The sequence below is a fragment of the Oncorhynchus tshawytscha genome, linkage group LG07, assembly GCF_018296145.1.
Source record: "Oncorhynchus tshawytscha isolate Ot180627B linkage group LG07, Otsh_v2.0, whole genome shotgun sequence".
NCBI classification, from domain to species: Eukaryota; Metazoa; Chordata; class Actinopteri; order Salmoniformes; family Salmonidae; genus Oncorhynchus; species Oncorhynchus tshawytscha.
The window spans coordinates 16,977,433-17,049,521 of record NC_056435.1 but is presented as its reverse complement, the minus strand read 5'-3'; the positions used below and the strand labels follow the sequence as shown (position 1 = coordinate 17,049,521).

At 41.8% G+C, this 72,089-nt stretch overlaps 1 protein-coding gene across 1 annotated transcript; it reads left to right on the top strand.

The window, feature by feature from the left end:
* The first annotated feature begins 35,006 nt into the window (after positions 1 to 35,006).
* LOC112255150 (zinc finger protein OZF-like) lies at positions 35,007 to 43,700 on the top strand. Its single transcript, XM_042324159.1, has 2 exons — positions 35,007 to 35,157; positions 40,996 to 43,700. The coding sequence occupies exons 1-2, from the start codon at positions 35,112 to 35,114 to the stop codon at positions 42,207 to 42,209; spliced, it is 1,260 nt and encodes a 419-aa protein (XP_042180093.1). The 5' UTR covers positions 35,007 to 35,111; the 3' UTR covers positions 42,210 to 43,700.
* The last annotated feature ends 28,389 nt before the right edge of the window (positions 43,701 to 72,089 follow it).

Genomic DNA, 72,089 nt, shown 5'->3' with positions numbered 1-72,089 from the left:
TATCACTATCACTAGCTATCACCAGACATACTTTAAGAAATTAGGATATTGTAAACTCCTTTCGAGTCATATTAATAGCTTAAAGAAAAGAACATTGGCATGAATTACCCTCTGTGAACAAGAAGCACAACATTACAAATATTTTCAGAGATGTGAGATAATTAACTTGTTCTCTGTAATAGCGTATAGCTTTGCAATCGTGACATTACGTACTTTCAAGGAAAATAGGCATGTTTCTCGACTCGTACCCTGACTTTAAAAAGGGATTTAAGTGAGAATTAGCTTAGGATCTGCGTGTCACAGCATGACAATGTGATTGGTCGACAGTCTTCTGGACGGGCGTTTTATACACTTTGACATTTTCTGGAATCGGTTTTATTTGAAAACGTTTTTGTTCACTTGCCTGCCTATTGAATTTGGAATGCACTGTACTGTTTGTTCATCTCTGAAACTCACTGAGATAATTCCTTTGATACAGCAGTAGCAATACAAGAATAGAAATTCTACAGAATAACAGGAATGCTTATGGGGAGGTGTTGCTGTATACAGTGCATTCGGAAAGTATTCAGACCCCTTGACTTTTTCCACATTTTGTTACGTTAAAGTCTTATTCTAAAATTGATCAAATCATTTCCCCCCCTTTCATTTAGCTCATTTATTTGGCACACCTGCATTTGGGGGGTTTCTCTCATCCTTCTCTGCAGATCCTCTCTAGCTCTGACAAGTTGGATGGGGAACATCACTGCACAGCTATTTTCAGGTCTCTCCAGAGATGTTAGATTGGGCTGAAGTCCGGGCTCTGGCTGGGCCACTCAAGGACATTCAGAGCCACTCCTATGTTGTCTTGGTTGTGTGCTTAAGGTCGTTGTCCTGTTGGATGGTGAACCTTTGCCACAGTCTCAGGTCCTGAGCACTCTGGACCAAGTCTTTCATCAAGGATCTCTCTGCACTTTGCTCTGTTAATATTTCCCTCGATCCTGACAAGTCTCCCAGTCCCTGCTGCTGAAAAACGTCCCCACAGCATGATGCTGCCACCACCATGCTTCACCGCAGGGATGGTGCCAGGTTTCCCCCAGAAGTGACTCTTGGCATTCAGGCCAAAGAGTTCAATCTTGGTTTCATCAAGCCAGCGAATCTTGTTTCTCAGGGTCTAAGAATCCTTGAGGTGCCTTTTGGCAAACTCTGAGCAGGCTGTTATGTGCCTTTTACTGAGGAGCTGTTTCCATCTGGCCACTCTACCATAAAGGTCTGATTGGTGGAGTGCTGAAGAGATGGTTGTCCTTCTGGAAGGTTCTCCCAAGCATTGCTCTGTTTGACTTCAAGCATATCAACTCCCGAGATGATGAAATGGCTAGCTAGTTAGCGCGCGCTAACTAGAGGGACGGAAGCTATACTATACTATACTAAAGTGCCTATAAGAACATCCAATAGTCAAATGTTAATGAAATACAAATGGTATAGAGGGAAATAGTCCTAATAACTACAACCTAAAACTTATTACCTGGGAATATTGAAGACTCATGTTAAAAGGAACCACCAGCTTTCATATGTTCTCATGTTCTGCGCAAGGAACTAAAATGTTAGCTTCCTTACATAGCGCATATTGCACTTTTACTTTCTTCTCCAACACTTTGTTTTTGCATTATTTAAACCAAATTGAACATGTTTCATTATTTACTTGAGGCTAAATTGATTTTATTGATGTATTATATTAAGTAAAAATAAGTGTTCATTCAGTATTGTTGTAATTGTCACTATTACAACAACAAAAATGTAATCGGCCGATTAATCGGTAGTGACTTTTTTTTGATCCACCAATAATCGGTACCGGCGTTGAAAGATCATAATCGGTCGACCTCTATTCCAAATCATATCCAATCAATTGAATTTAGCACAGGTGGACTCCGAACAAGTTGCAGATACATCTCAAGGAAGGTTAATGGAAACAAGATGCATCTGAAAGCAATTTCGAGTCTCATAGCGAATGGTCTGAATACTTAAGTAAATAATGTATTACCTGTTTTAATTTTGTCATTATGGGCTATTGATGACACCCCTCTGAAACAAGATAGCCCATCCATCAGAAAAATATCTCTTCCTTAGCCTACTCCTCCCGCTTCTGCTTGCCTTCGTAAATATTGATGTTATGCTCCTAAAGTTTCTGTTAATAGGCTACACCAGCAGTCGTTATGCTCCTATAGTTTCTGGTAATCGGCTACACCAGCAGTCGTTATGCTCCTATAGTTTCTGTTAATAGACTACACCGGCAGTCAGCAACCTTTTCCATTTGGTGCCAATTTATCTGACCATTTCTACTGATCTGGTGCCAGTTATAGTTTTCATATACACATTTTACTAGAACAGTTTCATTTAATTTACAATATTAATAATAATTATTATAGTTTTTGTATCTCAACATCATTCTCTGTGGTTAATCTACATTATATTTAAATGAAAATGATGAAAACAATTTTTTATTGCCATTGTTATTTTTTTTTAAATAACCTACATAAAGCCCCAAAATGTTATCATTGTGGCCTGCAGGTAGAACAAATCCTGATAAAATGAAATATCTTATAAATCACATTGGCTACGCATGGACTGTCTACAACGAACTTGAAATATTGTATCAACTTGGTCTAGCCGAAACTCCTCATAGCAAGCTTGTAACATTGTATAAAATATTCTGGGCCCTCAGAGTTTCCCGCGCCAGTGAGTTCGGAACAGATACAGCTGTCGGCTATTTGTGCAAAGGATAAGAAGTATTCAGGTATTTTATGACATTTCCACTGAATCAGAGCATTACATATTTCCCTTTCATGCTGAGTGCTTATCAAAAGGGTGAGAGCTGGAAATATTTTAAGAAAATACTTTGAGGAACTATTGTCATACGCAATTGTCATACAACTTTTACTTGCTGTTTGAGGTGAAGAACAATGTATTTGAGAAGCTCCACAACTCAAATTTAGAACCAGGAACAGTTATAGCCCTTGGTTGTCTCCAGACCTGACTGCCCTTGACCAGCACAAAAACATCCCGTGGCGTCCTGCATTAGCATCGAATAGCCCCCGTCATATGCAACTTTTCAGGGAAGTTAGGAGCCAATATAGACAGGCAGTTAGGAAAGCTTAGGCTAGCTTTTTCAAGCATAAATTTGCATCCTGTAGCACAAACTCAAAAAGGTTCCGGGGCACTGGAAAGTCCATGGAGAATAAGAGCACCTCCTCCCAGCTGCCCACTGCACTGAGGCTAGGAAACACTGTCACCACTGATAAATCCACGACAGTCGAGAATTTCAACAAGCATTTCTCTACAGCTGGCCATGCTTTCCTCCTGGCTGCCCCAACCCTGGCCAACAGCTCCCCACCCCCCACAGCTACTTGCCCAAGCCTCCCCAGCTTCTCCTTCACCCAAATCCATATAGTTGATGTTGTTCTGAAAGAGCTGCAAAACCTGGACCCGTACAAATCAGCTGGGCTAGACAATCTGGACCCTCGCTTTCTAAAATTATCCGCCGCCTTTGTTGCAACCCCAATTACTAGTCTGTTCAACTTCTCTTTCGTATCATCCGAGATTCCTAAAGATTTGAAAGCTTCTGCGGTCATCCCCCTCTTCAAAGGGGGCAACCCAGACAGGAAGCAAGATATTATCTATGATGACTACAAGGTCCGATAGGAATTCTGGGAACGCTGTATACGGCCCAGGAGGCCTGTAAACAGTAGCTATAAAAAGTGGTTGAGTAGGCTGCATAGATTTCATGACTAGATGATCAAAAGACGAAAACACTGTTTTTTTTTGTCAACTGAAATTTGCTATCGTAAATGTTAGCAACACCTCCGCCTTTGCGGGATGCGCGGGGGATATGGTCACTAGTGTAACCAGGAGGTGAGGCCTCATTTAACACAGTAAATTCATCAGGCTTAAGCCATGTTTCAGTCAGGCCAATCACATCAAGATTATGATCAGTGATTAGTTAATTGACTATAACTGCCTTGGAAGTGAGGGATCTAACATTAAGTAGCCTTATTTTGAGATGAGCGATATCACAATCTCTTTCAATAATGGCAGGAATGGAGGAGGTCTTTATTCCAGTGAGATTGCTAAGGCGAACACCGCCATGTTTAGTTTTGCCCAACCTAGGTCGAGGCACAGACACGGTCTCAATGGGGATAGCTGAGCTGACTGCACTGACTGTGCTAGTGGTTATCAGTTTACTCATTAGCAGGGAGGAGTTTCTGCATTCAAATTATGCGTGCATCGCCCTCAATTTTATTATACACAGAAAGGGGCCTATATTGGAGACCAAAAGTCGTCTGGCACACTGCTTAGGATTTCAGCAACTTTAACTTATTTCTAACACACATTCATCGATTTTACTACTAATGTGAAAACAAGACTAAATATGACTATTCTTGCTCATTTTAAGACAATTGTCAAATAATTTGAACATTGATTACAGACGTCAATTGTTGTACAACATCATGGCTACTCTGTTGGCATCACCTTTTTGTTAAGGGATTTTTTTAATCAATAATGACTAATTATGTATACATTTCAATCAGGACTGACTAATCAGAATACTATTATGTTACTGTATAGATGTATGAATTGTCTTTTAATCCTAGTACTGAATATAATGTGTGTAAATATAATCAAGAATTAGAACAATGACTGTCTGTTCCTTGGTAGAAATGAATAAACTTATCGTCAGACTGGCTAGAATGCTTATCTACACAGGAAGACCTTGGCTCGGTCATAAATTATATTAAATTGATGTGGGATGATGTGGGAAGGCTTGAGATATTGCCTTTGTACCAGGGGGGAAAAAGTATTTAGTCAGCCACCAATTGTGCAAGTTCTCCCACTTAAAAAGATGAGAGAGGCCTGTAATTTTCATCATAGGTACACTTCAACTATGACAGACAAAATGAGAAAAAAAAATCCAGAAAATCACGTTGTAGGATTTTTAATGAATTTATTTGCAAATTATAGTGGAAAATAAGTATTTGGTCAACTACAAACAAGCAAGATTTCTGGCTCTCACAGACCTGTAACTTCTTCTTTAAGAGGCTCCTCTGTCCTCCACTCGTTACCTGTATTAATGGCACCTGTTTGAACTTGTTATCAGTATAAAAGACACCTGTCCACAACCTCAAACAGTCACACTCCAAACTCCACTATGGCCAAGACCAAAGAGCTGTCAAAGGACACCAGAAACAAAATTGTAGACCTGCACCAGGCTGGGAAGACTGAATCTGCAATAGGTAAGCAGCTTGGTTTGAAGAAATCAACTGTGGGAGCAATTATTAGGAAATGGAAGACATACAAGACCACTGATAATCTCCCTCGATCTGGGGCTCCACGCAAGATCTCACCCCGTGGGGTCAAAATGATCACAAGAACGGTGAGTAAAAATCCCAGAACCACACGGGGGGACCTAGTGAATGACCTGCAGAGAGCTGGGACAAAAGTAACAAAGCCTACCATCAGTAACACACTACGCCGCCAGGGACTCAAATCCTGCAGTGCCAGACGTGTCCCCCTGCTTAAGCCAGTACATGTCCAGGCCCATCTGAAGTTTGCTAGAGAGCATTTGGATGATCCAGAAGAAGATTGGGAGAATGTCATATGGTCAGATGAAACCAAAATATAACTTTTTGTAAAAACTCAACTCGTCGTGTTTGGAGGACAAAGAATGCTGAGTTGCATCCAAAGAACACCATACCTACTGTGAAGCATGGGGGTGGAAACGTCATGCTTTGGGGCTGTTTTTCTGCAAAGGGACCAGGATGACTCATCCGTCAGATGAGAGAGGCCTGTAATTTTCATCATAGGTACATTTCAACTATGACAGACAAAATGAGAAAAAACCTTTGGGTCTTCCGAGGAGAGGAAGGCTGAAGAGGGATGGAAGGATAAATGGATCAGTCAGTCAATAAAGTGTAGAGCTTCTGTCTATTCTGTCTGACAAAATCACTATTTTAGTAGGTCATTAAATTAAATAAGGCTTTATGACTGCTGAATACCAACTATCAATCACTTAGATCATGTATTTTCAGGTAGAGATACATCATTGGGACGTCCCTAGCCCATTGAAGTTGACATTTTAAAGGGTTAAGGTAGGGGTTAAGGTTAGGGTTTAGGGTAGGGACGTCCCTAGCCCATTGAATATGACATTTAAAATGGTTAAGGTTAGGGTTTACGGTAGGGATGTCCCTAGCCCGTTGAATTTGACATTTTAAAGGGATAAGGTAGGGGTTAAGGTTAGAGTTTAGGGTAGGGATATCCCTAGCACATTGAAGTTGACATTTAAAATGGTTAAGGTAGGGGTTAGGGTTTAGGGTAGGGACATCCCTAACCCATTGAAGTTGACATTTAAATGGGTAAGGTAGGGGTTAAGGTAGGGGTTACGTTTAGGGTAGGGACATCCCTAGCCCATTGAAGTTTACATTTAAATGGGTAAGGTAGGGGTTAGGTTAGGGGTTTACGTTTAGGGTTTAGGGTAGGGACGTCCCTAGCCCATTGAATTTGACATTTAAATGGGTAAGGTAGGGGTTAGGTTAGGGGTTAAGGTTAGGGTTTATGGTAGGGACGTCCCTAGCCCATTGAAGTTGACATTTAAATGGTTAAGGTAGGGGGTAGGGTTTAGGGTAGGGATGTCCCTAGCCCATTGAAGTTGACATTTAAAGGGTTAAGGTAGGGGTTAAGGTTAGTGTTTAGGGTAGGGATGTCCCTAGCCCGTTGAAGTTGACATATAAATGGGTAAGGTAGGGGTTGGGGTTAGGGGTTTAGGGTAGGGATGTCCCAAGGTTTCCAGATAGCATTGACCATTGTGCATTATTCTGTCTCTTTTATGTAGCAGGTGTAAAAGAAACACAGACAAGACAAGTAAGTGCGCAGGTCATTATGGTCAATGAAGCTTAAAAAATAGCATCTAATTATGCCAATCTGTATGTGGGGTTGTTAGAAAAGAATTTGATTGTCCGCCTTAACAATCCATTCTAGCACCTCATCGGGCTCTGAAAAAGGCTTCATTGACGACGCGTTCCATCTATTCCAGGGCACAGCAGAGGAACTTCATCGATTCCACTCCTTCATCAATACAAGCAGTGAACATCTGAATTTCACCCTTACCTGTGATGCGCATGAAACAAGTTATCTGGACATTTTGATTAACATCTGCTAACCATGTGTATGTGACGAATCAAATCTGATTTGATTTGAGTCACTAGAGTGCGATGAGCCAAGTGAAGCCCCCCCAGCCAAACCCTCCCCTAACCCGGACGACGCTTGGCCAATTGTGTGCCGCCCTATGGGACTCCCGATCACAACAGGTTGTGGTACAGTCCGGGATCAAACCCTGATCTGTAGTGACGCCTCCAGCACCACGATGCAGTACCTTAGATCGCTGTGCCACCCGGGCATAACCTTTTTTTTAACCAATTCTGATGGTTGTTAAAAGTGGGATTTTGACATTATAACCGTTATATCAACACACTCAGCACTCCCAACACCCCCAACTAACAATCTCTTTGGCACCGTAGACATCTAGTGACCACTTGATTCCATGTGACCAAAATGTAACAGGGTTATATTGGTGATTCCCCTTGCCACTTTATTGTTAAGCCAATGGGTTTTTGGTTTGGGTTTTGTCTTGCCTTCACCTAATCAACATGGCATCTTATTGGCTGATTTGCGTAGCTTGCTTACGAGGGGGGATGTTCCAGTTAGAATCGTCCCAGTGAACAAGCACCAAACCAGCGGTAAGTTGTTGTTTGCAAAGCACTGTACATCAAAAGTGATTTTTATACTCTCAAGTGATGATTTAAATGTACAACTTATATCAAATTGTTTGTAAATGTTATTCGAACATCACACATAAGATGCAGCGGTTTTTGGAGAATATTTGTTGTGCATTTTGTTGTAAAGAATTCCCGCCAGTATTAGCTAGCAACTTACTGTGTCTGGTGGGGGGGGGGTCATATATTTTGTACAGTGCGTGAGTGCAGAGTTGGATGGTGAGCCGTGCATTGCATGACGTGCAATTTTGTGCTGTTCCTATCAGGTATATTATTGAAGATATTATATTGTATATTGTAATTGTATTATTTTGGTAACTAGCCCAGTGAACAAGCACCAAATCAGCGTTCGTGAGTGCAGAGTTGGATGGTGAGCCGTGCATTGCATGACGTGCAATTTTGTGTAGTTCCTATCAGAATAAATCTACATGACTGGTGCTACACGTTGGAGTTCCGTGTCGATGACTGATTATACACAACGCAAGAGGAGTACTGTTACACAAACATTCCTGAGGCTGAGTCTCAAATAGTCGCCTGTCCCTTTTAATAGCCGGGCAATGGCACACATAGCAAATACACTTTGGGTCTAAATGAACTTGTTCTCAACTGCCCTCCAGGTTAAATAAAGGAGAAAAATGTAGGAGCAGTATGGACCTATTCTGTTCATGATATACATCTACATTATGTATTGTTACACCATGTAGGAGCAGTATAGACCTAGTCTGTTCATTATATACATCTACATGATGTATTGTTACACCATGTAGGAGCAGTATAGACCTACAGTAGCTGGCTACTTATTTAGATTTAGTTTGACTTAATGAAACTGCCTTAAATGTGCCGTAGTAAACATTTTTAATCGCACTAATCAATCAACACATTCATGTCTTTGTATGTCTCAATATAATAGTATTATTTCATTAAATCCATTTAAAATAATCTTTGTCTGAAAATGAAATATGATCCTCAACTCCGTTTCCCCTCCAGTCAGCAGACGGCACTGTGCGTCTTTCAGGCGACGCTGCCAGCGTGAAGTATAATCTAGTGGACGGTTCTTCAGAAACAGCTCGTCAACCACCTCCGTAGCCTGCTAGACGACATAGCCGAAAGATTCAAGCTATTTATACGCTTTCGGTGTATATTTCCTACTGTGTTTTAGACACACTTCTATCGTATCTACTTGTTAACCTATTTAAAATAATATTACGTTATTTTGTATTAGTCAGCTTTAGTAGCTGGCTGGTTATGTTAACCCTAGCCTAGTCGCTAATGATAGCTAGCTAGTTAACATCCCCGAACATGAGCTCCCTAAACTATTCCCCTCCTGTTAAAGAAGAGGAGGTCTGTTGGACGGAGGAAGAAGCTCTGGTGCTGAACATTGTCGTGAAAGAGGAGAAGAAAGAGGAGGATGTCACAGTAAAACAAGAAGTAGAGGGTGAGACTGTGAAAGAAGAAGCGAAAGGCGTTTCAGTGAAAGAAGAGGAAGACCCGTTCAGAGTGAAAGAGGAGGAGGATGTAGTTTTTGGAGTGAAGGAAGGGGAGATTACTGTCACATTGAAAGATGAAGAGGAGGAGAAAGGAGATCTGATTAGCACCAGTAAGTACTGCCTTAAATGTGTTTTTAACTTTGATATTCGGAGTTGGCTCGTCAATACCTCTTCAATGGAGGGGCAATAGGATGATGACTGATATGTCTAGAATCAGATGACGTAGATAACAAGTTACCCCTTGTTTTCTCCATTCCGTTTCCAAAAAAATGACTTAACATATATATTTGAGAAGGGTCTATATGCTGACCACAGACTGGGGGGCACGGCATGTCGTGATGATTTACTACACACCGTGCCCCCCAATAGTGCCATGCGAGAGTTGGGTTGGCTACACCAAAGATTATGATGTACTGACAAGATGTCTCTCCGTTCTAACAAAGGGAGTCGTTGTCCACAAAGCTGCACTGCGGGTTGTCTAGCTCCCACCTATCCTTTCTTTGGATTGGTGGACACATCTTATTATTGTAAACTATTGTTTATATTCTATGAGGGTTGTTGTCGTCAACCGCCTGTATTCAATGGAGAGAGATGCTAAGCTACTAGCATGAATATGCATAGCGATCTGATGACAACTCCTAGAGTGTTTTCTAACAAAGTTGTCGGTATGTCACGTGTCCACATAATAACTTAAGCGTTACGAAACTTCTGTTAGATCTAGTAAATCTCATGTAGCAAATAAGCCATTCATTTTGTTGTAGACCAAATTCGACACTTTCCACATTGGGTTGATAGTTGTTTCCACTTGGATAAAACCTACTGTAGCCTACTGGCATGACCTAGAGAGATACAATCTACTGTAGCGAACAGGCATAACCTAGAGAGATACAACCTACTGTAGCCTACTGGCATGACCTAGAGAGATAAAACCACTTGGATACAACCTACTGTAGCCTACTAGCATGACCTTCAGAGATACAATCTACTGTAGCCTACTGGCATGACCTAGAGAGATACAACCTACTGTAGCCTACTGGCATGACCTAGAGAGATACAATCTACTGTAGCCTATTGGCATGACCTAGAGAGATACAACCTACTGTAGCCTACTGGTAGACCACACTATCTAAAAAGTTTATCTGTATTTTTCGTAGCTGTCTACATACCACCACAGACCGATGCACGAAGACCACACTCAATGAGCTGTATTCCGCCATAAACAAACAGGAAAACGCTCATCCAGAGGCGGTGCTCTTAGTAGCCGAGGACTTTAATGCAGGGAAACTTAAATCGGTTTTATCTCACTTCTATCAGCATGTTAAATGTGCAACCAGAGGGAAAAAAACTCGAGACCACCTTTACTCCACACACAGAGACGCATACAAAGCTCTCCCTCGCCTTCCATTTGGCAAATCTGACCATAATTCTATTTTCCTAATCCCTGTTTACAAGCAATAATGAAAGCAGGAAGCACCAGTGACTCGGTCAATAAAACTCTGATGCTTAGTTACAGGACTGTTTTGCTAGCACAGACTGGAATATGTTCCGGGATTCTTCCGGTGGCATTGAGGAGTATACCACATCAGTCATTGGCTTAATCAATAAGTGCATCGATGACATCCCCACAGTGACTGTACTTACATACTCCAACCAGAAGCCATGGATTATAGGCAACATCCGCACTGAGCTAAAAGGCTAGAGCTGTTGCTTTCAAGGAGCGGGACTCTAACCCGGAAGCTTATAAGAAATCCCTCTATGCCCTCCGATGAACCATCAAACAAGCAAAGCATCAATAAGGGACTAAGTTCGAACCGTACTACAACGGCACTGACGCTCTACCAGACGAGTTAAAGTACTTCTATGCTTGCTTCGAGGCAAATAACACTGAAACATGCATGTGAGTACCAGCTGTTCCAGACGACTGTGTGATCGCGCTCTCAGCAGCCGATGTGAGTAAGACCTTTAAACAGGTCAACATTCACAAGGCCGCAGGGCCAGACAGATTACCAGGACATGTACACTAGGTCTATGTTATTTTTAGGTGAAGTTATGGGCCAATTGGCATACACTTAGTGTACAAACCCTCATTGTCAGGCTGATGGTAAAGCTTGCCAAAGGGCATTTTACTGGTTGAAGTGTTGAAGAATAAAGTAGTTGATTTGTGACCAGTAACACAAATATATTAAGATTCAAAAAAGCCTTACAATTATAATCCAAAAGAAGTGTGAAGTGCACTCATAAGCAACCTGGAAATGGAGGCTATTTTTGCTGTCAGCCTATGAGAACTCCCCTGAGTTTTCCCCCACGGTGGTGAATTAGTGAATAGACACAGGACTTAAAGTGAGTTTCCTTGAGTAGCACTCCCGATATTGCACTTCATGGCTACGCTGTTGGCATAACCTTTTTACAGGGGATTTCTTCTGTTGTGGGCCTTTAAACATCTGTCTGACTTTGTTGTTTACACAGGAGAGAGAGGTGACTATCGTGGATCCTCTGGGGAGTCTCAACAACCTCATGATGCTGACGAGGCAGAGAAGAGTCTCTGCAGATCAGGATACCCCAAGAAAAACCAGCAGAGACCCAAAGGAAAGAAAACTCACCGCTGCTCTGACTGTGGGAAGAGTTTTGTTTTCTCAGGACAATTAAAATCACACCAGAGAACACACACAGGAGAGAAATCATATAGCTGTGATCAATGTGGGAAGAGTTTTACTACATCTAGCAAACTGACTCTACACTACAGAACACACACAGGAGAGAAACCTTTTAGCTGTTCTCAATGTGACAAGAGATACTATGATAAATGTTCTCTGATTACACATCAGAATTTACATGCATGAAGGCGTTGTTTCACGATATCAATGAAATTATGTCACAATGTTGAATGTTTAACAATGTAGAAGGAGTATTTTAATGATGTCACAATGTAGAACCCTAAACGTTTGCCCCCTGTTATATTGATTTCAACATGATATGGATATTAGCCTCAGGGGGAAAATCCAGGCTCTGAATTGAAAGAGTACTATTTATAGGATTTAACAAAAAGTGAGTAACAAAAAAGTGCTGTCTTACACTTACTGTGTTGGTGGCCAACTTTAATCACAAGTTACACTTTAATAAAAATGTAGTAAGATGTTTTCTACAAATTCTCCTCCAACCAGTGATGTACACATTATTCTCAGATTCCGTGTGGTTTTTGAGCTGTTAGTTTTAACAGGACGTGCAACCTCATCTCCCTCCTCTTGGCACAATTGATTTCAACATGATATCGATGAGTGATGACAAATAAGTTTTGGGCTTATTTGTTTAGCGACCCCTACATTTAAATGCATCACTCCAAAATGTAGCTGACTGTCTTCTGCAGATTGTCCTCTACACAGTGAGGTGAAAGATATCTCCCATTTCCATGTGTTTTCTTTAGTTGTGTTAGGTACAACCTGATTTCCCCCCCCCTAATTTATTTCACTGATTTATTGCTACATGCCAAAACAACAGCGTTTCTGGTTCTTGTGCAGTACGTAAGATGCCTGTTTAAAAAATACAAGTAATATGTATTATTGTGGCAGATGTTTGTGTTTATATAGCTCAATTTATCACAAACTGTTTCTGCATATTGGTTATTGATTTGGACACATTAAAACTTTGTTTTGACATTGGGCTATCCCACCTAGCAAAATGTAATTGAAAAGACGTTGAAAAGAATACTGCCCGATGTCCAATATACGTTCGGTTGAAGTGAAAGTTGAGATGTCGTTTTTTCAATTCACTTGCAGCCTATACACATGGACGCAGTATAATAAATTGGTCTGTAATCAATTTTATTCGCATTCTTACATCACTTGTTGTGGAAATTTCCTCTATTTACCAAATCATGGGAGCAAACCACACACACAAGTCAGAGTTAGTTATAAAAGTCCATCTTTAATTATATAAGCTCTATAGCATTTTGACTTTCAACAGTTCAGTATCTCTAATGAAAAGTTGAAAGTCCCCACACAATGGCAAAATGGGATCCTTTATAGCAAAGATCACACATAGTCAGACAGCATAGACATAATTCATCGTTCAGCTTTGTCTCCTTTCCCAAACCCCAGAACCATAAACCAATCCTCCATATCAACAGGCATATATCAAATTGTCATTTAGATACAACCCACTCTAAATACAAACTCCTGGACAAACTCACGGAGAGGAGAATGAGGCTATAGGTTAAGATAGAAACAACATTAGAGGGAGCATAGAATGATTCCAGACACTGCCACCCTTCCTTTCCCCACAAGAAAAAGGTAGGGAGTAAAAGATATGTTTACACATGATGACACTTTGACCTCTCCCCTCTCAGCGGCCCATGCAACTTAGTTTTGACATAGAACAGATAACTGCAACCTCGCCACAGCATTATACAAAATACCATTCTGATGAGAATTAACTTACACACATTTGATGAATATAAAACATCTTACATATGTTACCAACAAATTCTGAATCTTCCACGACACACTCCAGTATTTCTTTGCGACTTTCAAACATCCCACTGTCGAAGAAGCATGTCTCAAATCACCTCATATTTCAAACATTCAGCCTGACAAAAGATACATGTTTTATTATTCCATGCCTCACCATTAAATTAATTATTGCCAATACATATTAACAAAGGGACATTTGGTTTTCATATTTACATTTAGTAATAATAATTATTTATGCAACCAACTGACAATTTTTGGGTACAATTATATTGACATTGTTATCCTGCTTTTAGAATATCATTGTTCATTCTCAGATGTGCCAAACCAAATGTACTAGAGCATGACATTGGGGACTGGGCCTCGATCGAACAACATGCCTATCTAGTGAGCCCTGAAAAGAGAGAGAAGCTCTGCAGTGAGGTGGAAAGTTACTACGGATATTGCAGGAGTTTCCTCTTGAAATCAGACATGTCCGTGGTAAGGACAACTTGGTTGTTGATTGTCTTCAGGGGGGTGTAGTCAAAAAGTTTTGTGTTTAGCCAGTGCGTTGCCATGGATCACAATTGATTTTGACTGCATGTTTTTCCGTATTGGAGATGAGTTTTGTTTGGGCTCGTTCCAAGGGGATGAGAGTTCTAGAAGCTAGTGAGTTTTAGGAAGACGAGAGTTCTAGAAGCTAGTGAGTTAAAAAAAAAATAGATTGTAGAAAAATATATATATTTAGAAATGTGTTTTTTCTTGTTTTTAATTGTTGACAGCCAGTAGACACCATGTTTATATTGTAGAAGGTGAAGCATTGTAGTTCATTTTAATATGAATTGGAAGTTGTTTTCTGTTGGTGGTGAGTAAACTTGTCCAACAAAAGTATAGGATATATTTGTTGTCTTAAGGGAAAAGTTGTTACAGGATTTGATTTTTCCATTTATGTTTTGAGGTTGGACTTTAGCACATATAGCTTGTTAGCACTGTGAGGGAATTTTCTGTTAAACCTTACTAATGCATGTGTAGCAAAATATAATTATTTAAGCCGAGGCATTGGGCTTGAGATAGGTTCTTTACCAAACTCCTATAACATAGAAAAGTGTGTTGATAGAGGCCTGTTCTAACTGTTCTGGGTGTGTAGAATGAACCCATGATGTTCAGACACTCAGCCAAGAATATGACAGAAACTGACTGGTTCCTCTTGATCCTCCACAGAGTAAAGGTTATATCCTGCACACCAGTAACAGAGCTATTGTTTTGGAGCCTGTTTCTGGGGAAAGATTGTTGTGGAGAAATCAGAATTAGCTAAGTAACATAGTTAATTAAGATGTCTTATCTGCAGAATATGCTGATGCGAACGATTATTTCCTAATTGTAAAAAAAACCACTCCATTATCAACTAGTCTCTCACTGTTTAACCATAATAACATGAGTTGTGTCCTTCAAACCGTTAGACTGTTAGTCCATAATCATATTCAGCTACTTAGATGTCATGTATTGTCATGTTAAGTTCTCTATAATGAAACATCACCAAGTGAAATAAAGTTGATAAGATACTCTTAATATACATTAAATAAAAAATGGTTGCTCAGAAATCATTAATTATCATGTTGCTCTCATGAAATGAACTAAATATTTTAATAATTGCAAGGATATGATTTGCATATTGCACATGGACCGTAAGAAATCCTGAATGTATTGAAATGCCTGGAGGGGATGTTTTAATTCATAACCCATCATTTATACTTGTTAATTCATAACCCATCATTTATACCTGTTAATTCATAACCCATCATTTATACTTGTTAATTCATAACCCATCATTTATACCTGTTAATTCATAACCCATCATTTATACCTTTTAGTTCATAACCGACCATTTATACGTGTTAATTCATAACCCATCATTTATACCTGTTACTTTATAACCCATCATTTAAACCTTTTAATTCATAACCCATCATTTAAACCTTTTAATACATAACCCATCATTTATACCTGTTAATTCATAGCCCATCATTTATACCTGTTCATTCATAACCCATCATGTATACCTGTTCATTCATAACCTGTCATTTATACCTGTTCATTCATAACCCATCATTTATACCTGTTCATTCATAACCCATCATTTATACCTGTTAGTTCATAACCCATCATTTATACCTGTTAATTCATAACCCATCATTTATACCTGTTAATTCATAACCCATCATTTATACTTGTTAGTTCATAACCCACCATTTATACCTGTTAATTCATAAACCATCATTTATACTTGTTGGTTCATAACCCATCATTTATACCTGTTAGTTCAAAACTCATCATTTATACCTGTTCAGTCATAACCCATAATTTATACTTGTTAGTTCATAACTCATAATTTATACCTGTTAATTCATAACCCATCATTTATACCTGTTCCTTCATAGCCCATCATGTATACCTGTTCATTCATTACCCATCATTTATGACTTTTAGTTCATAACCCACCATTTATACCTGTTAATTCATAACCCATCATGTATACCTGTTCATTCATAACCCATCATTTATACCTGTTAATTCATAGCCCATCATTTATACCTGTTCATTCATAACCCATCATTAATACCTGTTAATTCATTACCCATCATATTTACATGTTAATTCACAACCCATCATTTATACCTGTCAGTTCATAACCCATCACGTATACCTGTTAATCATAACCCATCATTTATGCCTGCTCATTCATAACCCATCATTTATACCTGCTCATTCAAAACCCATCATTTATACCTGTTAATTCATAGCCCATCATTTATACCTGTTCATTCATAACCCATCATGTATACCTGTTCATTCATAACCCATCATGTATACCTGTTCATTCATAACCCATCATTTATACCTGTTAATCATAACCCATCATTTATGCCTGCTCATTCATAACCCATCATTTATACCTGCTCATTCAAAACCCATCATTTATACCTGTTAATTCATAGCCCATCATTTATACCTGTTCATTCATAACCCATCATGTATACCTGTTCATTCATAACCCATCATGTATACCTGTTCATTCATAACCTGTCATTTAAACCTGTTCATTTATACCTGTTCATTGATAACCCATCATTTATACCTGTTAGTTCATAACCCATCATTTATACCTTTTAATTCATAACCCATCAATTATACCTGTTCGTTCCTAACCCATCATTTATAACTGTTAATTAATAACCCATCATTAATAGCTGTTAATTCATAACCCATCATTTATACCTGTTCATTCATAACCCATCATGTATACCTGCTCATTCATACCCCATCATTAATACCTGTTAATTCATAGCCCATCATTTATACCTGTTAGTTTATTACCCATCATTAATACCTGTTAATTCATAACCCATCATGTATACCTGTTAATTCATAACCCTTCATTTATACCTGTTCATTCCTAACCCATCATTTATAACTTTTAATTCATAACACATCATTAATACCTGTTAAATCATAACCCGTCATTTATACCTGTTCAGTCATAACCCGTCATTTATACCTGTTCATTCATAACCCGTCATTTTTACATTTTATGAGAGGAGACTCTAGCGGCTCAGGACAGACGGGAGACTCTAGCGGCTCAGGACAGACGGGAGACTCTAGCGGCTCAGGACAGAAGGGAGACTCTAGCGGCTCAGGACAGGCGGGAGACTCTTGCGGCTCAGGACAGGCGGGAGACTCTAGCGGCTCAGGACAGGCGGGAGACTCTAGCGGCTCAGGACAGGCGGGAGACTCTAGCGGCTCAGGACAGGCGGGAGACTCTAGCGGCTCAGGACAGGCGGGAGACTCTAGCGGCTCAGGACAGGCGGGAGACTCTAGCGGCTCAGGACAGACGGGAGACTCTAGCGGCTCAGGACAGACGGGAGACTCTAGCGGCTCAGGACAGACGGGAGACTCTAGCGGCTCAGGACAGACGGGAGACTCTAGCGGCTCAGGACAGACGGGAGACTCTAGCGGCTCAGGACAGACGGGAGACTCTAGCGGCTCAGGACAGACGGGAGACTCTAGCGGCTCAGGACAGACGGGAGACTCTAGCGGCTCAGGACAGACGGGAGACTCTCGCGGCTCAGGGCAGACGGGAGACTCTAGCGGCTCAGGACAGACGGGAGACTCTAGCGGCTCAGGGCAGACGGGAGACTCTAGCGGCTCAGGGCAGACGGGAGACTCTAGCGGCTCAGGGCAGACGGGAGACTCTAGCGGTTTAGAACAGACGGGAGACTCTAGCGGCTCAGACCAGACGGGAGACTCTAGCAGCGCTGGGCAGGAGGAAGGCTCTGACAGCGCTGGACAGGCCGGATCCCCTGTAGGAATGAGACGGAGAGGTAGCCTGGTGCGGGCGACTGCCACCGGAGGGCTGGTGCGTGGAGGTGGCACTGGATAGACCAGACCGTGCAGGCGAACTGGAGCTCTTGAGCACCGAGCCTGCCCAACCTTACCTGGTTGAATGCTCCCGGTAGCCAGGCCAGTGCGGTGAGGTGGAATAGCCCGCACTGGGCTGTGCTGGCGAACCGGAGACACCATGCGTAAGGCTGGTGCCATGTACGCCGGCCCGAGGAGACGCACTGGAGACCAGATGCATAAAGCCGGCTTCATGGCACCTGGCTCGATGCCCACTCGAGCCCGACCGATACGAGGAGCTGGAATGTACCTCACCGGGCTATGCACACGCACTGGGGAGACTGTGCACTCCACTGCATAACACGGTGCCTGCCCGGTCCCCCTCTCTCTCTGGTAAGCAAGAGAAGTTGGCGCAGGTCTCCTACCTGGCTTCACCACACTCCCCGTGTGACCCCCCAAGAAATTTTGGGGCTGCCTCTCGGGCTTCCAACCACGCTGCCGTGCTGCCTCCTCATACCGGCGCCTCTCTGCTTTCACTGCCTCCAGCTCTGCTTTAGGGCGGCGATATTCCCCTGGCTAGGCCCAGGGTCCTTCGCCATCCAGAGTCCTGTGTCCTTTGCCGCTGCTGCTGGCTGTTTTCACACTGCTTGGTCAATTGTTGGTGGGTTATTCTGTTACGATCGTCGTAGTGACGAGACCAAAGCGCAGCGTGGTGTGAATACATACTTTTAATGAATGACGAAAAACACGAAGTACACTAGACAAACAAACAAAATAACAAAACGAACGTGACCGCTATCGAAACTGAGTGCTAACATGCAACATCACATAGACAATAACCCACGAACCACAATACAAAACAGGCTACCTAAATATGGTTCCCAATCAGAGACAACGACAAACACCTGCCTCTGATTGAGAACCATATCAGTTCAAAACATATAGAAACAGACTAACTAGACATGCAACATAGAATGCCCACTCATATCACACCCTGACCAAAGAAAACATAGAAACAAACGACGCAAATAATGGTCAGTGTGTGACAGGAACGGAGCAGATCGACCCACCCATCTGAGAGGTAGCGAGCCGAGTGGTTACCACATCTCGAACGTAGTTTAAAAAAAAGAAAGACGTGAGCGAAACACGTAAAGTGGAGTTTTTTTAGAAAAACCTTGTAGCCTCTGAGTGTGTATTCCTGTGTGGGGGGGGCACCTTGGAGGTGTAAACAGGGTCCAGTCAGGAGGCTCTGAGTGTGTATTCCTGTGTGTGGGGGGGAGGCGGACTTGGAGGTGTAAACAGGGTCAAGTCAGGAGGCTCTGAGTGTGTATTCCTGTGTGGGTGGGGGGGGCACCTTGGAGGTGTAAACAGGGTCCAGTCAGGAGGATCTGAGTGTGTATTCCTGTGTGGGGGAGGCACCTTGGAGGTGTAAACAGGGTCCAGTCAGGAGGCTCTGAGGCTGAGTCAGCTATATGTGTGAACTGGATGAAAACTAGAATCTGTGTTTACTAGTTAAGACCATTTATGATATAGTATAAGATAGGTAGGTGCACCTGTAATCTGTCGTTCTGCCCCTGAACAGGCAGTTAACCCACTGTTCCCAGGCCGTCATTGAAAATAAGAATTTGTTCTTAACTGACTTGCCTAGTTAAATAAAGGTTTAAAAAAAATGTTTTTTAAAAAGGTGGCTGACTAGCTGTTGACTAGCTGTGGCTGACTAGCTGTTGATGAACCAAGGTGGCTGACTAGCTGTTGATGTTGAAGAAGCGTCCCGTCCACTAGATTATAAATCACAGTGGCAGAATCACTTGAAGAATGCACATTGCCATCTGCTGACTGGAGTTGGTATCGCAAAAAAGAAAGAGAGAAAGAGAGAATAAGAGAGAGCATACTTAAATTCACACAGGACACTGGATAGGACAGGAGAAGTACTCCAGATATAACAAACTGACCCTAGCCCCCCGACACATAAACTATTGTAGCATAAATACTGGAGGCTGAGACAGGAGGGGTCAGGAGACATTGTGGCCCCATCCGATGACACCCCCGGACAGGGCCAAACAGGAAGGATATAACCCCACCCACTTTGCCAAAGCACAGCCCCCACCCCACTAGAGGGATATCTTCAACCACCAACTTACCATCCTGAGACAAGGCCGAGTATAGCCCACAAAGATCTCCGCCACGGCACAACCCAAGGGGGGGCGCCAACCCAGACAGGAAGATCACATCAGTGACTCAACCCACTCAAGTGACGCACCCCTCCTAGGGACGGTATGAAAGAGCCCTAGTAAGCCAGTGACTCAGCCCCTGTAATAGGGTTAGAGGCAGAGAATCCCAGTGGAAAGAGGGGAACCGGCCAGGCAGAGACAGCAAGGGCGGTTCGTTGCTCCAGAGCCTTTCCGTTCACCTTCCCACTCCTGGGCCAGACTACACTCAATCATGTGACCCACAGAAGAGATGAGTCTTCAGTAAAGACTTAAAGACCGTTCCATAAAAATTGAGCTCTATAGGAGAAAGCCCTGCCTCCAGCTGTTTGCTTAGAAATTCTAGGGACAATTAGGAGGCCTGCGTCTTGTGACCGTAGCGTACGTGTAGGTATGTACGGCAGGACCAAATCAGAGAGATAGGTAGGAGCAAGCCCATGTAATGCTTTGTAGGTTAGCACTAAAACCTTGAAATCAGCCCTTGCTTTGACAGGAAGCCAGTGTAGGGAGGCTAGCACTGGAGTAATATGATCAATTCTTTTGGTTCTAGTCAGGATTCTAACAGCCGTATTTAGCACGAACTGAAGTTTATTTAGTGCTTTATCCGGGTAGCCGGAAAGTAGAGCATTGCAGTAGTCTAACCTAGAAGTGACAAAAGCATGGATTAATTTTTCTGCATCATTTTTGGAAAGAAAGTTTCTGATTTTTGCAATGTTACGTAGATGGAAAAAAGCTGTCCTTGAAATGGTCTTGATATGTTCTTCAAAAGAGAGATCAGGGTCCAGAGTAACGCCGAGGTCCTTCACAGTTTTATTTGAGATGACTGTACAACCATTAAGATTAATTGTCAGATTCAACAGAAGATCTCTTTGTTTCTTAGGACCTAGAACAAGCATCTCTGTTTTGTCCAAGTTTAAAAGTAGAAAGTTTGCAGCCATCCACTTCTTTATGTCTGAAACACATGCTTCTAGGGAGGGCAATTTTGGGGCTTCACCATGTTTCATTGAAATGTACAGCTGTGTGTCATCCGCATAGCAGTGAAAGTTAACATTATGTTTTTGAATGACATCCCCAAGAGGTAAAATATATAGTGAAAACAATAGTGTTCCTATAACGGAACCTTGAGGAACACCAAAATTTACAGTTGATTTGTCAGACGACAAACCATTCACAGAGACAAATTGATATCTTTCCGACAGATAAGATCTAAACCAGGCCAGAACTTGTCCGTGTAGACCAATTTGGGTTTCCAATCTCTCCAAAAGAATGTGGTGATCGATGGTATCCAAAGCAGCACTAAGGTCTAGGAGCACGAGAACAGATGCAGAGCCTCGGTCTGATGCCATTAAAAGGTCATTTACCACCTTCACAAGTACAGTCTCAGTGCTATGGTGGGGTCTAAAACCAGACTGAAGCATTTCGTATACATTGTCTTCAGGAAGGCAGTGTGTTGCTGCGCAACAGCCTTTTCTAAAATTTTTGAGAGGAATGGAAGATTCGATATAGGCCAATAGTTTTTTTAATTTTCTGGGTCAAGGTTTGGCTTTTTCAAGAGAGCCTTCTAACTGCCACTTTTAGTGAGTTTGGTACACATCCGTTGGATAGAGAGCCATTTATTATGTTCAACATAGGAGGGCCAAGCACAGGAAGCAGCTCTTTCAGTAGTTTAGTTGGAATAGGGTCTAGTATGCAGCTTGAAGGTTTAGAGGCCATGATTATTTTCATCATTGTGTCAAGAGATATAGTACTAAAACACTTGAGCGTCTCTCTTGATCCTAGTTCCTGGCAGGGTTGTGCAGACTCAGGACAACTGAGCTTTGAAGGAATACGCAGATTTAAAGAGGAGTCCGTAATTTGCTTTCTAATAATCATGATCTTCTCCTCAAAGAAGTTCATGAATTTATTACTGCTGAAGTGAAAGCCATCCTCTCTTGGGGAATGCTGCTTTTTAGTTAGCTTTGCGACAGTATCAAAAAGGAATTTCGGATTGTTCTTATTTTCCTCAATTAAGTTGGAAAAATAGGATGATCGAGCAGCAGTAAGGGCTCTTCGATACTGCACGGTACTGTCTTTCCAAGCTAGTCGGAAGACTTCCACTGGTATCGGTGTAATTTCTCACCCCTTTTGGCTGTATGAAAGTGACACACACGTTTGTTCTTTGATATTACCTAAGCCACTGCCTGTTCACCCCACTATCATTCAGAAGGCGAGGTCAGTACAGGTGCATCAAAGCTGGGACCATAAGACAGCTTCTATCTCAAGGCCATCAGACTGTTAAACAGGCATCATGAAATCATTGGCCCTTTAATAATGTTTATGTTCTATCTTGCATTTCTCATCTCATATGTATAAACTGTATCTCAGTCTGTGCTGCTCTGACATTGTTTATCCATATATTTATATATTCATAATTCCTTTACTTAGATTTGTGTGTATTAGGTATTTGTTGTGAAATTGTTAGATATTACTTTACTGTTGGAGCTAGGAACACAAGAATTTAGTTAGATATTACTGTACTGTTGGAGCTAGGAAGACAAGCATTTAGTTAGATATTACTGTACTGTTGGAGCTAGGAACACAAGCATTTAGTTCGATATTACGGCATTGTTGGAGCTAGGAACACAAGCATTTAGTTAGATATTACTGCACTGTGAGAACTAGAAGAACAAGCATTTCGCTACACCCCAATAACATCTGCTGAGCACCTGTATGTGACCAACAACATTTGATTTCTGAAGGTAATTTGTGTAAAATGTATTTTTCCCCACTCATTCACCCCATCTCTTTACATTGCTTATGCAGATTCAGTGGCCTGACTGCATCCAGACTATGTCAAAGGCCCATCCTGGTAGCTCTGAACCTAATGCAGCTTGGCGTGATCAGATGACAGAAGTCACATTTAGGTGCCAGGTGTAACTATAGATGTTCCAAATCCATTACTTTGAGTGTTGACTAAATGTGTTTCTTTCTGTGTTGCAGGGGCAGTCAAGAAATGGAACGGCAAGGCCACAGAACATGACATAAGCAGAGCTGTGGGAGACCACCTTAAAGCCCCTGGTAGAGCCGGGCGTGGTGTTTACGCCTTCAGCAGGCTTGATACTATTTTTCATAGTAAAAGGGACCAAGAGTCTGTTGATTGGTCATTCATTTATACGGCATATTTCAGACATGGATGCAACAGAATGGCTTCACAGGAAGAAAACAAACAAACAAATATTTAGTACACAACAAACAGAAAACTAACAACTGAAAGACTAATGAACTTTCTAAGGAAATGCCATTGATTAAAATATTAATTAGATGCAATTTCCAACCCAAAATATACACCTGTTTTTTAGGAGGGGCACTGGAAGTTGACTAGTAACAACAACTGGGACCTGAAAGACACCCACCATGAGACCCACTAAATCTGCCCAAGAAGTGGAAAACAAAAGAAAAACCCACACCAAACTTAAAGACAGGAAGCAAACCAAAAAGGTGGAGACTCTCCACATCTATCAAGACAACTGGAGCACTGGGCCAGACACTCTTAATAAATCCTCTTGTAACTACCCATCCCGGATCCGGGAGCATAATCATCAACTGACACTAATTAGCATAACGCAAAGGACATACATATTACGAGAAAATATTTATAATCATGAAATCACAAGTGAAATATATTAAAACACAGCTTAGCCTTTTGTTAATCACCCTGTCATCTCAGATTTTGAAAATATGCTTTACAGCCAATGCAAGACAAGCATTTGTGTAAGTTTATTGATAGCCTAGCATTGCATTATGCCTAGCTAGCAGCAGGCAACCTGGTCACGAAAAGCAATCAAATTAAATCGTTTACCTTTGATGAGCTTCGGATGTTTTCACTCACAAGACTCCCAGTTAGATAGCAAATGTTCCTTTTTTCCAAAAATATTATTTTTGTAGCCGAAATACCTCCGTTAGTTCTTCACGTTTGGCTGAGAAATCGACCGGAAATTGCGGTCACGACAACGCCGAAAAATATTCAAAATTAGCTCCATAATATCGACAGAAACATGGTAAACCTTGTTTATAATCAATCCTCAAGGTGTTTTTCAAATATCTATTTGATAATATATCAATCAACCGGGACAGATGGCTTCTTAGTAGGAAAGAGAGAAACAATGGCCGCATTTGTCTCTTATGCACAAAACACTCTGAGAGACTCCAGCTGACCACTGACGCAATGTTGACGTTTAGGCTCATTTTTCAAAATAAAAGCCTGAAACTATGTATTGTGACACTAGACAATCTGGTTGATATCTCATTCACTGCTCAATAGGGACGCATAGGAACGCAGAGCTTTCTAAATAAGAGTCCCTTCCTGATTGGATTTTTCTCCGACTTTCGCCTGCAATATCAGTTCTGTTATACTCACAGTTTTGGAAACTTTAGAGTGTTTTCTATCCCAAGCTATCAATTATATGCATATTCTAGCATCTTGTCCTGACAAAATAGCCCGTTTACTTTGGGAACGTTATTTTTCCAAAAATGAAAATAGTGCCCCCTAGATTCAACAGGTTTTAAATAGAACCTGGACCAGCTCAGGTGAAACACCTTCCCACTAACGAGATGGACCACATACTGACTAACGAGGTGACACCAATCAGTGCATCCTACGTGCTAACGAGCTAAAGTCCAACCTCAAAATATAAATGGAAAAACCAAAGGATGTAACACCTTCCCCTTAGGACAACAAATATATTTTATATTTATGACTCAATTTATTAAGATTGTTAATAAAATTGATTATAGACCGATTTATTATACTGTGTCCATGTGTATAAGCTGCAAGTACGTTGAAATTAAATAGTTTTCTTTTCAACTAAAACCAAGCTTATATTGTACGTCGGGCATAGTCTTATTTTCAACGACATTTTTCTTGGTGGGATATCCCCAATGTCACAGTTTAAACGTGTCCAAATCAATAGTCCAAATGCAGAAACAGTTTGGGGTAAAATGTATTATATACACAAACATCTGCCACAATAATCGTATAACTTAAACAAGCACCTCATAAACTGCACAAGCGCCAGAAACGCTGTTGTTTTGACAAGTAGCAATAAATCACTGATATCAATTAGGGGGTAAATCAGGTTGTTCGTCCTGTTGGGACTAAAACAAACACATGAAAATGGGAGATATCTTTTACCTCACTGGTTAGAGGACAAGCTGCAGAAGACAGTCAGCTACATTTTGGAGTGATGCATTTAAATGTAGGTGTCGTTAAACAAAGGAACGCAACACTTATTTGTCATCACTCATCGATATCATGTTGAAATCAATTGTGCCGAGAGGAGGTTGCACGTCCTGTTAAAACTAACAACTCAAAAACCACATGGAATCTGGGAATAATGTGTACATCCCTGGTTAGAGGACAACTTGTAGAAAACAGATCGCTACATTTTGAAGTGTTGCATTTTGATTCAAGTGGGTCACCAACGTGGTAAGTGTAACGACTCTTTTTTGTTAGTCACTTTTTGTTAAATCATATAAATAGTACTCTTTCAATTCAGAGCCTGGATTTTCACCCTGAGGCTAATATCATATCATGCTGAAATCAATAGAACAGGGGACAAACGTTTAGGCTTCTACATTGTGACATCATTAAAATACTCCTACTACAATGTTTAAACATTCTACATTGTGCCATCATTAACATACTCCTACTACAATGTTTAAACATTCTACATTGTGACATCATTAATATAATCCTACTAAAATGTTAAAACATTCTACATTGTGACATTATTTCATTAATGTCATGAAACAACTCCTTCATGTATTTTATGTTTAATCAGAGATCTTTATCAGAGTATCTCTTCCCCTGTGTGTGTCAGCTTGTGTATATTCAGGCTGTTTGGCCGAGTAAAACTCTTCCCACATTGACCACAGATTTATCTCCTGTGTGTGTTCTCTGGTGTATAGTTAGATAGCTAGAAGTAGAAAAACTCTTCCCACATTGATCAAAGCACGGATTTTCTCCTGTGTGTGTTCTATGGTGTATAGTTAGATAGCAAGAAGAAGAAATACTCTTCCCACATTGATTACAGCTATATGGTTTCTCTCCTGTGTGTGTTCTGCGTGTTTTGTTAGATAGCCAGATGTGGAAAAACTCTTCCAACATTGATTACAGCTATATGGTTTCTATCCTGTGTGTGTTCTCCAGTGTTTTGTTAGAGAGCCAGATGTAGAAAAACTCTTCCCACACTGATTACAGCTATATGGTTTCACTCCTGTGTGTGTTCTCTGGTGTATAGTTAGATAGCTAGATTTAACAAAACTCTTCCCACACTGAGCACAGCCATATGGTTTCTCTCTTGTGTGATGTCTTTGATGTATTTTAAGTTTTAATGAATAGTTGAATATTTTACCACAGTCAGAGCAGCAGTGGTAATATTTCTTCCATGTGGGTATTGGTGTTTCTTGAGGAGTTCTGATCTGGAGAGACTCTTCTCTGCCTTGTCAGCATCATGTTGTTGTTGAGGCTCCCCAGTGTATCCACGATCGTCACATCTCTCTCCTGTGTAAACAACAAAGTCAGACAGATGTTTAAAGGCCCACAACAGCAGAAATCTACTGTTTATGTGAGGTACAAGGTGATGCAAAGAGGGTACCCATGAAGTTGTACAACAATTGACATCTGTCAAATTATTTTACAATTGTCTTAAGACAGTCAAGACCTAAACAGTGTGCCAGACGACCTTTGGTCTCCAAAAAAAGCCCCTTTCTGTGTTTGCTAAAATTGCAGCACTAGGGGGCGATGTACACACAATTTGATTGCAGAAACATCTCCCTGCTAATGAGGAAACCACTAGTTATGGATATAGTATATCTGCCTGGAACAAAAATAATGAGCAAAGGTTTTAGTTTTCCACAATGTATTCGGAATATTACAGAGGACATTAAGCTCTGTGTCTATTCACCACCGTGGGGGAAAACTCAGTGGAGTTCTTAGGCTGACAGCAAAAATAGCCTCCATTTCCAGGTTGCTTATGAGTGCATTTCACATTACTTTTGGATTATAACTGTAAGGCTTGTTTGAATCTCCTGCTTAATATGTTTGTGTTATTGCTGCAAATCAACTACTTTATACTTAAAAACACTTCAACCAGTAAAATGCTCTTTGGCTAGCTTTGCCATTAGCCTGAAACTGAGGGTTTGTACATTAAGTGTTTAACAAATTGGCCCATAACTTCACCTAACAATAACATAGGCCTACTGTAGGACCCATAACTTCACCGAACCACAATAACTACAGACATACTGGAACACGTGTGTGTTGTACAATAGCCTATCCATCAAGGAACAGTTCTCTACACATTATGAGCTAAGTATCTCTGTGTCCAAACAGACTAAAGGGACCCTACTGTAAATCAAGCAGACAATAACACATTTTAAACATCAATTTGTTAGGGATGTTGGATCCAACATGGAGCACGGCATAACTGTTTTTACCAGAGTAATGAATGAAGAAGCACTTTGGTTGTCGTTGCGTGTCGTGATGTTTGTCATTTTACTGTCATTCAGAAAATGATTTCCTGGATCAGCTGATGATTGTTGAACATGTGACTATAACAAAACAGCTACAGTATTAAGTATTATGTGTAATTATTGAAAAACCACGTTAATGACAGTATCCATTTGGGTGCTCTCAATCAAGTTAAGGGGACTTTCGGTTAGAACCATTGGATTGAGCAAACTCTGAAATGATTTAGGATTTCTGTGCCCATGAAAACTGTTTTCCCAGCGTAACATAAGGAGACACTAAATGTTACGTAGTTAGAGAGCATTTCAGAGATCTGAATACGAAAAACTGTCCCACAGCAAGATTCAGTATTTAAGTTGAAGTTCATCATATGACAAGCTTAACGTTATGACTATAACTACTGTTCCCTGAAGGAGGGAAACTAGGTACAACATACTATTAAATCCACACGTTATGACTATAACTACTGTTCCCTGAAGGAGGGAAACAAGGAGGGAACTAGGTACAACAAACTATTAAATATGTGCATCGCTGGAAACCCCACCTTCCACAGGTGATGAGCGTGAGGATGAATTTCTTCCTTCAATTTAATACCGCTCTTCACCATTCAAGGAAGGGAGGGGGGGGACAGGTGTTGCACCTTGTTTCCCTCCTTCAGGGAACAGTAATTATAGTCATAAAGTTACACTCCCTTTCAGTCGGTCAACTTCAGTACAACATACTATGGGGAAATACAATCATTCCCCATGCTGACCCAAACGGATACTAAATGAAACGGCCCATGGCAGACCACCCAGACCTGACCCTACAAGATACGTTAGTTTTGTCAATTTATTCATTGTCTTTTGTTTGAAACCCTCCTGTCAATGTTGAGTAAGGATGCACACCTGATTACACATATAGAAGTAGGACTAGTCTACCTGGACTGAGCAGAAATGTAAGCCTATAAATATGCCCATTTGAGGATGTCTGATAGTATTTCTGATTGTCTTAACGCACCACCACTAATGAGATGTGGAGCTTCTCAAAGTATTGTTTTCTTCACCTCAAACAACAAAGTCTTATTAAAATCAATTGCAAATGACAATAGTTCCTCAAAGTATTTTAGTAAAATATTTTCAACTCTCGCCCTTTTGATAACCACTCGGCACAAAAGGGAAAAATGTAATGCGCTGATCCAGTGGAAATCTCATAAAATTATTACTTCTTATCCCTTCTTATCCCTTTCACAAATATCCAACAGCTGTGTCTGTCCCGAACTCACTAGGGCGGGAAACTGAGGGCCCAGAATATTTTATACAATGTTGCAAGCTTGCTATCTCCAGTTTCTGCCGACCCAGAAGATAGTTGATACGTTTCAAGTTCGTTGTAGACAGGTCATGCTTAGCTAATGTGAATTATTTTTAAATCAGGATATTTTCTACCTGCAGGCTGCAATATTTTTTATTTGTTTCCTTTATGTAGGCTATATTTTAGTTGGCAATGGCAATACAAGTTACTTTTAGATAGAATGTAGATGAATCACAGACAAAGAATTTGAGATACTATTATAAATGAAATGAAACTGTTCCACATGAAAATCATAACTGGCACGCAGATTTGTAGAAATTGTAAGATACATTGTCACTCCAAATGGAAAAGCTTGCCGACCGCTGGTGTAGTTAATTACTAAAAACCTCAGGAACATAACGGCAAAATCTACGAAGTCCAGCAGCAGCGGGAGGAGGAGGGAAGACTTTTTCTGGATGACCAGCTCCCTCAAGTAATTTGTGTCTTAATTATTTAATCAAACAGCGTGCTTAAAGCATCAGACAAGTTCAGTACATATAGTTGATTTAATTAATACATGTGGGGTGTGATTATATATGAAAAAATACACGTTCTAAAATTCCAACCACTAGCTTGGTAGAAAGAAAAGACGACTCTTGGTTGACCAAGATTTTGTTTTAGTCGGCAACAGCCCAAGAACATACAGTGCATTCAGAAAGTTCAGACCGCTTCCCTTTTTCCACATTTTGTTAAATTACTTATTCTAAAATGGATTTAAAAAAATAATGCTCATGAAAAAGTGAAATGTTTAAGACTCAATGAATTCAATTGAATGGACATGATTTGTAAAGGCACACAGCTATCTACAGTTAACAGTGCATGTCAGAGCAAAAAACAAGCTTTGAGGTCAAAGGAATTGTCCGTAGAGCTCAGATACAGTATTGTGTCGAGTCACAGATCTGGGGAAGGGTACCACAAAATGTTTGCAGCATTGAAGGTCCCCAAGAACACAGTGGCCTCCAACGTTCTTTAATGGAAGAAGTTTAGAACAACTAAGAGCTCCAGAGTTCCTCTGTGGAGAAGGGAGAACCTTCCAGAAGGACAACCATCTCTGCAGCACTCCACCAATCAGTCCTTTAGGGTAGAGAGGCCAGACGGAAGCCGCTCCTCAGTATAATGCACATGACAGCCTGCTTGGAGTTTATCAAAAAGGCACCCAAAGGACTCAGACCATGAAAAACAAGATTCTCTGGTCTGATGAAACCAAGATTGAACTCCTTGGCATGAATGCCAAGTCACACGTCTGTAGGAAACCTGGCACCATCCAAAAGGTGAAGCATGGTTGTGGTAGCATGATGCTGTGTGGATGTTTTTCAGCAGCAGGGACTGGGAGACTATTCAGGGTCGAGGGAAAGATGAACAGAGCAAAGTGCAGAGAGATCCTTAATGAAAACCTGCCCCAGAGCGCTCAGGACCTCAGACTAGGGCGAAGGTTCACCTTCCAACAGGACAACAACCCGAAGCACACAGCCCAGACAGCATAGGAGTGGCTTTGGGACAAGTCTCTGAATAACCTTGAGTTGCCCAGCCAGAGCCCGGACTTGAACCCAATCAAACATCTCTGAAAATAGCCATGCAGTGACGCTCTCCATCCAACCTGATCCAATCCAATCCATTTTAGAATAAGACTTTAACAAAATGTGGAAAAAGTCAAGGGGTCTGAATACTTTCTGAATGCACTGTATACAGCAACACCTCCCCCATAAGCATTCTTGTATTTTCTGTCGATGTTATATCCCTGTATTGCTACTGCTGAATCAAAGGAATTATCTCAGTGAGTTTCAGAGATGAACAGTACAATGCATTCCAAATTCAATAGGCAGGCAAATAAACAAAAACATTTTCAAATAAAAACTATTCCAGAAAATGTCAAAGTGTATATAACGACTGTCCAATAGACTGTCGACCAATCGCCTTCACATTGTCATGCTGTGACATGCAGTTCCTAAGCTAATTCTCACGAAAATCTATTTTTAAAGTCAGGGTATGCGTTGAGAAACATGCCTATTTTCCTTGAAAGTACGCAATGTCACGATTGCAGAGCTATACGATATTAAAGAGAACAAGTTCATTATCTCACATCTCTGAAAATATTTGTATTAATGTACTTCTTGTTCACAGAGGGTAATTCATGCCAATGTTCTTTTCTTTAAGTTGTTGATACGAATCAAAAGGAGTTTCCAATATCCTCATTTCTTAAAGTATTTCTGGTGATAGCAAGTGATACACAAGGTAGGTCTATTGAAACATTGCCATTGCCAACATTGCCTCCCATGGCAGCATTTACCAGCCACCAGGTTCACTGTAACATCCTCAACCTCTACTTGTTTTTGTATTGTAACAGCCTCCTCTTCCTCCTCCTCTTTGACGCGAGCTTCTTCCTCCTCTTCTTTATCAGGAGGAGAGTAGATTAGTGAACTCGTGGTCGGAGATGTTCTAAGCTAATTTAGCAAACCAGCTAGCTGACAAACAACGTAACTATATAATTAAATGGGCCAACAAGTACATACAACAGAAGTGTGTTTAATACACAGCGACTAATATAAACCAACAGTGTAAAGAGCGTGAATGTTGTAGCTATATTTGCTAGAAAGCTACTGAGGTGTCTGAGTAGCTGTTGTTGTTGAAGGAGCGTCCCGTCCACTAGATTATACGTCACACTGGCAGCGTCGCCTGAACCTAAAAGACGCATATCGCCATCTGCTGACTGGAGTGGGGAACACAGTTGAGGAACCAAATGTTAATTTTTCATTTATTTAATAAAGGTGTAATATTAAATTAAGTAGTTCAAAGAGAAGCATCTGTTGATTGATTTGTTTTTAATGAGTGAGAATTTAAAACAAACTTTACACCCACTACATATTTGCATTGAACCATACTTCTGACATGGATCATTTTGAACCCAGAGGCATAACTTTTATCATTGCCAAAATGTGGTTTATTCAATTCTTCCATTTTTTCATGACTTTGTCAACTTGTTCTTAATAATACATCTAAATCATAGTTTAGTGTTTCTGTATCAATTCAAATCAAATTCAAATTCTTTGGAGTCATTTTCACCCCAGCCAAAAGCAACTTTGATAATTAGGATGTTTATTTCAAATCAAAATCACATTTTATTGGTCACATACACTTGTTTAGCAAATGTTATTGGGGGGGAAGCAAAATGCTTGTTTCTAACTCCGACAGTGCAGTAATATCGAACAAGTAATATCTAACAATTTCACAACATATACCCAATACACACAAATCTAAGTATTTGGATCTAGGATTCTCTGTAGACTAGATCCATCCCACCAGAGGGTAGAGGGGCACCTGAATCAGTGGTTTTGACCAGATAGACACATGCAGACACACAGTATAGTGCCTCCCATGTACTCTCCTAAGATTGGACTTCTATACCACATATCACATGACTGTGTACAAAACTGCCAATGGTAGAAAACTCTGCCAGCAATATACAGTGCATTTGTAAAGTATTCAGACCCTTTGTATATGTATATAAGGAACAGACTAGGTCTATACTGCTCCTACATGGTGTAACAATACATCATGTAGATGTATATAATGAACAGACTAGGTCTATACTGCTCCTATATGGTGTAACAATACATCATGTAGATGTACACTACCATTCAAAAGTTTGAGGTCACTTTGAAATGTCCTTGTTTTTGAAAGAAAAACACATTTTTTGTAAACAGTGTGTGGGCCTTCTTGTTCTTTAACAAGGCTTTTGTAAACAGTGTTTTTGCATGCAGAAATTCAACCAACCATGAAGGCCTGATGCACACAGTCTCTGAACAGTTGATGTTCAGATGTGTCTGTTACTCTGTGAAGCATTTATTTGGGCTGCAATCTGAGGTGCAGTTAACTCTAATGAATGTATCTTCTGCTGCAGAGGTAACTCTGGGTCTTCCTTTCCTGTGGCAATCCTCATGAGAGCCACCCATACCTTTTCACAACACAACTGATTGGTTCAAACGCATTAAGAAGGAAAGGAATTCCACAAATGAATATGTCACTAGGCACACCTGTTAGTTGAAGTGAATTCCAGGTGACTACCTCATGAAGCTGGTTGAGAGAATGCCAAGAGTGTGCAAAGCTGTCATCAAGGCAAAGGGTGACTGCTTTGAAGAATCTCAAATATAAAATATATTTAGATTTGTTTAACCTTTTTTTGGTTACTACATGATTCAATATGTGTTATTTCATAGTTTCCATAGTTTTTGATGTCTTCACTATTACTCTACAATGTAGAAAAAGTCAAATAAAAACCCTTGAATGAGTAGGTGTGTCTAAACTTTTGACTGGTACTGTATGTAAATGTAATATTTCAATTGTTGTTTTTGTTACATTTGAAAAACCTGTTTTTGCTTTATTATTATGGGGTATTGTGTTGAAGGGAAGCCTAGTGGTTAGAGTGTTGGGCTAGTAACCGAAAGGTTGCAAGTTCAAATCCCCGAGCTGACAAAGTACAAATCTGTCGTTCTGCCCCTGAACAGGCAGTTAACCCACTGTTCCTAGGCCGTCATTGAAAATAAGAATTTGTTCTTCACTGACTTGCCTGGTTAAATAAAGGTAAAATGGTCAAATTCTCTAAAAAAATATGCTGCCGATTACCCAGAAACCCATACCTCTATCACTGAGTGTAATGTAAACACACGAGCAGCGCAGCAGTCGAAGGCACTGCATCTCAGTGCTAGAGGCTTCACTACAGACCCTGGTTAGGATGTAGCATAACAAGCCTTGATTTGGAGTCGCATAGGGCAGCGCAGAATTGGCCCAATATCGTCTGGATTTGTCCGGGGTAGGCCGTCATTGTAAATAAGAATTTGTCCTTTACTAACCTGCCTAGAGATTTAAAAATGTAACTTCATTACACTGGCATACAAACTCAGTAACACAGAGTAGATCATCCATATGACGTTGAGAAATACTGCACTGTGGGTAGTTTAGAAGAATTCCCGAAATGTAATATTTTACCTTTATTTAACCAGGCAAGTCAGTTAAGAACAAATTCTTATTTTCAATGACGGCCTAGGAACAGTGGGTTAACTGCCTGTTCAGGGGCAGAACGACAGATTTGTACCTTGTCAGCTCGGGGGTTTGAACTTGCAACCTTCCGGTTACTAGTCCAACGCTCTAACCACAAGGCTACCTAACGCAAAAACACAACTGTTTTTACTTATAGGAAACCATATCGTGACAACAACTAGGTTAGTAAGTATTTAACCACACTGTTGAGTAAAAACACATGCTCCCTACATACATTTTACACAACTGCGTTACCCATTCTAGTCAGCAGATGGCGATCTGGGAATTTAAGGCAATGCTGTTGGTGTGACGTATAATCTAGTGGACGGAACGCTTCTTTCAACAGCAGTAACAGTTACTCAGCCACCTCGGTAGCTTTCTAGACGAAATAGCCAAACCAATAAAGCGCTTTAGACGCTTTATAGTATATTAGCCACTGTGTTTTAAACCCACTTCTGTCGTGTAACGTAGTTAGTTATCCGTTTTAATTTAATATTTACGGTGTTGTTGTTATTAGTCAGCTAGCGGGCTGGTTAAGGTAGCATTAGCATAGCTAGCTAACATCCCCAACCATGAGTTCACTAAGCTACTCTCCTCTTGCTGAAGAAGAGAAAGTGTGCTGGACGGAGAAAGAGGGTATGTGGCTGAACGTTGTTGTGAAAGAGGAAGAGGAGGATGTCACAATACAAAAACAAGTAGAGGGTGAGGCTGTTACAGTGAAAGAAGAAGAGAAAGACGTTTCAGTGAAAGAAGAGGAAGACGTGTTCAGAGTGAAAGAGGAGGATGTTACAGTGAAAGAAGAGGAAGAGGCATGTTTCGGAGTGAAAGAGGAGGATGGGGAGATTACTGTCACATTGGAAGAAGAAGAGGATGAAACTGGATATCTGGGCCCGGTTTCCCAAAGGCATGTTATGGCATCCAATGGTTCTAACGTTGAACGGGCCCTGGTTAACACTAGTAAGTACTGTCTTACATACAGAGGCACACACTCTGCAGTTGTTGAACTGATGTTTGGTGTTAAAGGGGAAATATGCAATAGCTACATCCATATTTAGACTTTAATGTGTTTATTTATAGCCATTGATTCTTGAAAAATATAACACATGCCTCATGAGCTTAGTTCAACTGTCCTACCACATCAGAACCCAAAATAAGCTTTTTTTACTCCAATAAGCGTTTTTTACTCCAATGTTTAGAAACAATGTAAATCAACCACTGTATAGCATCAAAACATGGTTAAAACTATAATGTTGAAATCATGGAGGGTCAGTCCTTGCATCCGTTGGACTGTCTATGAATTTGAGAGTTGTTACATTTCTCCAGCCCCATCATCATCTTATTACCAAAACAGTGGTGGAATTACAGCTTTGTTATTGTTTGAACTGCAGATTGGTTGATTGTGGCCTTTTTTAAAGGGACAACCTGGGTTTTAAACAGCAACAAAATGGCTGCCCAGAGACTTGGTTTGGTAAACAGCTGAGGGATGGGGGAAGGAGAAGTGTAACCACTCTCAAATTCGTAGAGAAAGCTATTGTAGAAAGCTATTTTTCAGGACATGAGTGTCCCACCTCTTAACAACCAGTGAAACTGCAGGGCGCCAAATTAAAAACAACAGAAATCCCAAAATTAAAATGCCTCAAACATAGAAATATTTGACACCGTTTTAAATATCAAATTCTCGTGAATCCAACCACAGTGTCCGTTTTCAAAAACCCTTTCCGTGAAAGCAGAACATACCATTATGTCAGAGCCAAGTCACAGAAAGCATTCAGCCATTTTCCAACAAAAGAGTGGAGTCACAAAAAGCAGAAATATAGATAAAATTCATCTCTAACCTTTGATCTTCATCAGATGACACTCATAGGACTTCATGTTACACAATACATGTATGTTTTGTTCGGGAAGTTCATATTCATATCCAAAAATCTGAGTTTACATTGGCGCGTTACGTTCAGTAGTCCGGTGATTTTTGCAGAGAGCCACATCAAGTTACAGAAATGCTCATAATAAATGTTGATGAAAATACAAGTATTATGCATGGAATTATAGATGCACTTCTCCTTAATGCAATCGCTGTGTCAGATTTTTTTTATTAAACTTTCCCGAAAAGCACAATCTCAGTACGGCGCTCAGACGACAAAAATCAAGCCAAACAGATTTCCGCCATGTTGGAGTCAACAGATTTCAGAATTGCATGATAAATATTCACTTACCTTTGATGATCTTCATCAGAATGCACTCCCAGGAATCCCGTGTCCACAATAAATGCTTGTTCTGTTCGATATTGTCCATCATTTCAAAATAGCTCCTTTTGTTGGGGCGTTCTGTCCAGTAATCCACATTCATGACGCGCATTCACTCGGAGCAGACGAAAAGTCAAAAAAAGTTCTGTTACAGTCCGTAGCAACATGTCAAACAATGTTTAGAATCAATCTTTAGGGTGTTTTTAACAAATCTTCATTAATGTTCCAACCAGACAATTAAATTGTCTGTACAAATGAAGTGGAACATAGCTACCTTTCACGTGAGCGCGCCAGACCGAGAATGTGGCACTCTGCCAGACAGCTCACTCAAAGAGCACTTATGAGCCCCTCCTTTAGAGTAGAATTCTCAAAACAGTTTCTAAATACTGTTGATATCGAGTGGAAGCTTTGGGAAGTGAAACATAACTAATATCCCACTGTATCTTCAATAGGGGCTGAGTTGAAAAACTACTACAAACCTCAGATTTCCCACTTCCTGGTTGGATTTTTTCTCAGTTTTTTTTCCTGCCATATGAGTTCTGTTATACTCACAGACATCATTGAAACAGATTAAGAAACTCGTGTTTTCTATCCAAATTTACTAATTATATGCATATTCTAGCTTTTATGGCTGAGTAGCAGGCAGCTTAATTTGGGCATTTTTTTTCATCCAAAATTCCCAATACTGCCCCCTACCCCAAAGAAGTTAAGGTGTTGGCTTGACAGTCACTGGACCCAGGTTAGAGTCCAGCTCAGGGCTACCCCCTGAATTCACTACACTATGAATACAAGGACTGGCCGTCCATGAGGTCAAAATGATAGTTTTAACAAGATTTAGAGGCTATACAGTGCTTGTTTACAAACAGTGGCGTTATACAAGATTATGTTTTAGTTTCTGATGGGGTAATACAGTTGAAACATTTGAGGCATTTATAAGTTGTACTTTTTAATAATCAATGGTTATATAGTAAATGGGTCTTTCTATAACTGCCAGTGTAGATTTCCTGTGGGGGTCAAATTGTTAGAGCTATTGATTAGTCATTAGCTGTGTTAGAATACTCATACTAACTGCTATTTGTGATGTTAATTGAGTATATAGTATGTTTATTGGTCATAGTATGATGTTTAGTATGCCAGAAGTTCCCGGATGTCGTTCTCAATTCACCATAATATGCCGTAAACACGCAGTACGTTAGGGCCCATAATGCAATTCTTCGGGAAATGGACGTGGCTTCACATCGTTTTCAGATTTGAAGAAAATGGCGGAACACATTCAGCCGAAGTCCAACGAGAACCGATACAAATTCATTGTTTTAACTAATTATAACAAATGTTAAGAAAATGTTGAGCAATGTAATAAAGTAATGACTTTTCAAATAAGTTACCTTACACGTTATTTTGGCTGACAATTTGTTAGCATTGTATTACAGCAGTATGCACCGGTATGTTAACTCGCTACCTAACGTTAGTTGGCTACTTATACATCAAACTTGCCAGTATATTAACTATATTCTATCTAACTAACTACCCAACGTTTATTGGCTTGATTATTCCTGTTATTCTTAGCTAAATGGACGTATAGTCGTTGTGCTTTCTCAATGGACATTCGGATGCTTTCATAAATCCTCTCTGGCGCTCTACTCTGATTTCAGAGCTCTCTCGTCTGAGTACCAGAGAGCAGAATAATGAATTTACTAGCGCTCAACACCCGTTCAATATGTCCAGGTGTCAGTAAACGGAGGCAAAAAAAAACACGTTATTTAAATGTTTTCCAGCAGCACAGTTACAGTCACTCTGGATGACATGAAAACTCCCTAACCAGCTCTGCTAGGGCGAGTGAAATGGTCAGAGTCTCATTTGTGTCTGGAAGTAGCCAGCAAGCTGAGGTCAGAACGGTCAAATCAACCCAACTCCTCGACCGGAGCGGCCAGTGGCCCCGAGAGAGAAACGGGATGAATTTATAAACAGACAATCTGACAACGGTCTGAATTTATGAAGCACTCTGGTATTCAAGATTGAATTTAAGAAAATGCAAGCTGAAATCGTAAAATGTCTAACTAGTAATGTGTTATGCTAACTAGCTAGCAAGAGGTTGCAATGCAACAGCATGAACTTCCGGTAGACAGGAGAAGAGCGCTCAACTGAAAGGACGGTTACAGTATGTAGGGTAAGGTTCGGTTACAGTATACTACAATGAACTAATAGTATGTAATATATACTCATTAAATATGTAGTTATAGTATACTACAATGAACTAATAGTATGCAGTATATACCCATTAAGTATGTAGTTACAGTCTACTACAATTAACTAATAGTATGTAGTATCTACTCATTAAGTATGTAGTTAGTCTACTACAATTAACTAATAGAATGTAGTATATACTCGTTAAGTATGTAGTTACAGTATGTTAGTATGGGCATTCAAACACAGCTATTTGCCTTTTTTCAATTTATTTTCAATGCCATTACATTAAAGGCGAAACATACCTACATTCCATAACATTTATAAATTGTTTGAAACCTTTGTTTTAAACCCTTCTCTTAAACCCAAATCCTTGCTGGATTAAACCCAAATCCTTGCTGTATTTGTAATTTTTTTAAATCATAAAACACTACTTGACTTTCCTTGTATTTATGGCAGTGTTGTTCCCTTAAGGGTCAGTCATCTTTAGTACAACATACTATGGGGAGTCACGACTTCGGTTGAAGGATCTAAAATCACACCTGAAAAGACCAATGAAATCCGCGCCTGGCTGAAAGTCCCGCCCTCCACAGGTGATGAGCGTTAAGCTTGGATTCATTCCTTCAATTATTCCGCTCTTCACCTCGGTGTGAACAGGACTGATTCATGCTACTAAAACAAACAATTGGAACACAAGACTGTCTTACGTTGTGCCAACTAAACTGACCCTTAGTGGTAGAGCGTGATCACCCCCTGGACTTTGTGTGGTTCTCATAGTTTCCTAATCACAATGCCCTGGCTATAGCAATGAGTAAGATGGCTAAAAATGAGACCTAGACGATGAAAGTTAAGACTGAGGTAAAAGTTGGATTTATATTCAGACATTTAACAGATACTGGCCAAAAGCCATTTAAAATTGTAAAAATCAATAACTCATTAATTGATTGTCACAGAAACATCAAACTAGTTATGATTTATTCTATAAATGTATACGTATATAAATATATAAATTTATAACGGAGAACTACACACTCTAGGAGCTCAGATGCAATAATTGAGTAACCCAATAGCAGTTTTTTTCAATATATATTTATATATTGGAGACCAAAAGTCTTCTGGCACACTGCTTAGGGGTTCAGGAATTGTAATAACTTGTTTCTAATTAATACTAATATGAAAACAAGACAAAATTTGACTTGTTGCTAACTTGACTGTCTTAATTGTCAAATCATTTAAGATGTCAACTGTTGTACAACTTCGTGGGTACGCTATGGGCATAACCTTTTACCTCAAATAAACAGTGGATTTCTGCTGTTGTGGGCCTTCAAAACTTCTTCAGGCTAGGGGGCACTATTTTCACATCCGGATGAAAAGTGTGCCCAAAGTAAACTGCCTGCTACTCAGGCCCAGAAGCTAGGATATGCATAGTATTAGTAGATATGGATAGGAAACACTCTGAAGGTTCTAAAACTGTTTGAATGATGTCTGTGAGTATAACAGAAATTATTTGGCAGGCGAAACCCAGAGGGCAAACCATCCAGGATTTTTTTGGGGGGATCACTCTTCTCAATGGAAATCTAGAATTCTAAGGCAGTTGCTTGCAGTTCCTATCGCTTCCACTAGATGTCAACAGTCTAGAAATTGGTTGATGTTTTTCCTTTGAGAAATGAAGAAGTAGCCCTGTTCCGAACGAGGGTGAAGTGTACTGTTGTGGTTGAGGCACGCGACCTAAAAGCTCCACTTTGTTTTCCTCGGGTATTGAACACAATTTATTCCGTCTTAAATTGTATTGATTATTTACATTTAAAAATACTTAAAGTTGGATTAGGAAAGTTATTTGAAATGTTTGGATCATGTTTACAGGTAACTTATTAGATCATGTGTAGTCATGTTGGACGAGTTGGAACTGGTGTATTTCTGAATCAAACGCGCCAAATAAATGGACATTTTGGATATATAACGACAGAATTTATCGAACAAAAAGATGTGATGTTCGATGGAGATATTGGAGTGCCAACAGAAGAAGATCTTCAAAGGTAAGGCATTAATTATATGTTATTTCTGACTTTTGTGTTGTGCCTGGTGGGATGAATTATGATTTTCATGTGTATGTTTGATGGGGTGCTATCCTCAGATAATAGCATGGTTTGCTTTCGCCGTAAAGCCTTTTTGAAATCTGATACTGTGCCCGGATTAACAAGAAGTTCATATTTAAACCCATGTATAACACTTGTATGATTTTATTTATTATTATGAGTATTTCTGTCTTTGAATTTGGCGCTCTGCTATTTCACTGGGTGTTGTCAAATAACGGGATTGGCGAGGGAAGTGATCACTAACCATCTGTCTGACTTTGTCGTTCACATAGGAGAGAGACGGGACTATCGTGGATCCTCTGGGGAACCTCAACAACATCATGATGCTGAGGAGGCAGAGAAGAGTCTCTCCAGATCAGAACTCCTCAAGAAACACCAGCAGAGACCCACAGGGAAGAAATCCAACTGCTGCTCTGAATGTGGGAAGAGATTAAACTCTAAAGTAGACCTTAAAATACATCAAAGAATTCACACAGGAGAGAAATCTTTTGGCTGTGATCAATGTGGGAAGACATTTATTCGGCTACAAACCCTGAAATCACACCAGAGAATACACACTGGAGAGAAACCTTATAGCTGTAATCAATGTGGGAAGAGTTATACTCAGCTAATCAGCCTGATAGTACACCAGCGGACACACACAGGAGAGAAACCTTATAGCTGTAATCAATGTGAGAAGAGCTTTACTACATCTAGCTATCTAACTATACACAAGAGAACACACACAGGAGAGAAACCATTTAGCTGTGATCAATGTGGGAAGAGTTTTACTCAGCTAAACAACCTGATAGTACATCAGCGGACACACACAGGAGAGAAACCTTATAGCTGTGATCAATGTGGGAAGAGTTTTACACAGCTAAACAACCTGACAGTACACCAGCGGACACACACAGGAGCGAAATCTTATGGCTGTGATCAATGTGGAAAGAGTTTTACTGCGTCAAGCTCCTTGATAGTCCACCAGATAACACACACAGGAGAGAAATCTTATAGTTGTAATCTATGTGGGAAGAGTTTTACTAGGTCTAGCTGTCTAACTTTACACCAGAGAACACACACAGGAGAGAAACCTTTTAGCTGTAATCAATGTGGGAAGAGTTTTACTAGGTCTAGCTGTCTAACTATACACCAGCGAACACACACAGGAGAGAAACCTTTTAGCTGTGATCAATGTGGGAAGAGTTTTACTACATCTAGCCAGCTGACATTACACCTGAGAACACACACAGGAGAGAAACCTTATAGCTGCGATCAATGTGGGAAGAGTTTTACTACATCTAGCCAGCTGACTTTACACCTGAGAACACACACAGGAGAGAAACCTTATAACTGTGATCAATGTGGGAAGAGTTTTACTCGGTCAAACAGCCTGATGTCACACCAGAGAATACACACTGGAGAGTTACCTTATAGCTGTGATCAATGTGACCAGAGATACCTTGATAAAAGATCTCTGATGAAACATCATAAAATACATGCATGAAGGAGTTGTTTCCTGATATCAATGAAATGTCACAATGTAGAATGGTTTAACATTGTAGTAGGAGTATTTCAATAACCTCACAACGTTTCAACAGCATGTACAACCTGATTTTCCCCAAACTCGATTTCAGTGATGTATTGCTACTTGTCAAAACAGCAGCATTTCTGGTGCTGGTGCAGTTTATAAGGAGCTTGTTTAAAAGTAATATGATTATTGTGGCAGATGTTTGTGTATACATAGCGCTTTTTATGTTTAGGTTTTCAATATATCACAACTGTCTCTGCATAACATTGGTTATTGATTTCGACACGTTAAAGCTGGGGCCATCCCACCTAGCAAAATGTAATTGAAAAGAAGACTATGCCCGACTTCCAAACACATTCGGTTTGAGTATTTTCGGGTCATTTTTTCAATTACTCGAAAAAACTTTTTTTCAACGTACTTGCAGCCTATTCACATGGACGCAGTATAATAAATTAGTCTATAATTAATTTTATTAACAATGTGACATCACTCCAGTATTTCCTGACAACATTCAAGTGCTAATGGTCTTTATTCCACTACTGAAGAAGCATGTCTCAAATCACCTCATATTTCAAACATCCAGCCTGACAAAAGATACATGTTTTATTATTCTATGCCTCACCACTAAGTGAATTATTGTCAATACATATTAACAAAGGGGTGTACATTTAGTTTTGATATTTCATATTTACAATTCATGTACCATTTAGTAATCGTAATTATTTATGCAACCAACTGACAATTTTGGGGTGCAATTATATTGACATTGTTGCCCTGCTTTTAAAATATCAGGGTTTATTCTCAGATGTGCCAAACCAAATGTACTAGAGCATGACATTGGGGACTGGGCCCCGATCCAACAACGTGCCTATCGAGTGAACCCTGAAAAGAGAGACAAGCTCTGCAGTGAGATGGAAAGTTAACACAGATATTGCAAAAGTTTATACTTGAAATCATACTGTCTGTGGTAAGGACAACTTGGTTGCTGATTGTCTCTGGGGTTGTCAGTCAAAATGTCCGTCAAAAATATTTGTTTTGCATTTAGCCAGTGCGTTACCATGGATCACAATTTATTTTTGACACACTTTTCCATATTGGACATGGGTTTTATCTCTTATTCTTTTCTGTATTTTAGGGGGACGAGAGTTCAAGAAGCAAGTGAGTTTGAGGAACACGAGAGTTCTAGAAACTAGTCAGTTTTAGGATTCTATAGAAAGAAAAAGGAGAAAAGATACAATTGTATATTATTATTTAGAAATGTGTTTTTTGTTTTTAACTGAGGACAGCCAGTAGACACAATGTTTATATTGTAGAAGGTGAAGCGTTGCAGTTGATTATAATGTGAAATGGAAGTTGTTCTCTGTTGGTGGTAAGAAACTTGTTCAACAAAAATATAGGATATATTTGTTGTCTTAAGGTGGAAGGTGTTACAGGCTTTGGTTTTTCCATTAATGTTTTGAGGTTGGACTTTAGCACATAGGAAAGGGGGATACCTCGTCAGTTGTACAACTGAATGCATTCAACTGAAATGTGTCTTCGGTGCACTGATTGGTGTCACCTCATTAGTCAGTATGTGTTACACCTGTGCTGGCTTGTCCATCTCGTTAGTGGGAAGGTGTTTCACCTGAGCTGGTCCAGGTTCTATTTAAGAGTGTCTGGCCCAGTGCTCCAGTTGTCTTGATTGATGTGGAGAGTCAACACCTTCAGTTGCTCCACCTTTTTGGTTATTTTGCTTCCTGTTTATAAGTTTGAGGTGGTGGGACGGGTGCGCCATCGTCCGTGAGGAGATGGCGCAAAGTACATCTGGACCGTCGGTTCCGGGAATTGGACTGGCCAACACGGTGCGCTTTTCTTGGCGGGGAAAAGAGATGGAGCCTTGGGGGAGAGAAACCTTCGGGAGGAACATCCTAATGGGGCACCTAAAATTGAAGGTTAAAGATGTGCTATGCCTTCAGGGGAACCCAATGGAGAAGGGGTTTGATGTAACCCTATATTTGGAAGAAAAACACAATGAGATTATGAAGACGGTGACGGAAGGGAAAGAAGAAGGTCCCCTGTGTCATTACACGGTGACCAGCCTGGCAAGAAACAACTTCAGGGTGGTCACCGTAACCATGTACAATCCGCACGTGAAGGACGAAGAAGTGAGGGCCTTTCTGGGGAGGTACATGGACAATGTCTCCTCAGCGAGGTACCTCAGGGACTCCCTGGGTTTCTGGAATGGGAAGAGAGGCTTCCAGGCGTTACTCAGGGAGTCCCCGAAGAGTGTGGATGGCTACCTCCATCCTCCGGCAATGTTCTCCCTGGGGGCTGACAGGGGAACCCTATACTATGCACGTCAGCCCCCGTTCTGCAGGCATTGTATGGCCTACGTCCATACCCTGGCCTCGTTCAGTAACAAGAAATGTCGTTTTTGTGGGTCGGAAGAGCACGAGGCCAGGGAGTGTGACGAGCCCAAGGCTTGCCACGGGTGTGGCTCCAGAGAACACCTGTGGCGTGATTGCCCGGATCGTCACAGGTCATACGCGTCTGCAGCTGGGGGAGCGGGGGATGGGGGAGGAAAGAAAGGACGCGTGCGGATTGTACGGATGGCACAGGGGAAAAGAAGGCAAGAGAAGAGGATGGAAAGAAGGAAGAAATGAGAAGAAAGAGGCGGGAAGAAGGAAAGAGTGGAAAAGAAAGAGAAGGAAAAGAAGGCAGAAAAACGTAAAGGAGCGGTGAAGGGGACAGTGGTGCGAGAAGGAGTGGAAGAGGGAACGGGGACAGTGACGGAGAAGGAGGGAGGAGTGGAGGTGGGAGGGGAGGGGGTGGGGTGGGGGGGGAGATGGGGGGGGAAGGAGTGGGGGACAGCCTGCCGGGCTTCCTCGAGGTCGAAATGAGGGATTTGGTGGAGGAGTTAGCGGGGATGGGACGTTGTGTCTCCCCGCTACCTCCTTCACCAAAGAAGAAAGGGATGAAGAGGGGGAGCTTGGCAGGAAGTGAGAGGGAGGGGGTGTGGAGGGGGGGGGGCTAAGAGAGTGGCGGGGGAGGGGAGGGTAATTTGTCCTCCCGGTTTGCCTCAGCCCCTTGCATTTTAGTGGATGACTCCAGTGAGGGGTCGGTGGGCTGTTTGCTAGAGGGATCCCAACTCCTGTTTGAGGAGATGGGGTCCCCTACATGCAGCCCCGGGGCAAACAGGGGGGGGATGGTGGGTGGGTGGGGAGGGAGGACCCAACACACTGCCTGGGTCATGGGTTGGGATGGAGGACGGGGGGCGTCAGGAGAGGAGAGGACGTCCCCGCCGGTGGAGATGGACCAGGGGAGCATCGGGTGAGTCTCCTGTTTTTTTTTTTTTGGTTTTTGGGGTTTTTTTTGTTGTTAATAATTAAATGAATAGTTCTGTTTCTTTTTTAGTCTAAATGTTAGGGGTTAAGGAATAATGTTAAAAGGAGGGCGGTTTTTTGTTATTTAGAGGGTGTGGGGTTTGATTTCTGTTTTTACAGGAGGTTCACCTGAGGGATGGTGGGGATGTGTGTAGATTTAAGAGGGAGTGGGATAAGGGGGAATCTTTTTGGGGCATAGGAGGGGTGCACTCAACAGGAGTAGGGATTTTGTGTGGGCATAGAGAGGTTAAAATAGAGAACACTTTTGTAATAATGCAGGGTAGAGTTTTGGGGATAGATGTTAAGTTTAGAGAAGCTAGATATAGGTTAATTGGGGTGTATGGGCCACAGGTGGCGGCAGACAGGAGGGAGATGGTGGACTGTCTGGCGCCCCTGTGTGTTACAAACAGGCACTTGGTGATAGGAGGAGACTTTAATATAGATTTAGGGGTAGGCGGTGATAGCAGTGCAGGTGCCATCTCTGGGCTAATGGCTTGCCATGGTCTGGTTGATGGTGGCCTGCACACTAATCCGGCAATGGTCGGTCCTACATGGCGCAACTCCAGGGGGGTTGTGCGGAGGCTCGACTACATTTTTGTATCCAGGTCTTTGGGTCAGTTGTCTGGGCGGCTGTTGCCTGTTTTCTTCACGGATCACGACGGGGTGTTCCTGCAGGTGGGGTCGCCAGTCTGCCTCTTCGGTAGGGGGTACTGGAAGTTAGATCGGGATATACTGGAGGAGCAGGCTTTCGTTGACGCATTTTTTGTTTCTTTCGGAGGCTTGACGGCCTCCGGTCCATGTGCGAGGGGGTGTTAGAGTGGTGGGATTTAGTTAAGGTGAGGATTAGGGCTTTTATAATAGGATATTGTAGAAGGAAAGAAAAGGGAGGAAAGGAGGGAGGTGGATCGTATCCAAAGGTTAATTGAACTCGAGTACGAGGCAGGCAACCTCGGCGGGTCGATTGACTGGGAGAGATTCGCAGCCCTAAAGGCGCAGCTCAGGGAGCTGCAGGAGCAGAAGGCTCGAGCTTTCCTGGAGCGTGCGCATAGTGGCTTTCTAGAACATAATGAGACTTGTTCCGCTATGTTCTTTAAGTCGGTTAGGGCTAGGCAGAGTAGGAAGGTAATGCATGGAGTTAGGGAAGAAAATGGTAGTATAGTAAGTAAACCAGAGGAAATGGTCAGGGTGACAACTGATCATTTCCAAGGTTTATTTAAGGAAAGGGAAATAGATGTAGAGCAGGGAAACGTGTTTTAGAACACTTGTCCCGGCGGTTGCCAGAGGACATTAGAGACGTGATGGAGGCCCAGATCTCACTAGAAGAGGTTGAGAGCGCTCTTAGGAGGATGGGAAAAGGGAAGGTGCCTGGGATGGATGGGCTGCCGGCTGAGTTTTACCTCAAGTTTTGGGGTATACTTGGACCAGTGGTTCTCGAAGTCTTGAAGGCCATCCTTGAGACGGGAGTCCCGGGGGGATCAATGGCTGTTGGTGTGCTGTCACTTCTTTATAAGAAGGGGGAAGCAACTGACCTTGGCAACTGGCGGCCATTGACCATGCTGTGCGTAGATTACAAGATTCTTGCAAAGGTTTTAGCAGACCGGTTGCGCACAGCCCTTCCCTACGTCGTCCAAGAGGATCAGACGTGCGGGGTAGAGGGCCGCTCTATAAGATGGAACCTACAGTTGATCAGGGATTCCATCGCTTGGGTTGAAGATAGAGGGCTGCCTTTAATGGTAGCAGCGCTAGATCAGGCGAAAGCTTTTGATCGCGTGAATAGATCTTTTCTATTCAGGGTGTTAGGTAGATTAGGATTTGGGGAGAAGTTTATAGGATGGATCCGTACTTTATATGTCGGAGCGGGGTGTCGAGTTAGTGTAAATAGTCACTTAGGTGACGTTTTGACCTCTCGTCTGGGGTCAGGCAGGGATGCCCACTCTCGGCTCTCCTCTTCGTTCTGTACATGGAGCTCTCTGGGCTGCCATTAGGGCAGACACAGGGGTGGAAGGCTTGTTGATCCCTGGAAGTGGTGGGCTGCGTGTTAAGATGACGCAGTACGCCGACGACACTTCCTTGCTGTTGTGCAAGGACTCGTGCCTGACAAGGTCCCTTGCCATCTTTGGGGATTTCACCCGAGCGTCGGGAGCAGTTCTGAACCATGCAAAGTCTTCCGTCAAGTTTTTCGGAAGATGGCGCGGTAGAACGGATGTTCCTGGGGGGGTTTATCCCTCTGTGAAGGGGCCCTGAGGATTCTCGGGGTTCATTTTGAGACCTCCGGCTCAGCGACGCTAAACTGGAACATGCGTATCGCAGTGGTACAGAGGAAGCTAGCAATGTGGAAGGCTAGGTATTTGTCTTTTATGGGCAAAGTCCTGGTCCTAAAGGTGGATGTGTTGCCGTCTCTTTTGTATTTGGCATATATCTACCCATTGCCGGCTTGTCTGAGGAGGCCTCTAGTGAGGCTTGTGTTTCAGTTTATGTGGAGTGGCAGGTGCGAGTGTCGCCAGGGCACGCATGATCTGTCCCATCGGGGAGGGAGGTAGGGGGGTACCACATTTCCCCCTCAAGCTGGACGCTCAAGCTGGATTTTTGTTTCTTTCTTGTTGACGGAGCTTGCTTGTCCTGTTACCTCCTGCGGGTGTTCTTCTCGTATAAGGCGAGAAGCGTAATGGTGTGGTCTAACGCGGGTCCTCGGGCGGAACAGCTGCCGTGGCACTTTGGCCATGCGGCCAAGTGGCTGTGTGCGCACCCCGAGGTTGAAGTTGCCCGAGTAGGTTTAGACCACAGGCACCTGTACGAGGAGGTCAGGCAGGCAGGGAGTCCTGCGCCTGTAGCGGGCATCTCGTCAGTGGTCTGGGAGGGAGTGCAGGTGCGGGGCCTGGACAACAGGCTCAAGGACCTGAATTGGTTGGGCCTCCATAAGCGCTTGCCGGTACGTGCCATCTTGTACCGGTATAGTTTGGTGCAATCCCCCACCTGTCCAAGATCCTCTTGTGGCAGGGAGGAGACTGTGCGCCATGCCTTCTGGGACTGTGCCTTTGCCGGACTAGTCTGGGCTAGGGCACGGGTGATGCTAGGTGTGGTTAGGAGTGATTTTGTTTTGACATGGGCTAGGCTAGAGAGCGGCGTAGGGAGAGCAAAGGGAACGGATAGGGACAGGTTTCTGCTCTGGCTTCTCATGAGTCTCTTTAAAAGGGGACTGTGGGAAGCCAGGCAGAATTTAGTCAAGACAGGGAGAGATTGGGGGTGGAAGGGATAGTGAGAAGGGTGGAAGGTGATTTGAGGGGGAAGATGAAGAGGGAGGAGAGGAAGTGGGGGAAGCATGCGGCACGGGAGAGGTGGAAAGGGGGTTTAGGGCTGGGAGTGTTAGAGTGAGTTTGGTAAGGGGATAGATTAGGGAAGGGGAGATAGGGAAAGGGTTAGGTATTGGTTAGGTATGACGGGGAGGGACGATGCTCCCCTGAGGTTTGTTTTTGTTTGATGTTTTTGTAAATAGAATGAATGAAGAATGAATGAGAATCATGATTTTGTAATAGTATGAATGGTATTGATTGTAATAAATTATTTTAACCACCTTTTTGGTTTGCTTCCTGTCTTTAAGGTTGGTGTGGGTTTTTCTTTTGTTTGCCTCTTCTTGGGCAGATTTAGTGGGTCTCATGGTGGGTGTCTTTTAAGTCCCAGTTGTTGTTACTAGTCAACTTCCATTGGACACCCCCGTAGTGTCTTTCAGAGCCATCCTAAAACCCCACCTGTTTAGTTGTGGTTGTTGTCAGTGATTCTTTAATTCTTTTTTCTATTTGACATGTCTGGTTTTCCTGCTGGGGTATGTAACAACAATCTAGTAAAACAAGTTTGTTTTGGGTTGGATGTTGCATCCAATTAATATTTTAATCAATGGTATTTCCTTAGAATGCTCATTAGTCTTTCAGTTGTTATTCTTCTGTTTTTTAACCTCTGTTTATGTAGTAAATATTTCTGTTTATTGTTATTTCCTGTGAAGCCATTGTGTTGCATCCATGTCTGAAAGGTGCTCTATAAATAAAACTTGATTTGAACATGTTGCAAAACAAATGAGCCCAATGACTGACCAATCAACAGACTCTTGGTCCCTCTTTAGTATGAAAATCAGTATCAATCCCATGTCTAAGGATTCAACTACAGAAAACAGAAACAAACAGATCAATCCCACTTTTCCAGCCTGCTGAAGGCGTGGTGGGGTGGTAAACGCCACCCCCGGCTCTACCAGGGGCTTGAGGTGGTCTCCCACAGCTCTGCTTATGTCATGTTCTGTGGCCTTGCCGTTCCATTTCTTGATTGCCCCGGCGACACAGAAACACATTTAGTCATATTATAGAAAACACTCAAAGTAATGGATATGGAGCATCAATGGCCTCCGTTACACCTGGCACCTAAATGTGACTCCTGTCATCTGATCACTCAGAGCTGCATTAGGTTCAGATCCACCAGGATGGGCCTTTGACATAGTCAGGCCACTGAAATTGCAAAAGTAGTGTAAAGGGATGTGGTGAATGAGTAGGGAAAAATACATTTGACACATGACCTTCATACTAATAAAGTACAAATGTGTGTCTGAGGGGAAATTAACTTTCATACAGCCAAATGGGGTGAGAAATTACACATCAGTAGACAATTTGCACTAATGTAAATAAACATGGATGATGGAACATATTCCCTTTTGCTTATGTGATGAACCACTTAAGGGGACATAAATATTTACCATCTAAACCATGTGTGACCTCTCAACTCTGGTTGTAGAAGTGTTCTTCCTAACCAGTCCCTCAACAGCTCTCTGACTGAGCTAAACCCTCAATGGGTCTTCAGAGAAGAGGAAGGCTGAGGGATGGAAGGATGAATGGATCAGTCAGTCAAAGTGTAGAGCTGCTGTCTGACAAAATGACTATTTTAGTAGTTCATTAAAGTAAATAAGGCTTTACACAGACAAGACAAGTAGGTACGCAATGGATTATGGTCATTGTAGTTATGTTTTATGTGCGAAGCGATGTAGAATATTGGTCTGTTGGAAACAACTTCCTACTACATCACACAGTTCAGTCTGGATCTGATTTACTTCTAGAGAAGCTACAACTCCCCACTACATCACACAGTTCAGTCTGGATCTGATTTATCTCTGTGCAATGTTGTGAGGGAAAAATCTATGTTAACCTCTAAGTTTATATGACTTCTAATGTGTTGAAGGATCTTTTTAAGGTTGAGAAGTTTATATGTATGTTTGTGTGGGTGTGCAACCACACACCCTCTCGACAGATAGGCCAAAGGCGGTTGCTTGGCCCAATTCAGGGAACCGTTGATCTACTTCAGAGGAACTGTGTCGAGTGATTTCCTGTTGTTTTGACACCTCACTGGAAGACTAGAATAACTAGCTGTTGCTACAGACCGAGACGACCAATTCACAGTTAGTCTGTGTCTCGTTCTCCACACACGGACACACCAAGATCACGTGTTTTCTATATGCACAAGATAGTTTGTCTATATAAGGCTTCTCAACTCCTTGTGTCATCGAGCTCTCGGCCTTCCACCTCAGGGTAGGGCTGACCAGCTACATTCCTATCAAATAATGGTTGATTGTTTGAAGAAAGGTCTCTCCCGATTGGTTAGAATTTCCACCACAATGTGCAATAGGCTTTTTCAATACCATCAATGATAAACTAGATACATTCTGTTGTTGATTTACTTCTGTGTTTTGAGTCGTTGTCCTGTTGCATCACCCAACTTCTGTTGAGCTTCAATTGGAGGACAGATAGCCTAACATTCTCCTGCAAAATGTCTTGATAAACTTGGGAATTCTTTTTTCCGTCAATGATATCAAGCTGTACAGGCCCTGAGGCAGCAAAGCAGCCCCGAACCATGATGCTCCCTCCACTGTACTTTACAGTTGGGATGAGGTTTTGATGTTGGTGTGCTGGGCCTTCTTTTCTCCACACATAGTGTTGTGTTTTCCTTCTTAACAACTCAACTTTAGTTTAATATATCCACAGAATTTTTTGCCAGTAGCGCTGTGGAACATCCAGGTGCACTTTTGCAAACTTCAGACTTGCAGCAATGATGTTTTTGGACAGCAGTGGCTTCTTCTGTGGTGTCCTCCCATCAACACCATTATTGCCTCGGTGAAAGAAAAACATATTCAGCTACTTAGATGTCATTCCAAAGGGTTCAAATCAAATCAAATCAAATCAAATTTTATTTGTCACATACACATGGTTAGCAGATGTTAATGCGAGTGTAGCGAAATGCTTGTGCTTCTAGTTCCGACAATGCAGTAATAACGAACAAGTAATCTAACTAACAATTCCAAAAAAACTACTGTCTTATACACAGTGTAAGGGGATAAAGAATATGTACATAAGGATATATGAATGAGTGATGGTACAGAGCAGCATAGGCAAGATACAGTAGATGATATTGAGTACAGTATATACATATGAGATGAGTATGTAAACCAAGTGGCATAGTTAAAGTGGCTAGTGATACATGTATTACATAAGGATGCAGTCGATGATATAGAGTACAGTATCAACGTATGCATATGAGATGAATAATTTAGGGTAAGTAACATTATATAAGGTAGCATTGTTTAAAGTGGCTAGTGATATATTTACATCATTTCCCATCAATTCCCATGGTTAAAGTGGCTGGCGTAGAGTCAGTGTCATTGACAGTGTGTTGGCAGTAGCCACTCAATGTTAGTGGTGGCTGTTTAACAGTCTGATGGCCTTGAGATAGAAGCTGTTTTTCAGTCTCTCGGTCCCAGCTTTGATGCACCTGTACTGACCTCGCCTTCTGGATGACAGCGGGGTGAACAGGCAGTGGCTCGGGTGGTTGATGTCCTTGATTATCTTTATGGCCTTCCTGTAGCATCGGGTGGTGTAGGTGTCCTGGAGGGCAGGTAGTTTGCCCCCGGTGATGCGTTGTGCAGACCTCACTACCCTCTGGAGAGCCTTACGGTTGAGGGCGTTGCAGTTGCCATACCAGGCGGTGATACAGCCCGCCAGGATGCTCTCGATTGTGCATCTGTAGAAGTTTGTGAGTGCTTTTGGTGACAAGCCGAATTTCTTCAGCCTCCTGAGGTTGAAGAGGCGCTGCTGCGCCTTCCTCACGATGCTGTCTGTGTGAGTGGACCAGTTCAGTTTGTCTGTGATGTGTATGCCGAGGAACTTAAAACTTGCTACCCTCTCCACTACTGTTCCATCGATGTGGATGGGGGTGTTCCCTCTGCTGTTTCCTGAAGTCCACAATCATCTCCTTAGTTTTGTTGACGTTGAGTGTGAGGTTATTTTCCTGACACCACACTCCGAGCGCCCTCACCTCCTCCCTGTAGGCCGTCTCGTCGTTGTTGGTAATCAAGCCTACCACTGTTGTGTCGTCCGCAAACTTGATGATTGAGTTGGAGGCGTGCATGGCCACGCAGTCGTGGGTGAACAGGGAGTACAGGAGAGGGCTCAGAACGCACCCTTGTGGGGCCCCAGTGTTGAGGATCAGCGGGGAGGAGATGTTGTTGCCTACCCTCACCACCTGGGGGCGGCCCGTCAGGAAGTCCAGTACCCAGTTGCACAGGGCGGGGTCGAGACCCAGGGTCTCGAGCTTGATGACGAGCTTGGAGGTACTATGGTGTTGAATGCCGAGCTGTAGTCGATGAACAGCATTCTCACATAGGTATTCCTCTTGTCCAGATGGGTTAGGGCAGTGTGCAGTGTGGTTGAGATTGCATCGTCTGTGGACCTATTTGGGCGGTAAGCAAATTGGAGTGGGTCAAGGGTGTCAGGTAGGGTGGAGGTGATATGGTCCTTGACTAGTCTCTCAAAGCACTTCATGATGACGGATGTGAGTGCTACGGGGCGGTAGTCGTTTAGCTCAGTTACCTTAGCTTTCTTGGGAACAGGAACAATGGTGGCCCTCTTGAAGCATGTGGGAACAGCAGACTGGTATAGGGATTGATTGAATATGTCCGTAAACACACCGGCCAGCTGGTCTGCGCATGCTCTGAGGGCGCGGCTGGGGATGCCGTCTGGGCCTGCAGCCTTGCGAGGGTTAACACGTTTAAATGTCTTACTCACTTCGGCTGCAGTGAAGGAGAGACCGCATGTTTCCGTTGCAGGCCGTGTCAGTGGCACTGTATTGTCCTCAAAGCGGGCAAAAAAGTTATTTAGTCTGCCTGGGAGCAAGACATCCTGGTCCGTGACTGGGCTGGGTTTCTTCCTGTAGTCCGTGATTGACTGTAGACCCTGCCACATGCCTCTTGTGTCTGAGCCATTGAATTGAGATTCTATTTTGTCTCTGTACTGGCGCTTAGCTTGTTTGATAGCCTTGCGGAGGGAATAGCTGCACTGTTTGTATTCAGTCATGTTACCAGACACCTTGCCCTGATTAAAAGCAGTGGTTCACGCCTTCAGTTTCACGCGAATGCTGCCATCAATCCACGGTTTCTGGTTAGGGAATGTTTTAATCGTTGCTATGGGAACGACATCTTCAACGCACGTTCTAATGAACTCGCACACCGTATCAGCGTATTCGTCAATGTTGTTGTCTGACGCAATACGAAACATCTCCCAGTCCACGTGATGGAAGCAGTCTTGGAGTGTGGAGTCAGCTTGGTCGGACCAGCGTTGGACAGACCTCAGCGTGGGAGCTTCTTGTTTTAGTTTCTGTCTGTAGGCAGGGATCAACAAAATGGAGTCGTGGTCAGCTTTTCCGAAAGGGGGCGGGCAGGGCCTTATATGCGTCACGGAAGTTAGAGTAACAATGATCCAGGGTCTTTCCACCCCTGGTTGCGCAATCGATATGCTGATAAAATTTAGGGAGTCTTGTTTTCAGATTAGCCTTGTTAAAATCCCCAGCTACAATGAATGCAGCCTCCGGATAAATCGTTTCCAGTTTGCAGAGAGTTAAATAAAGTTCGTTCAGAGCCATCGATGTGTCTGCTTGGGGGGATATATACGGCTGTGATTATAATCGAAGAGAATTCTCTTGGTAGATAATGCGGTCTACATTTGATTGTGAGGAATTCTAAATCAGGTGAACAGAAGGATTTGAGTTCCTGTATGTTTCTTTCATCACACCATGTCACGTTGGCCATAAGACATACGCCCCCGCCCCTCTTCTTACCAGAAAGATGTTTGTTTCTGTCGGCGCGATGCGTGGAGAAACCCACTGGCTGCACCGCTTCGGATTGCGTCTCTCCAGTTAGCCATGTTTCCGTGAAGCAGAGAACGTTACAGTCTCTGATGTCCCTCTGGAATGCTACCCTTGCTCGGATTTCATCAACCTTGTTGTCAAGAGACTGGACATTGGCAAGAAGAATGCTAGGGAGTGGTGCACGATGTGCCCGTCTCCGGAGTCTGACCAGAAGACCGCTTCGTTTCCCTCTTTTTCTGAGTCGTTTTTTTGGGTCGCTGCATGTGATCCACACACTGGTTGTAAGGCAGAACACAGGATCCGCATCGCGAAAAACATATTCTTGGTCGTACTGATGGTGAGTTGACGCTGATCTTGTATTCAGTAGTTCTTCTCGGCTGTATGTAATGAAACCTAAGATGACCTGGGGTACTAATGTAAGAAATAACACGTAAAAAAACAAAAAACTGCATAGTTTCCTAGGAACGCGAAGCGAGGCGGCCATCTCTGTCGGCGCCGGAAGTAAGTTGTGTTTCTTGCCACTGTAGATGTTATGTATTGTATTGTATTATTATATACATAATATACATTATATACATAATGCATGTTATGTTCTCTATAATGAAACGTCACCAAGTGAAAAAGTTGATAAGATACTCTTAATAGACATTAAATACAAAATGGTTGTTCAGAAATCATTAATTATTATGTTGCTCTCATGAAAAGAACTAAATATTTCACAATCATTCCCACTGCTGATATTCACAGAATAATTACAAGGATCATATTTCTCAGTTACATTGACCTGCAGACATCAGACACCCTTCTTCCTTATGCACATGTGACTGAAATGTAACCAATCACAAAACTCACTGAGACAGCATTGATTAAGTTTCTGCCAGCCAATGGGATAATTCCAGTGCAGTACATATATAGAGGGATAATTCCATTACAGTACATATGTAGAAGGATAATTCCAGTGTAGCACATGTGTGGTGGAATACTGGAAATCAACCAATCCTCCGTTGTTAACGCAGTGGAAAGTTCAAATGCTTTATTATCTAAAAATTAAAGTGCTGGGCGACAGAGAGAAATAAAATAGTGCATAGGCCATGTGTGGAGAGTGATGCAGGAGATGGAGGTGGGTTCTAGTGGGTGTGGGCAGGTGTGATGTAGTTAATGGAGGTGTGTTCTAGTGGGTCTGGGCAGGTGTGAAGTAGTTAATGGAGATGGAGGTGTGTTCTAGTGGGTCAGGGCAGGTGTGATGTAGTTCATGTTTGTATGATGTTGTTGTCTGTATGTTTTGTATTTTTTATAAAATATAAAATAAAGTCCCAATGCAAAGTCAACTTCACTGTTCTATTTTTGGTTTTATTACATTAAACCAATCAGAATCCAGAAGAATGCCAAAGTCAGGTGTGATGTAATATGGAGGACCAGCCTATTCCCTATGATGTAAACTACAACAGAAATAACTTCAAATGTATAACTTCATATTAAACCAATCGTTTGCACTCATAACTTGAGTGATTAAAGTAAACCACAGTTTTGGAAATACATAAGACCATCTAACCAAAAATCTAAGAACGTTAGCTATATGCAGTTATGTTAGCCAGCCAGCTAACGCTATTTAGCCAACTAGCTATGGCTAGCGAGCTGGAGCCCAACTACCGGAGACCAGTTAGAACCCAACTAGCAGTAAGCCAAGGTTGTAAAAGTTACAAAACTCCCATAGACTAATTCACAGAGAACATGCTGAAAAGTAATGATGGGGAAACAAAGCTTCCTGAAGCATTGACACTTTCCAGCCAATTGTGTCAAAAATAGGGTCATTACTCAAGGCTTTGAGCGAAACAGAATTTAGAACAGACAAATTATTATAGATGACATCCCACAACGTAGCGCTTGTGCGGCGTAGCCTTCATGTCTTCTACTAAACCACTGGCCTTGATCGAGAGCATCAAATCCATGCTGCATTGTGGGTAAATTGACTGGCTGACTGATTTATAAATAATAATGAGTAGTTATTTATGATGTATAGTGATTTGTAGATCAGTCAGTTGGCAGTAGCCTGCAATGTCGGCTGCAATGTTGAACAAGCCCAACACCAAACCAATCAGGTGGTTGTTCGACGAAATGAATCGAGTTGATTTCCTCTGTCGTTTTGAACCCACAGTAAGAAGGCACCAGAGCCTACCGTGCTAACGAGTTCCTACTAGATAACACAACCACACAATTCATGAAAAGCATGAGGTGTGGTTAATGTTTGCACGCTTGAGCTAGATATCGACCTAGTGTGACCTTCCTGGTCCCGTCTCTCAAGTCAGTGAGTCAACACAGGAAGGAGCAATGAACGGATAGTTGATTTATTTCCAAAACTGCAATGATGGGACACACAAAGTATGGATGAATGATCAGTAGTGATGGGATATAAATAGCACTCCCACAGCAATTCTCCATAAATCTGCCCTATAATATACTAACAAAAAAAATATTGAAATGTCTATCAAAGTTATTGTGATCATATAGTGGATTTAACAATTCCTAATAATTCCTAATTTACTATAATAAAATGAATACACTGTTTCCATGTGTAATCTCATATTCACAACATCAGAATAAACTGTCATCCATTTTAGTATCAAAATATTTCAAATTAACCTGAAAAATTCCTCAATGTCCCCCTCTGGTGGCGAAGATGTATAACACACCTAAACTAACAAAACCGGGCTAATAATCTGGCTGGTGTTCTTGAGTTTATAAAACATATACTTTATACATTTGTCATAAATTACCTGCATTGACGGGACACACAGGGTGGATGTATGATCAGTAGTCGACAGGGTAAAAATAGCACTCCTAAAGACGATGCATTTTCCAGTTATTTTCCAACTTGAAAGAGTGAACTTTAGCATAAAACCCACATGGAAAACTGAGATTCGGCAAATAACATATAACGAGTGGCTTATTTGACGCCAAACCAACAACAGTAGTTACTAAAACATAAATTCTATGTTATGTATGATTTAAAACATGGATTTTAGGATATAATGTCAACTTTATACATTTCTATCCCAGGACCACTCAATTTTCAGATTCCCCAAAAATCTGCTGTGGATTACCCAGAATCCCATACCTTTATCACTAAGTGTATTACATTGAGTGTAATGTAAACACACGAGCAACGGTCTAAGGTACTGCATCTCAGTGCTAGAGGCGTCATTACAGAACCTGGTTCAAATCCAGGCTGTATCATAACAAGCCTCATTGGGAGTCCCATAGGGCAGCGCACAATTGGCCCAGCATCGTCTGGGATAGGGTTTGGCCGGGGTAGGCCTTCAATGTAAATAAGAATTTGTCCTTAATTAACTGGCCTGCTTAGTTAAATAAGGGTTAAATATATTTAAAAATCTAACTTCATTACACCGTTACACTGGCATACAAACTAAGTAGCACAGAGTTGATCATCCATATGACGTTGACAAATACTGCATTGTGGGTAGTTTAGAAGATTACCTGAAATAAGTTCATAAATAAGTAATAACGCAAAAACATGTTTGTGCTTATAGGTAACCAGATCTTCACTACAACTAAGTTACTAAAGGCTTTAACCATACCGTTTTGTTACACTGGTGAGTAAAGACTCATGCTTCCTACACTTTAACTTGTGGTAATGGTGAACTTAGTCGTAAAATGGTTTTGAGAAACCGGGCCCTGACTAACACAAATACTGTCTTAAATACAGAGGCACAAACTCTGCAGTTGTTGAACTGATATTCGGTGTTAAAGGGGAAATATGCAATTGCTACATCAATTTTTGGACTTTTAAATTATTTATTTATAGCCATTGATTCTTGAAAAATTTAACACATGCCTCATGAGTTTAGTTCAACTGTTGTACCCCATCAGAACCCAAAATAAGCTTGTTTTACTCCAATGTCTAAATGTAAACCAACACTGTATAGCATCAACATGGTTAAAACTATAATGTTGAAATCATGGATGTTCAGTCCTTGCATCCATAAGTATGTCTATGAATTTGAAAGTAGTTACATTTCTCCAACCCTATCATCTTATTACCAAAACAGTGTTTGAACTGCAGATTGGTTGTTTGATTGCTGTGTGGGTTTTTGATTTAAAAAAAAAACATATATAGTGTATTCGAGAACTCATCCATGATGTCAACGATAGTTTAACCAAGTTTCCAGGATATATAGTATATTCTATAATCCGCCCATGATGTCATAATGATAGTTTAACCAGGTTTTTAGGATATATAGTATATTCTATAATCCATCCATGATGTCATAATGATAGTTTAACCAGGTTTTTAGGATATATAGTATATTCTAGAATTCATCCATGATGACATAATGATAGTTTAACCAGGTTTCTAGGATATATAGTATATTCTAGAATTGCCAGTGAAGATTTCCTGTTGGGGTCAAATTATTAGAGCTGTTGATAAGTCATTGTGTAATATTCAGCCAATTTATTTCATGCCATTACATTAAAGGCAAAACATACCCAGTTTCAATAACATTCATGAATTGGTTTGAAACCTTTGTTTTAAACCCTTCTCAAAGTTGTTGCCTTGACGGATTTGTAAAAAACGGTTTGTCAAAAAATACGATTTTATTTATTTGAATGTAACCTTTATTTAACTAGGCAGGTCAGTTAAGCACAACATCTTATCTGTTCTTTGTTGGGGATGAATCAGAATTAGTTAGGTAACACTCATAAATAAATGTTTATTTACATAATAATGCTTATGTGAGACATGTCATCAGAATGTCTTCTTTTGGATAATACTGTTGGCAGTTTGCAGTTATCCCTTCTCTGCTAGGGCTTAGTCACTAGGGGCCCAGAGAGGGGAGAGGTCAGGCTTGTCTTCATATGGGAATGTGTCTGTAACTATTGTATGTCCCCTCTGAGGTTGCCCTTATCTTGATCTAGTATATGACCTAAGAGGCTCACTGTCTCGGTGAGCTTGTCCAGGAGGAGGTGTATTTGAGATGGGAGTATCTAGAATTGACAATTGATATATGCCATTAGATGAGGTAATGTTTTGGTCCTAAGTGGTACCAAGAACGAGCTAGGAACTTTGTTTAGGAGAACAAACTGAACAATAATTCTATCTAGCTATGGGATACTCCTCTTTCAAGTAAAAGGTTATTTGTGTAATGTTCTTAAGATCTGTTATTTGTCATGTGAGTTGAGAGGGGTGTGTCTTGGTTATAAATGATACTAAGAATTGTTTTGTAAGCACTCTCAGAGAATTCATTTATAGATACTGAATTGATCTGAGAGTCACAGGGCTAAGGTGAAGCTCATATATAATTAAAGATGGACTTTATGATATAACTCTGACTTGTGTGTGGTTTGCTCTCTCACGATTTGGTTAATACAGGAAATTTCCATGACATCTTTCTACCAATCGCTCCATGTGTTTTAATAAAATCAACTATATGTACGTAACTTGTCTGATGCTTTAAGCATGCTGTTTGATTAAATAATTACAGATGCACAAGTTACTCGAGGGAGCCAGTCATCAATATAACCCAAGAAAAACTCTTCCCTCCTCCTCCTCCTCCTCCCGCTGCTGCTGTACATTCTGCCGTTATGCTCCTGAAGTTTTCAGTAATTGACTACACCAGCGGTCGTCAAACTTTCCCGTTTAGAGTGACAATGTATCTTACCATTTCTACCGATCTGCGTGCCAGTTATGATTTTCATATGCACATTTTTGTGGAACAGTTTAATTAAATGTATAATAGTATCTCAAAATCATTGTCTGTGATTAATCTACATTCTATCTAAATCTAAATGAAAATTATACACATCTACAGTGCCTTGCGAAAGTATTCGGCCCCCTTGAACTTTGCGACCTTTTGCCACATTTCAGGCTTCAAACATAAAGATATAAAACTGTATTTTTTTGTGAAGAATCAACAACAAGTGGGACACAATCATGAAGTGGAACGACATTTATTGGATATTTCAAACTTTTTTAACAAATCAAAAACTGAATAATTGGGCGTGCAAAATTATTCAGCCCCCTTAAGTTAATACTTTGTAGCGCCACCTTTTGCTGCGATTACAGCTGTAAGTCGCTCGGGGTATGTCTTTATCAGTTATGCACATCGAGAGACTGAAATTTTTTCCCATTCCTCCTTGCAAAACAGCTCGAGCTCAGTGAGGGTGGATGGAGAGAATTTGTGAACAGCAGTTTTCAGTTCTTTCCACAGATTCTCGATTGGATTCAAGTCTGGACTTTGACTTGGCCATTCTAACACCTGGATATGTTTATTTTTGAACCATTCCATTGTAGATTTTGCTTTATGTTTTGGATCATTGTCTTGTTGGAAGACAAATCTCTATCCCAGTCTCAGGTCTTTTGCAGACTCCATCAGGTTTTCTTCCAGAATGGTCCTGTATTTGGCTCCATCCATCTTCCCATCAATTTTAACCATCTTCCCTGTCACTGCTGAAGAAAAGCAGGCCCAAACCATGATGCTGCCACCACCATGTTTGACATTGGGGATGGTGTGTTCAGGGTGATGAGCTGTGTTGCTTTTACGCCAAACATAACGTTTTGCATTGTTGCCAAAAAGTTCAATTTTGGTTTCATCTGACCAGAGCACCTTCTTCCACATGTTTGGTGTGTCTCCCAGGTGGCTTGTGGCAAACTTTAAACAACACTTTTTATGGATATCTTTAAGAAATGTCTTTCTTCTTGCCACTCTTCCATAAAGGCCAGATTTGTGCAATATACGACTGATTGTTGTCCTATGGACAGAGTCTCCCACCCCAGCTGTAGATCTCTGCAGTTCATCCAGAGTGATCATGGGCCTCTTGGCTGCATCTCTGATCAGTCTTCTCCTTGTATGAGCTGAAAGTTTAGAGGGACGGCCATGTCTTGGTAGATTTGCAGTGGTCTGATACTCCTTCCATTTCAATATTATCGCTTGCACAGTGCTCCTTGGGATGTTTAAAGCTTGGGAAATCTTTTTGTATCCAAATCCGGCTTTAAACTTCTTCACAACAGTATCTCGGACCTGCCTGGTGTGTTCCTTGTTCTTCATGATGCTCTCTGCGCTTTTAACGGACCTCTGAGACTATCACAGTGCAGGTGCATTTATACGGAGACTTGATTACACACAGGTGGATTGTATTTATCATCATTAGTCATTTAGGTCAACATTGGATCATTCAGAGATCCTCACTGAACTTCTGGAGAGAGTTTGCTGCACTGAAAGTAAAGGGGCTGAATAATTTTGCACGCCCAACTTTTCAGTTTTTGATTTGTTAAACATTTTTGAAATATCCAATAAATGTCATTCCACTTCATGATTGTGTCCCACTTGTTGTTGATTCTTCACAAAAAAACTACAGTTTTCTATCTTTATGTTTGAAGCCTGAAATGTGGCAAAAGGTCGCAAAGTTCAAGGGGGCCGAATACTTTCGCAAGGCACTGTAAAAGTAACTTTTGCCAATGCCAACTATGTAAAAAAATAGCCTACATTACAAATAAAAACATTGCAGCCTGCAGGTAGAAAATATCCTGATAAAAATAAATATCCTAGAAATCACATTTGCTGCACATGGCCTGTCTACAACAAACTTGAAACATTGTATCAACTATCAACTGGGTCCTCCGAAACTTGTGATAGCAGGCTTGCGACATTGTACAAAATATTCTTGGTCCTCAGAGTTTCCCGCACCAGTGAGTTCGGGACAGACACATCTGTCGGCTATTTGTGCAAAGGATAAGAAGTAATCAGGTATTTTATGACATTTCCACTGGATCAGAGCATTACATTTTTTCCTTTCATGCCGAGTGGAAATATTTTACGAAAATACATCGAGGAACTATTGTCATACGCAATTGATTTTGATTAGACTTAGTTTGCTTGCTGTTTGAGGTGAAGAAAAAATGACTTTGAGAAGCTCCCCAGCTTGTTAGTTGTGGTGCGTTAAGACAATCAGAAATACTATCAGACATCCCCAAATGGGCACATTTATAGGCCTACATTTGCCCACAGGCCAGGTAGACTAGTCCTACTTCTATATGCATAGTTAGGTGTGCGTCCTTACTCAACATTGACAGGAGTGTTTCAAACAAAAGACAATTAATAAATTGACAAAACTGACGCATCTTGCGGAGTCAGGTCTGGGGAACACCAGGGGCCGTTTAATTTAGTATCAGTTTGGGTCGGCATGGGGAATGATTGTATTTTCCCATAGTATGTTGTACCGAAGTTGACCGACTGAAAGAGAGTGTAACGTTATGACTGTTGTTGGATTCTAAACTTTCAACATTGAGATTTTAAAGACATGATAGGTCAGACGCAGAGTATATAAAGGAGTGAGATCTGTAGAAAGACAGAGTGGCTGTGGAATGTGCTGGGTGGAAGGGAGGAGATCACAGGATTGCTATAGGGGAGGCGGATGGACATCTGTGGATTAGGAGAAGGAGGGGTTGAGGTCAGGAGGTCAGATGCACTGAAGATAGTAATAAGGGTTTAGTATCCTGTTACCAGAAGATGTTTATTTTACTAGGCAAGTCAGTTAAGACCAAATTCTTATTTTCAATGACGGCCTAGGAACAGTGGGTTAACTGCCTGTTCAGGGGCAGAATGACAGATTTGTGACTTGTCAGCTCGGGGATTCGAACTTGCAACCTTTCGGTTACTAGTCCTACGATTGGAGAGAAGGAGGAGGAGAAGTGGGGTATATATACTTTTTTGTGTGTCTGAATTACAGCTGTAACGACCCTTTGGGAAGAATTCAACTTGGTTAACGTCTCTTGTGTATTTGGGACGCTAGCGTCCCAACTCGACCACAGCCATTGAAATTTCAGGGCGCCAAATTCAAAACAGCAAAAATCTCATAATTCAAATTTCTCTAACATACAATTATTATACACCATTTTAAAGATAAACTTCTCGTTAATCCAACCAGTGTCCGATTTCAAAAAGGCTTTTCGGAAAAAGCATACCATTAGATTATGTTAGGACAGTGCCAGGACAAGAAAAACCACACAGCGATTTTCCAAGCAAGGAGGGGCGTCACAAAAACCAGAAATACAGCTAAAGTTAATCACTAACCTTTGACAATCTCCTTCAGATGACACTCCCAGGACTCAATGTTATACAATACATGTATGTTTTGTTCGATAAAGTTCATATTTATATCCAAAAACCTTTTGCGTGTTATGTTCAGAAATACTTTGCCTCCAAAACTCTACGATGAAATTCCAGAGAGCCACATCAAATGACTGGAATACTCATCATAAACATTGATAAAATATATGTGTTTTACATGGAATAAAAAATAAACTTGTTCTTAATGCATCCACTGTGTCAGATTTCAAAAAAGCTTTGCATCAAATGCACATTGTTCAATATTCTGAGTACAGCGCTCAGAGACAAAACAAGCCATACAGTTACCAGCCATGTTGTGGAGTCAACAAAAGTCAGAAACAGAGTTATAAATCTTCACTTACCTTTGCTGATCTTCGGCGGAATGCACTCGAAAGACTCTTCAGTTCCTCAAGAAATGTTTGTTTTGTTCGATAAAGTCCATATTTATGTCCAAAATCCTCAGTTTTGTTCAGGTGTTTCCTTCACTATTCAAAATTCTCCAGGCGTGCTCAGAACATCAATACAAAAAGTAAAAAAAGTCCAAGTTCGTAGAAACATGTCAGACGTTGTTTACAATCAATCTTTAGGATATTTGTAACTAAAATCTTCAATAATAATCCAACCCGGACAATTGCATATTGATTACAGAACAAAAAGAAAGTAAGGAGAGCATCGCGGGAACGTGCGAGAGTGCACTAGTTCTTCAGGAAGCCCCCTCTTCAAACAGCTCTTATTCTCTCATTTTCCACAATTAAAGCCGCAAACAACGTTTTAAAGATCTGCTGGAAGGCTTTGGAAGTGCAATTTGACCCCATAGACACAGCATATTAGTAAAGCATTCACTTGAAAAACTACAACCCTCAAAAACTCCAACTTCCTGGTTGGATTTTCCTCAGGTTTCTGCCTGTCATATGAGTTTTGTTATACTCACAGACATTATTCTAACAGTTTTGGAAACTGTAGAGTGTTTTCTATCCAAATCTATATGTTATATGCATATCCTAGCTTCCGCACCTGAGTAACAGGCAGTTTACTGTTTGCACACTCTTAATCCGGAGGTGAAAATAGTGCCCCCTACCCTAGTGAGGTTAAAACCCCGGCCGTCCTACAATCCAAGCAAGATGCCCTCAATCTCACACAAATTATCAAGAAACCCACCAGGCACAATCTTAAATCCGTAAACATGGGCACCCTCATAGATATTATCCTGCAAATTTATGTTTGAAAAAGCTAGCCTTTGCTTTCCTAACTGACTGTGTGTATTGGTTCTTGACTTCTCTGAAAATGTGCATATCGCGGGGACTATTCGATGCTAGTGGAGTACGCCACAGGATGTTTTTGTGCTGGTCGAGCGCAGTCAGGTCTGGAGTGAACCAAGGGCTATATCTGCTCCTAGTTCTACATTTTTTAAAAGGGGCATGCTTATTTAAGATGGTGAGGTAATTACTTTTAAAGGACAACCAGGCATCCTCTACTAATGGGATGAGGTCAATTTCCTTCCAGGATACCCGGGCCAGGTTGATTAGAAAGGCCTGCTCGCTGAAGTGTTTTAGGGAGCGTTCGACAGTGATGAGGGGTGGTCGTTTGACTGCGGACCCATAACGGATGCAGACAATGAGGCAGTGATCGCTGAGATCCTGATTGAAAACAGCAGAGGGGTATTTGGAGGGCAAGTTGGTCAGGATAATATCTATGAGGGTGCCCATGTTTACGGACTTAGGGTTGTACCTGGTGGGTTCCTTGATAATTTGTGTGAGATTAAGGTTATCTAGATTGGATTGTAAAACAGCTGGGGTAACCTCATTAGGGTAGGGGGCACTATTTGCACCTCCAGATTAAAAGCATGCCCAAAGTAAACTGCCTGTTTCTCAGGCCCAGAATCTAGGATATGCATATAATTGGTATATTTGGATAGAAAACACTCTACCGTTTCCAGAACTGCTAAAATAATGTCTGTGAGTATAACAGAACAGATATGACAGGTGAAAACCTTTTTTTTCTCCATTGACTGCCTATTCAGATTCCATTGACTTAGGACTCAAATTACACTTCCTATGGCTTCCACTAGATGTCAACAGTCTTTAGAAATTGTTTCAGGCTTGTATTCTGGAAAAAGAGAGAGTAAGACCACTCTGAATGAGTGGACCATTCAGTGTCCCAGAGATGTTTAATGCGCGAGACCGAAAGCGCGCCTTTCATTTTTATCTTTTATATTGACGACGTAATTGGCCGGTTGAAATGTTATCTTTTATTTAGGCTAAAAACAATCTGATGATTGATTATAAACATCGTTTGACTTTACTGATACTACTCAGATTTTTTGTCTGGCTGTTGTGATTGCCTTTGTGCCTGTGGATTACTGAACAAAACGCGTGAACAAAACGTAAGGTTTTTGGATATAAAGACTTTATCCAACAAAACAAACATTTATTGAGCAAATGGGAGTCTTGTAAGTGCAACGATATGAAGATCATCAAAGGTAAGTGATTAAGTTTGTTGCTATTTCTGACTTGTGTAACTCCTCTACTTGGCTGGTAACTGTTAATCTTTAAACTGATGTATAACACTTGTATGTTTTATGAATTTTTATAATGAGTATTTCTGTTTTTGAATTTGGTGCTCTGCAATTTCACTGGATGTTGGCCAGGTGGGACAATAGCGTCCCACACCCCCTAGCGAAGTTAAGCATATCCCAGTTTAGGTCACCTAACAGAACGAACTCTGAAGATAGATGGGGGCAATCATTTCACATATGGTCTCCAGGGCACAGCTGGGAGCTTAGGGGGGTCTGTAACAGGCAGCAACAGTGAGAGACTTATTTCTGGAGAGAATAATTTTTTTAATTAGAAGTTCGAACTGTTTGGGCATGGACCTGGAAAGTATGATATAACTTTGCACTTCTATCTTGATGGAAAATTTTGTAGATGGGGATGGAAATTTCAGAATTTTTGGTGGCCTTCCAAAGCCAGGATTCAGACACGGCAAGGACATCAAGGTTGGTGGAGTGTGCTAAAGAAGTGAGTAAAACAAACTTAGGGAGGAGGCTTCTGATGTTAATAACATGCATGGAACCAAAGCTTTTATGGTTACAGAAGTCAACAAATGAGAGCGCCTGGGGACACACAGGGCCTGGGTTAACCTCTACATCAGCCGAGGAACAGAGGAGTAGGATGAGGGTACGGCTAAAGGCTATCAGAACTGGTCGTCTAGTGCATTGGGACAGAGAATAAAAGTGGTAGGATAGATTCAAGGCTTGATGTACAGAAAGCTGGTGTCTGAGCTAAAAAGGTAAAGGACGCTAGCAGTGGCAAACAATGAAAAAATAGCTAGTAGCTAATTAGCTGGTTAGCCTCTGATGGCTAGCTTCTAATGGAGGTTCTAGCTATAAGGTCTAAAAAAATAGCAGATCCATATCACATTGGGTGAGGCGGGTTACCGGAAGGTATATTCAATTTAAAAATGGAAAAAGATTGAAATATATTGCAATATATACAAAAACAGATGAAAAAAACATAACATTTACAAAAAACACGTCTTAATTGGATTACAAGATGACTCCGTTAAAAACCATTGGATTTAGCAAACTGTGCCCATGAAAACTGGTTTCCCAGCGTAACATAAGGAGCCACAAAATAATACATAGTTGGAGTGCATTTCAGAATACAAAAAACTGTCCGACAGCAAGATTCCGTATTTAAGTTCATCATATGACAAGCGTAACGTTATGACTATAACTACTGTTCCCTGAAGGAGGGAAACTAGGTACAACATACTATTAAATCCACATGTTATGACTATAACTACTCTTCCATGAAGGAGGGAAACTAGGTACAACATACTATTAAATCCATGCCTCGCTGGAAGACCCGTCTTCCACAGGGGATGTGCATGAGGCTTGGATTTATTCCTTAAATTGATTACCGCTCTTCACCGACACAGGAAAGGGAGGGGACAAACAGGTGTTGTACCTCGTTTCCTCCTTCAAGGAAGTGTAATTATAATCAAAGTTACACTCCCTTTCAGTCAGTCAACTTCGGTACAACATACTATGGGAAAATAAAATCATTCCCCAACGGATACTAAATGAAACGGCCCCTGGCAGACCACCCAGACCTGACCCTACAAGATGCATCAGTTTTGTCAATTTATTCATTGTCTTTTGTTTGAAACACTCCTGTCAATGTTGAGTAAGGACGCACACCTGATTACGCATATAGAAGTAGGACTAGTCTACTTGGCATGCACACAAATGTAGCTCTATAAATGTGCCCATTTGGGGATGTCTGATAGTATTTCTGATTGTCTTAACGCACCACCACTAATGAGCTGTGGAGCTTCTCAAAGTAATTTTTCCTTCTCCTCCAAACAGCAAGTAAACAAAGACTAATCAAAATCAATTGCGAATGACAAAAAGTGCTGCGAATGCTGACAAAAAGTATTTTCATAAAATATTTCCAGCTCTCACCCTTTCGATAACCACTCAGCATAAAAGGGAAAAATGTAATGCTCTGATCCAGTGGAAATGTCATACCTGATTACTTCTTACTTCTTTCCTTTGCACAAATAGCCTACAGCTGTGTCTGTCCAGAACTCACTGGAGTAGGAAACTGAGGGCCTAGAATATTTTATACAATGTTGACACAATGTTTCAAGTTTGTTGAAGCCAATGTGATTTCTAGGATATTTATTTTTATCAGGATATTTTCTACCTGCAGAATGCAATGTTTTTATTTGTTGGCTTTATGTAGGCTATTTTTTTTACATAGTTGGCAATGGCAATAAAAGTTACTTTTAGATTTGTATAATTTTAATTTAGTTTTAGATAGAATGTAGGTTAATCACAGACAATAATTTTGAGATACTATTATAAATTAAATTAAACTGTTCCTAAATGTGCATATGAAAATCATAACTGGCACAAAGATTGGTAGAAATGGTCAGATAAATTGGCACTCCAACTGGAAAAGGTTGCCGACTGCTGGTGTAGTCTATTACTGAAAATTTCAGGAGCAGAATTTACGAAGTCCAGCAGCAAATGGGGGATGGGGGCCCCCTCTGGTCAGGTTATGTTGACGACCGGCTCACTCTGGTCAGGTTATGCTGACGACCGGCTCCCTCTGGTCAGGTTATATTGACGACCGACTCCCTCTGGTCAGGTTATGTTGACGACCGGCTCCCTCTGGTCAGGTTATGTTGACGATCGGCTCCCTCTAGTTATGACTTCGAGTCATTTGTGTGTCTTAATTATTTAATCAAACAGAATGATTAACTTCACTAGGGTAGGGGGCAGCATTCAGAATTTTGGATGAAAAGCGTGCCCAAATTAAACTGCCTGTTACTCAGGCCAAGAAGCTAGGATATGCATATAATTAGTTGATTTGGATTGACAACACTCTAAAGTTTCCAAAACGGTTAAAATAATGTATGTGAGTATAACAGAACTGATATGGCAGGCAAGAACCCGAGGAAAATCCATCCAGGAAGTACTATTATTTTGAAAGGCTGTTTTTCCATTGAAAGCCTAACCACCATACAAAGACTTCTGACCCACTTCACGATCGCTATGGCTTCTTCTACATGTGGCCAGTCTTTAGGCATTGTTTTAGGCGTTTACTCTGAAAAATGAGGGAGATAAAGCACTTTCAATGAGTGGCCAGGAGAAATTTCCAGCCATGAGCCCAGCGCGTGATCGGGAGCGCTGTCACGACTTTTACCGAAGGTAACTCCTCTCCCTGTTCGGGCGGCGCTCGGTGGTCGGCGTCGCCGGTTTACTAGCCGCTACCGATCCCTTTTTCTGTTTATGGTTGTTTTGTCTGTGTTCCTTTTCACACCTGGTTTCAATTGCTTTGATTTCTGTGGGTATATAGGGCACCTGTTACCTGCCGTAATTCCTGCAGGATTAAGCTTGTGAGTATTAGCGTTCAGTATTCTATGCGGTTTATTGACGTATGTATATGTAGTGTCGGAACTGTGGTTGTTCCTCCGTGTACTGACACGAGTTTGTTTTCCTTCGAGCGCGTTGTTTGGACATTCATCTGGGACAATTTTGTATTGGTGGACTATGTGTACAGATCTCTACATTAAACACGCTTCTCAAAGAAAATCCCTGCTCTCCTGCGCCTGACTCCTACACCTCTCACCGAGACGCACTTTATCACAGAATCCTGCACCAATAACTATGGAGTCAGCAGGAGCAGAAGCGCTCCCAGGGTCCGTGGAGGAGCGAGTTCAACACCACACGGCAGTGTTACACCAGCTGGGGACCGCCATGGATCAGGTGATGGCTACGATGGAGAGATGGGAGAGAGGTGGCCTTCCCACACCGTTATCAGCCACACCCCAACCAGTACCACTACCCTCTCCTTCATTGCCTGAGCACAGTGGGATTCGACTCGCCCTCCCGAGGGAGTACGATGGGACGGCGGCCGGCTGCCAGGGCTTCTTACTCCAGATGGATTTATACCTGGCGACTGTTCGTCCGGCTCCTTCGGGGGGTGAGAGCGTGAACGCCCTCGTCTCCTGCCTCGCAGGTAAAGCCCTGGAGTGGGCCAACGCGGTATGGAATGATCCTGACTCGGCGAGGGACCACTACCCAGAGTTCACCCGCCGCTTTCGGGCCGTGTTCGATCACCCACCTGAGGGTCGAGCGGCGGGTGAACGGCTGTTCCATCTGAGGCAGGAGAAGAGGAGTGCTCAGGACTTTGCTCTAGAGTTCCGGACCTTGGCTGCTGGCGCGGGATGGAACGACAGGGCCTTGATTGATCACTATAGGTGTAGTTTGCGTGAGGGCGTCCGTAGGGAGCTGGCCTGTAGAGACACTACCTTGTCCTTGGACCAATTGATCGACATGTCCATTCGGTTGGACAACTTGCTGGAGACCCGCGGACGTCCAGATCGGGTTCTGTCAGTTCCATCCCCCAGCTCCACCACTCCAACACCCATGGAGCTGGGAGGTGCTGCAGCGAGGGCAACCGGAGGAGGGGGCCTTTCCTGTGCCAGCTGTGGTCGCAGAGGGCACACTGCAGACCGGTGCTGGGGGGGGTCCCCCCGGGAGTCTAGACGCCAGGCCGAGCACTGCCCGGACACCTCAGGTGAGTCGGCACCAGGCTCACCCAGAGCCCCCTGTTGGTCACATGTATGTATGGATTGTTTTTCCTGAATTTTCCCCTCTTTCCCGGCATAAGGCGCTAGTAGACTCAGGCGCGGCGGGGAATTTTATTGACCGCGGTTTAGCGAACAGGTTAGGGATTCCCCTTGTTCAGCTTGACAAACCCTTCCCAGTGCACGCCTTAGATAGCCAACCATTAGGGTCAGGACTGGTCAGGGAGGCCACAGCTCCACTGGGTATGGTTACGCAGGAGGGTCATGAGGAGAGCATTAGTCTCTTCCTCATTGATTCTCCTGCATTTCCGGTGGTGTTGGGGATCCCCTGGTTGGCTCGTCACAACCCCAGGATTTCATGGCAACAGAGGGTTCTACAGGGGTGGTCGGAGGAGTGCTCAGGCAGGTGTGTAGGAGTTTCCATCGGTGCTACAACGGTGGAGAGTCCAGACCAAGTCTCCACCATGCACATTCCCTCAGAATATGCCGATTTGGCTATCGCCTTCTGTAAAAAGAAGGCGACCCAATTACCACCTCATCGACGAGGGGATTGTGCGATAAATCTCCTGGTAGGTGTTACACATGTCTCTATGAAGAGGGAACGCAACACCCTGCTACAACTAAACTCTCCGTGAAGTGAAAAAGGTATGGACTGTAGGTGCGAGTAAGAATGACAACAGGCAGAATGTGGTACCGTTTACAAGGACTTTATTCCTTTACACGGTAATATGGGGAAAAGGGTCTGGATGGAACCAAAGCAAAGAAAGTAAATCTCAAAGCCCCCCCTCTCCTATCTTACCTGCCTACCCACTACTTACCTAATTTAGCACCACCTGGTGCCCTAACCAAAATACAGGGGGTGGTCCGCCCAGGTCTTACCTATTGTGCATAGACAATGAATATACTACGGGTATAAATGTATGCCCGCGGGCCTCTTGCCTAAGCACTCCCAAGGTGCCTTCCCCTTCTCCCCTGGGAACAAATGAAACAGAATATTAAACAATTTTCACAAACAAACTAAGAAACAAAGGACATCAAATAAGCTCTACCTGAGCAACAAACTCACAGAACATACCACTTCCCAGCAATGAACTCCCAGC

What these genes read in the sequence shown, in the direction of transcription:
- LOC112255150 (XM_042324159.1), top strand. Translation starts at nt 35,112, where the DNA reads ATGGCATCCAATGGTTCTAACGTTGAACGGGCCCTGGTTAACACTA. An exon ending in ACGGGCCCTGGTTAACACTA is followed by an intron (nt 35,158 to 40,995) that starts GTAAGTACTGTC and finishes TCGTTCACATAG; the next exon opens with GAGAGAGACGGGACTATCGT.